The following is a 72,089-nucleotide window of genomic DNA, read 5'->3' as shown; positions in this document are numbered from 1 at the left end:
AAGATAATTTTTATGACAATTTTTTTTTTTTTAAATAATGCTGTTATTTATATTTTACTAGTAACTGGTTATTCAATATTTTAAAAACATGTTTAAAAATCCTAAAAATATAACATATACCTTTTAGACTTCCGTATTGTAATACTACAAGTTATGACGAGGAACACAGTTTGAAATATGGTAGCGAATTGATGTCCTGTACATCAATTCGCTATTGACTGTCCTGTACAGATAACGGGGAAGACGAAAAGCATTCTTGCTTCTCCCCTTCAAGCCAGTCCTTATAAGGACTATAAGAAGTTTGAAATGTCAGAGTGGATGGTGATCTAATCTAATAACACATTTTTCCTTTTGTCTGCTTTTTAGTATTTTCTGTTGTGTCTTATTCCCACAGACGCGATCAGACATTTGTACACCAAGCTGTTTACAGAAAGTTAGGTAAAGTAGCGCCACCTGGAGAATTTCTACTAAACTGCATTTCTCATGTATCCATTACTGCCAACTTTACATTTCTACTTCTCTCTCTGTCTGCTCTTCCCATCTTCTAGAGAAGCGGATATCAAACTTTCTACTGGGAGTGTGGATGGGAATGGTAAGTATCCTATTGATACCAGCCTCGTGCATGAGAAATGGAGTAGGAATCGTATTTCCATGTCGAATTGGAACTGCGACCTTTCCAACCGTACGTAAATATGTTACGACAGATGGCGAAACCCCTGACAAAAATGCTTACTTCGACACATCCGTATCGCAGCCGTCCACAGTATCTTGCATGCAAATTCCCCTTCGGAAGAGAAAGTGAGAAGGTTTTTTTTTCTTTTTTTCACCCCCCCCCGATGGAAGTAAGTTATTCTTGTTAAGTACAACAAAGTAACTGTGATTTTCATGGTAGAAATGCCGCAAAGTTTTGTGAGCAAAGTACACACCTGCATTCCGATAAGCCTACCTACCAGATCGCAAAACAATAAAAGTAAAAAAAAAAAAAAGAAAAAAAAAAGAAAATTTAAAAAAATATATTTACGTACTTGATCTCTTTATATACAAATATACAGAATGGGAACATTAGCTTCTTTATTTATTATATACTAAATTCATTATTCTCATTGTGAATGAATTTGATACATAATGCAAACAACAAAATGGAATTATCTGTGAACATCGTTAAAATAATAATTTGTAGATAAAGTTTGTATTTTCTGAAATAAATGAAATCCATATATATTTTTGCATTGTCTCATTAATAGATGTTAAATTCCCCGTGAAATAATGCAGTGTATTTCATTTTAGGATCAAAACCTCGCACCGGAATGATTAGGCATAATATGAGACGGTTTATAGAGAAATCTTCAGTTTAGACTTAAATGCAATAAACTGAATGAGTTCAGCAATATTTCGCTTCCTTGCTGAATACTATCACTTATAACTTTTGAAGTATAATACTTCAAGTATGGCGGATTCTTACCTGTTTCTTGAAGAAAACCAAGCTCTCAACAATGTCCCCAAGCCTATGGAACCCAAATATGTATACTCTTCAGAGATCGTGTCTTTTACATAGCGCAATAATACGACAACTCATACCTAGAATTACCAATGTTATATTATCTACCTTACTTGTATTAACAGAAGAGTATAAGATGTTCAATCTCATAATATTTTATTCTGTTTTTTATGACTTAAAATTGTTTTGACATCTCTATTTGTACTGCAAGTAGAGGACTAATTTATATTGCCAAGAAAAAGAAAAAATACTGAATAAATATTTCACCTGTCTTCTTAAAATCGCCAATATCTAAGCAATAAAAATAGGGCTTTATAAAATACTACAAGTTTGTCACTATCTAACAAATACAATTATAATTAGAACAGTTATAGTAGTGAGAGAAACATTAATATAATTGAAAATAGGTTGACAAAATTAAAAGAGCGAATAGTAGATTAATTTTTTTTAATCAACTCGTTTTTCTATAAACACTGCAATTGAAGTGCATTAAGGTGATTACAAAAATTGTGCTTTTACAAACTCCCCCCCCCCCCCCAAAAAAAAACTACTTAGTACTGTTTGAAGATATAGAAAAAGGTCGTTGTATTATCGAAATAGCTGTTAACCGAGCATGCAAGTGATTGATTAAGTCAACCTTTTAAGTTAATGTACACCTTGCCGTGTTTAAATTAGAATTGTTCTGAGAAGATCCATTTAAAAAAAAAAGACAACGAACTAATTGAAAATTTGAAACACCTGAAAGTAGTTCAGGAGCGAATAGATTAATGCAATTGATCTGTAAGCGTTGTTAGTTTAAAACTGGGGGAAAGTAATCCAACGACAATTGCGAAAAATAGGAGAATAACATACTATTATACATTTACCCTTTTTACTTATTCTCTCTGCATTCAGTTCTATGACCAGTAAAGGTTTGTTGATAGTACATGTTTGTGTAGAGGGTATGTACGATGGCATGAAACAATATTTTCGCACGCATTAAAGAAATAAGAATATAAGCTCCATGGAGTCGAAAGACTCATAGCCATAAGTCCACACTCTCATGCAAAAAGATCATCGAAATTTAAACTTATTCATAGTTTCTTCGCTCCCAACGCTACTCAGAAAAATTCTCTCCACATTTTTCTGGTAACAATCCTTCCTCAACAATTTGTAGGTTGCTCTTAGAAGGGCTATGGACGATAGCTTTCAGCTCTGTAACGATATACTTGAAAGTGGCTGCGTTCCTAAAGAATTTAAAGGACAGAAATCATTGCTGTGTTAAAACCAGGTAAGCCAGCAGGCAGAACTGAAAGCTATCGCCCCATAGCCCTTTTAAGTGCAACCTACAAATTGTTGAAGAGACTAATATTGAATAGGATCAGAGAAAATTTTGGAACGTGTTCCAATAGAACATGCAGGGTTCATGAGAGATCGCAGCTGCACAGGTCAAGTTCTCAGCTTAACAACCAACATTGAAGCAGGATTTCAAAGATGCCTGAAGACTACTGCAGTCTTTATTGACTTAACAGCGGCTTACGATACTGTTTGGAGGTGTAGGTCTGGAGGCATATAAATTTCTTAAGGTCATCCCATGTAAAATATTGGGTCATCTCCTACACAACTTACTGTGTGATCGATATTTCAGGGTAGTCACTGGAGGAAGCACCAGTAAGCAGAGAGTGCTTAAGAATGGATTACCTCAGGGCTCGGTGCTCGCACCACTGCTTTTTAGTCTTTACATCGCAGATATTCCTGAAACAGCCAGCAGGAAGTTTGCTTATGCAGATGATCTAGCTTTGGCGATCAGCGACAAGTCTATAAAAAGAACTGAAGAAATATTGACAAATGATCTGTCGGCTTTATGGCAGTTCTATAAAAATGGAGATTAACACCAAATTCTGGTAAAACCGAATGTTCTTTCTTTTACCTCAATAATAGACTTGTAAATCAAAAGCCAGAGATATATGCTGATGGAACATTAATTTCGTTTAATCCGACACCTAAATATCACGGAATAAGTTCTGGATAGAACTCTGATATATAAACAGCATATGATTAATATCGCTGCTTATGTTCACACCAGAAATAGCATAGTTCAGAAGCTTTTTGGTACTATATGGGGCTCAAGTGCTACAACTCTGCGGTGCACTGCCATGGGTCTAGTTTACAGTGCAGCAGAGTATGGTGCTCCTGTCTGGCTCAATCGTTACCATATCAATAAACTAGATGCTCAACTTGACTCCACTCTGCGTTTAATAACAGGTTACATTAGGAGTACACCCTTACAATGGCTCTCCACTTTGAGCCATATTGCTCCTCCGCTACTGCGACGACAGGAAGCCTTGCTTCGTGAATATAAAAGAATTTTAAATAACCAAAACCTCCCAATACATGAATTTATTCCAGATGCTTTATCTAATAGACAAAAATCCAGAAGACCTGCCATAAAAACCGCCCGTAATCTTCTTAGCCAGAATGACAATATGGTGAGTAGGTGGGATGTACTGTGGTCCCAATCACCTGAAGTTTGTAATTACATAAACGTCTTCCAAAAACGATTTGGATTTGACCTGCCCAGGAATATCTGGACGACGGCTAACAGGATTCGAACAGGCCATGGTGTATGTGGAGACTCACTTTCAAAGTGGGATAAGATACCAAATCCCCACTGCCCCTGTGGAGCCGAAACTCAAACCATTTACCATATAGTACAGGAATGCGAGCTGACAGTATATCCAGGTGACTTTAAGGACATCTTTGACCTATCTCCAGAGGTGATCAACTGGATCAAAAACCTAAATGTTAAAATATGATTAATCTTCTGTACGATGCTTGTCATAAATTTCATATTTGTATTTGTCTGTATTTTATATTATTGTCTTTTTAACCATGTATACAAGCCATACGATAAATAAATAAATAAATCTCTTCTTCTATTTTCAAGGCTCTGCAATTTATATTCCCTGATATCTTTCCCTCAACATCACAAAAATGTTTGGAAAAACTCAAGTAGTTGCTCTTAATGTCTTAGATATTTGACGTGGTTTTTGACAAAGGTTCATTACGTAAATTCTCATCTTATGAGCACTTTCTTGTTACCCTCCACTGTGGCTGCACGTCACGTGCGATGGCGGATTTATCTTCATTGGTATTTCACCTATTCTCTTCCTTTTGTATATCAGCAACCTTTTGGAACAAAAATTCAATCCACAGTCCTGCTGATGACAGTAGACTACACTTTTTTTATTTCACAGATCTTTCATAAATAAAAACATTTAGGATACCCACTACTATAGTTTTAAACTCTGATCTCCCAATCATTCATAGTGGGATTCTGATAATATTTCTAAACTTACAAAAGAACTATTTTCTTCTACTCTGCATCGTTAAACAGAATGGAGATAAGAGTTATCTCCAAGTTACCTCTTGAAATAACTAACCTTTTCTAATTTTTCCAGGCAAAAATATCGTTTCATCAGCATCGAAGAAATCAGGTTTTCTCTACGTATTCCTTTACTTTTCCTGTAAATAACTATTAACTCTTTGAATCCTTCGAATTATAGAATGCCGTTCTCACATTTAACGTGATGACTCAAGATCTCTCTGAAATTCTTTACTCAAGCTTATCTCTCATCTACTTCACTCCACTCTGTTTCATACGATACCCTTCTGTTTCCAAGGTTTTTTCTGTTTTCTGTTTTTTTTTTCTTTTTCCCCAATTTTCTGCGCAGTTGATATACTGCGTGTGTTAGGAAAAAAAATATTTCACTACTGTAATCACATTAGTTGCTTTTACAAATTGGATAAAAAATCCTTATAAATAAAAGCGATCAAGGTAGTCTTCTTTCGTGGCTATACGTTCAAGAAGACTGAAAATCTTCTTGTGCTTCACTTTTTAGGTCTTGAAATGGAAACTTAAGTTTTTTCAGTAAATAAATTTTCTTTGAACATAAGAGACCGCCATAGATAGTTTTCGTACTGAGTGTTCTAGGTTGTCTCGTCTTTAAGAAACGCAAATATATCAGCAAGAAGCTACAGAGATAGACTCTCTCTCTCTCTCTCTCTCTCTCTCTCTAGCTACCTTTAGAATTCCCATTTTTTGGGTTAGAGATTGGCATAAAGGTGAAGGACATTAACCAGTAAGATGGTAACATGTTCTTTCTCCAAAGTCAAGATGCTCTTTGTAACTAAAAAGTTTTGAAAACGCTCTAGTACAGGATTAGCATTAACTTTACAATGTGAAGTGGAAGAGATCTAAAAATAACTGAACTCCAAAGTCCACGTTGATCAATGACGTCTTTAATATTTTAAGCTAGTGCGTTCTCCATACTTATCAGTGATTTGGAAAAAAAATATAAAATACTGTCAAAATCTCCGTAGCTATCTTTACTGTATACTTTTCCTTAAAATGGTACCCTTCCACTTCACATTGTAAAGTTAATGCTAATCCTGTACTAGAGCGTTTCCAAAACTTGGAGAGCGGGTACTCTACTTGAACAGCTAAGTACACTTTGTTCCCTGCTTGAAAAAAAGGAAAACAAATTCGTGTGTTATGTTATAGTTAATGTTATTCTGATATGCTGTTCAAGCATTCGTTAAATTGCTTAAACAACTTACATGAATTTATTTTCATTATTTTAATATCCCATTGGTAATATCTCAAGTTAAGATAAACCAGTTCAACTTGACATTACAACGCCCCCCCCCCCTTCCTCTCCTCTATGCGAATATTTCGTCCTGAACACTCCGGTTTTTTTCATCATGCCATAATCCACCGCATTACAAGTTATTAGCCTTACAAGTTTCGTAATTTCAACCAAATTCGTACGCCAATCTCACACTTGAACAAACATGAAATTTCGCTTTTCAAATTGTATTTCCAGATAATTTATTTCTATTTCATTGTTTATTTTTATTTCATGAACACAGGCCTATATAGTTAATCGAGTATGAAAAGCTTAGCTATCAAGTGATTGCATTACATTTAACTGAAAAAAAAAAATTTTTTTTTTCCCCTATCATGTACAGATTTGACACAAAATATCGTCGACTCTTGCATGTATTCGAATAAAATGATGAAAATAATATTTTATTTCATTTCTAGGATATTTGCGATAGAAGTATATTCTGGACTTAATGAGGATAATTTGAAGGGAAGACAATAGGTGGCGTGAGTATATAAAGTAATTGGATCATGTCTAGAATATATTAATCTGCTTAAAAAAAAAAAAAAATCCTCTATACAATAAAACAACTTCATTTGTTTGTTGACTAAGCATGTCAATATGTTTCCATGACAACATCAAAGTATCTTTGAAACATTCAGCTTATGAAATGAACTTAAGTCAAAAATATGAGGATCACGTTATTCATTGTTCTTGTTGTGTTTTGATTACGCTTAACCGACTGAGGCTACGGAACTGTCCACTTTGTGTGTGTGTGTGTGTGTGTGTGTGTGTGTGTGTGTGTGTGTGTGTGTGTGTGTGTGTGTGTGTGTGTGTGTGTGTGTGTGTGTGTGTGTGTGTGTGTGTGTGTGTGTGTGTGTGTTAGCATCCCTTCTACGTCACGTACAACGTCATTTCTATTTAAAATCTCACTCAGATGTCTCCATTCTTGCACAGCGCAAATCATCATCCATCGTCTAATAAAACATAGACCCGTGATTGCCATAATACTAATAAAGTTAATGATTTTTCTCCCTCTGGCGTGTCCTCTAACTACCAACTATCTCCTTTAAGCTCTCTAATTAATCTGAGTAGCCCTTACATTTGGCAACCGAATAATATCTCTAGGATTTGAGTATATCGAAATGGTGGTTGTAGCGTGTATGTGTGTGTGTGTATATATATATGCGTGTCTGTACAATGTCCGTAGAGAATTGTAATCAGCTTATCAACATAGCCAGACTAAGGCGGCGACCTTCCTATTGTAAGGGGTGTCTAACACTGTGATTAATTGGTTCCCGAACGGAAAAGATGGCCCGAAAGCTTGACACCATCCCCATAACGCACACTAGTCCGAAGGGCATGACAGTACACTAACATCCATCTTCGTGACATCTTCCGATACTCTCAAGTGCAGGGAAATGGAACTGTCGAAAACGATTCGCTAAGGTCACGAGGGTGTTACGATGTAATAAAGAAACTAATCTAGAGGGAGTGGGGGAGGGGGAGGAAAGGCGGTACGATGAAAACGTGAATGGGCTGTTGAACAGTGGACGAAGTGAATGCAACGCCATCTGTGGTTTACGTAATGAAACGCAAAATAGCCTCAAAATGAGAGATACGCAACTAGTTTTACTTATTCTTTACTAAGGATGCAATAAATTGAGTTTCCCATTAAGCGAACCGCTTGACAGATTTTGATGAAATTTTCTACACATCATAATTTATCGATTACATTAGGCAACTGCCCACACTTTACAGAAAATTTAGTTCACGAAACTGGTTATTTTTGACGGGGTAAATCTTTTCTCTTTAATTAATAAATATTGATTAACCGCTGAGCTCACAACTTTCTTTAAAATCTGTGTATAATGTTCTTATGAAAATGAGGGATGATTTCTTGCCTTTTGTTTATGGAAGTGTTTCCTTCTTGTTTAAGATCAGATAAAATTTCGATTTCTGTTTTGTTTTGTTTTGGAGAGGGGAGGTTTAACTACGTACGACTAAAGTGTTATGCATAGAGTAAAATCTTCATTCCAGATGTCTTGCAGGTATATTATTTTAACATATATTTTTATTTTTTATTTTAAAGAAATTAATTATTCTGTATTCGATTAAATGTTAAATAAAACGGAATTAAATTGTTTACATTTTTTGCAGGCAGCTCATCTTCTTTATATATTTGTATAAAGAATACACACACACACACACACACACACACACACACACACACACACACACACACACACACACACACACACACACACACACACACACACACACACACACACACAGTATATCAGGTAAACCACCAGATTGCCTGGTGGCAGTAGTAATTGAGTAGCCAGCACATTGCCTAGTGTGCTGGCTACTCAATTCGATTAATATCCTCGGTCTCCAGAAGTATCTCCACTGCTCGTGTACGATGTGGTGTGGCATTGTCATTCATAATAATGCATTCTTCGCCTACAGCACTATGGGAACAATCAGACATTAAAGAACGTGTTCAACGATGACGTCCGAAGAATATCGTTACCATACTCCCTTTTTTTTCCAGCACTTGTAGCTTGATGCGTCCATTAAGCATAATGCCTCCCCCCCCCGAAGGAAAGACTAAAACGACTCTCATCTTAAAGAGTATACACTAGCCCATTGGTGTCTTGTCCAATTTTTATGGATACCACTGAAAACGTGCTCTACGATGAGCTGTGGATAAAGGGACACAGACTAAATGCCATCGGGCGTATAGCCTACTTGTCGCAGACATCTTGCCATAGTATGTTGAGATATCTTGCTCGAATGGAGCCGACTTGCAACTGACCTGCCGTTGTGCGTCGATTATGTTTTGCTGTTATAACCAAAAATCTGTCTTCATACTCTGTGGTAGAGAGAGAGAGCGATCTATTAGCAAACGTCTAGAATGCATTCCATTGATTTTGAAATGCTGCCCACAGCCTGGACACAGTGCTACGTGAAATTGCAAACTCTCTGGCAATATCAGTAATTCTGCAGCCTTCTTCAAGGTTTCTATTAATTCTTGCCCGCATGAAATCATCTAGATGATATGTTTGAGACATTACAATACATCCAAGTTTGCAACTTTATTCGTTCACGAAAGCGCCTCCTTCAAACACAGTTCGCGTAGCCCAGCCGTTTGCCTTTTATCCTGTTGGGTACTACCAGATGACTCCTTTGTGCGAGATTGGAACATCTGAATGTGTATCCGCTTTCTACTCGAAATCGTCAGTTATACAAATTACCACAAGCTGATTCGTCTGAATTTGCAGTTGAAATCTTCAGAAAAGGATTTCGTCCTTAAGTTTTGGACACCAGTGTATATTTCGTATAAAAATCTTTAAGATGGCAACAGAAACACATGAATATCATGTTTCGGGTTGTCCTCTTTGTAGTCTTAGCGTGATTGATGATGTAAGAAGAGCTTCTCTGTAGATGAGTCGAAAACGGCGATTCTGTATGTTGCAAAAACCTGGATTGAAGTTTCCGGTATGAAGCAAAAAGTGTTTATTTTTAAGACTGAAGGTGAGTTTTTAAGGTCTCATTATGATAAGTTGATTTTAATCATCTTATATATTTAATCAGATTTCCGGACGAAAATTAAAAAAAAAAATATTAAAGTGATAGAAATAGTAAAAATTCGTTAGCCACAGTACAAATGTACTATAGGTCTATAACCTTTCATGGGCGTGGGCCACATAAAAATAATAACAAATAAAAAAAGTTATATATCACAAACTGTCCGCGCGGTTACGCACTCTGCAACCATATGCCTGGGAAAGGAATCTTCTTCGCTTCTCATCGCCCAGACGAGAGGAACTTAAGGATCTTTCTCAGACATAGCCAAGTTAGCCGGTGTTGGACGTAGACTGCAGGATTTTTCTCCTCAGTTTATGTGGGGGTTTTTCCTCCCTCAAAGCAGGCAAACCGGTCTTAAGAACACAACGCTTCACAGACAATTACACAAGGTTGAGCGTGGGATTAACGACCCCACCTCGTAGTGAGTTATGAAACCCAAAAATGGGAGGCCAAGGCCCTACATGGGGCTGTAGTGCCAAAAGAAGAAGATATCACAAACTGGAAGAAGTTAATTTTAATTATTAAAAAAAAAAAGTGTCCGCGCGGTTAGCATAGTGGCTGTGTGCTTCAACCATATGCCTGGGGAAGGAGTGTCCTAGGTACGATTCCCGTCGGTGACGTGAGGAGCTGAAGGATCTTCCTCAGCCATAGCCAAGTTAGCCGGGCGTGGACGGTAGGGTTTTTGTCCAGTGGGGTTTTTCATCCCGAAAAGCAGGCAAACCGACCTTGAGAACTCAACGCTACGGACATAGGATACACCGGGGCGTAGAGCTGACCACCTTATCCTGTGAACGGTTTGAAATCCGATGATTAATTAACCCTCGACACCCCAAGGTAAAAGAGGGGAAAGGAAGATGAGATGAGATGAATAAAAAAAAGTACAAAATATATTAAAGTGATAAAAATAGTAAAAAATCCTTAGCCTCAGTACAAATGTAGTATAGTTCTACAACTTTTTATGGGCGGGGGGGAGGGGAGCGCATAAAAATAATAACAAAATAAAAACAAGTTATATATCAAAATAAATGTATTTGGATTTTTATTGTTGTATAGAACAGAAATATTCAGAATTTAATAGGAATATACGATTCTTTTAGTTGAAACAAGTTGTGCAACCAAAAATCAGTAGCATTTCAGTATGTTAGCAAATAAAACTTAGTTCCGATGGTTATCAACAAAGCGTCAAATATATTTGAGGACAATTCATTGTCTGAAAATGAACTGAGTTCTCCGCAAAGAAATAAACTTTGGCCATTTCCTGTAAACACATAAAAGACCTTTCATTTGTTGAATGAAATCGGCTTACTTACTTTCAAAGAAAAAAAAAAGAAGAAGAAGGCTAAGAAGAAATTCTGTGTTAAGTACTAGAGTGGATGGTTTAATATTGGTTGTACAATGCGACATCGGTTTTGGTCTTAACTTGGATGGCTGAACAATAGTACACTTAACAGCATTCTTTATTTATTTTTTCGCTCGTTGCAGACTGTTCGAATTCGCTGTTCAGATAGCGTGATTAATATGTAGGTCTTTTCTTTGCTTGAAACAGTCAATTGAAGTGAGATTAGGAAGATTAAGAAAACGAATGCATTCATTTGCCAGATTTAGTTCTCGATTGGAGTTGGTAATTAAGTTAATAGACAATGGGCGAATTATCATTAATTAGCTCACAAGTGTCTTTTAATCTCTCGTTCGAAACCATTATAGTACTTAACGGAAATAAAGTAAAAGAATGTTGAGAGGTTAGCGAGATCAGTATGGCGTTACCACATGGAGCCTATTTACGATGGTTGAGAAGGATGACTGTGGGTTGAATTTTGTGTAAGAAACAGCAAGAGACAAATCAGAATGCAGGAGATAACGCAGACAGTAGTTAATGACAAGGCAGTAATATGTGCAGGATTTTTTTCCCCGGTGGTAAAAGAAAAACATTGCAATAAAGACATAGTGAGGTTCGTTGTTTTCTTCGATAGCGTACGTTGGTTGAAATTGAAGCTGGCTGCAGTTACGGTAGAAGCTACTATGCCTATGAGTCTAGTGCAGTGGTCGCCAAAGTGGTCGATATAACATTGTTAGGGGTAGATTCGGACTCAGGGGTCGATAGAAAAATATAAGACATCATTGTACGGGTAATATTTTATTCGGTTCATTTGGATTACCTCCATCCTGAATGACAACGACGCAATTAAGAGTAAATCGTGGGAACAGTGACATGAATAGGACCTGTAAGATGGAGCAAGATCATGAAAATAGTTACGGAGGCCAATCAAGTAGGCCAAATGACGTAATAAACGGATGAGTGGTTCCCACCCGGCCGGCGCGGCGGGAGCGAGATTGCAACACGTGCGCGGTTCTTATTTACTTATACTTACATGTATTCGATCCCAGTCTTATTTTTTATGCATCGACATACAAGTGAGCATTAATGTTCTAAAATTCATCAACATACATATCATAATTCAATCGTTATTCATTCACGAACTAAACTTCTCTATGTTGAAGAGTTGAGCAGGACTGGTAGTAATACCAGTGATATTAATACCAGTAGTTTCTTAATACCAGTATATTAATATCACTAGTAATACCAGTGATATTACTAGTGATAGTAATAGTAGTAGTAATAGTAATATAATAATATATACTATATTATACATACAATAAACACTGTAACTATAAAATAAACAATCTAAAAACTCACATAAGCGTATTTTTGCTTGTCCTATTATAATTACGTAATAGCAAAATAGAAGGGGTCGATAAAAAGTCAAGAGACGCTTGAAGGGGTCGATGGTCAAAGAAGTTTGGCGACCCCTGATCTAGTGTGTTCTTGCTAGTTTGATGTTTCTGTAGGATGCGAAATCTAAAATTCTGGGAGGGAAAAAAACACCACCGTATTAGACTTAGTTAAATTCCCTTCAGCCTCTAAGGGTAAATGTCGCACGATCATCCCGACAGAGCTATGGCGAACGGATTGAATATGATGAGTACATTCCAAAAAGTCAAATGATTATCCAAATGTATTTGGTTTGGAGAGTCCCTGAGATACAATAATGAGAACACTAAGATAATACATCCGCATGAAGCCAACATGTGTTGTCATATTTTACCAAACAGCAATACAGTATCTCATCAGTGCATCCATTTCTGGCCATAAATATCTCAACTGCACCAAACCCAGTATCTCACTTTCGCAACATCCTCCATACTTACCGAACCTAGGCTCACGTGATTTTCCATTTCCTTTGTTGTTGCTTATATGTCGAGTATATTATGCCTATAACGTCCGTGTGTTCTCCGACGAGTTAGTTTGCTTTCTGTTGTAGGACCGGAATGTGTATTGAAAAGAGGAAAAAGATACTTGCTATTTAGAATGAGACTGCCCAATTACCTTCAGTTGATATAAATTTGAAAGATAGGTTCGGAAGTGGTAGAAGGCGCTTATTTTGAAGTGGAAATCCAATCCCTGTTTTGTAAAATGCATTTCAATTTTTATAGCTTCGATCTGGCTATCATTTGAACTAACTTAATGTACATACAGGAATCTAGCATCCGATCACTGATGTCTTTGATTTTTAAGACAATAAAATGGAGGTGATTTCTGAAGAAAAAAAAAAATTCCTCTGTCCTTTCAAGAAAGCAGGAACAGGAATAATATTGATCGCAATTACGTGCATAGCTTCACGGGATTAAAAGGAAGTTATTAGAAGAAAAGAACACCTTATTTATTTATTTTTTAAATCCATTTTATTTAAAAAAAAAGACTGGGATAGTCTTCCATCATGCTGTAGAATGATAAGGTATTTTCTGACACCTTCAACCAAAGAAATTTTGCAATTTTTAAAACAGTAGAAACAAAAGACGTCAATTATTTCTAGTACAGGATTCAGCGTGGCTTATAAAGTGTCTGTCTAAAAAACGAAGACATTAATTATTCCTAATAAGCCGAGGAGATTGATCCATACTTTGGAAAGTCTCAAAAAGACCTCTTAGGCCATTAATCTAGATAAAAACATCGTCTAAACTTTGTTTCTAAGTTATGCTTGTAGAACATAGTTATTTCTTTTTAAAAACCGTTTGGTTTACTTGAAAGCATTTCGCCTGGTGTTTCTTTCTTTGCATAATTATTGTAACAAGATGGTTCTTTTAAAAGCGCACACCAACAATTATATGATACATTTTATAATACGAGCGATTCGCTTGAAAACATCTTGGTAAGATGTCCCAGGTGGCAAAAAGATAAAAGAAACGTCTTAAAATTTGCATTTAGTTCATACGAAAATTGGCAGATCTCTTTACATTGGCTGAAGTTTTTGTTTTTTATACACTTCTTTTTTTCAGTAAAGATATAAAATTAGATACGAAGCGCCGTTATCTTGTGAAAAGATGTTAATAAATTCGTTCAATATTAAGACAAAAAACAGTTTGATACAAGTCATAATAACTCAATTATGCGCCATCTAGTGAGTGATTCTTATTGATGTCTTGAATCCAGGATTTTTTTATTTACTAAAATATAATTAATTAACCTGATTTCTTCGTTAACATGTTTTTTTTAATTAATTACTAATTATTAAACAGAATAATTATCATAATTTTATTTGAATAGTGATTTCTGATCGATTTTCAAATACTTAAATTCAGTTCTTTATTTTACTAAACCAAGTTTTCAAATATTAAAATCCATTTCATTTAACACACCACAGAATTTCACTTGTATCATTTCTACAGTTATTAATACATACGACTTCCAACAGGTTACACGCCACCTAGTGAGTGATTCTTAATGATATCTCAAACCTTGAAAATATTTATTTATAAATTATAATTAGCCTAATTCTTCATTAACATGGTTTAAATTCACCACTAATTATTAAATAGAATAATTATCGTAATTTGATTGGAATGTGACGTGTGAGTAAAGCATGTTTGATTTTCAAATACTTAAATTCAATTCTTTATTTTGCCAAAGTCTTCAAATATTAAAATCAATTCATTTGACACATACCGCAGATATATTTTTGAAAATAATTTCTACAGTTATTAATGCTAAAGATTTAAAAAAAAATTTAATTTTTTTTTTTAGTTGGCATAACCTATTGTTGTGCAAAGTGCAGTGTCAAATATCACGAACTAATAAGATGGACAGTCCACTGTGCAAATAAGTGTGAATTCTCTGGCGTGTGTTCCATTCTAGCCAGAAGCGACATGGCATCACTTTATTTGCCTTTTGAGCTTTATATTAAAACTCGCCTGGCATCTCTCTCTCTCTCTCTCTCTCTCTCTCTCTCTCTGTCTGTCTGTCTGTCTGTCTGTCTTTCTCGCACGCCCACGTACCACATTTACTCGTTATTATTTCTTTCACGTTTCTCTATATTGTATTAGCATTACTCATGCGTTCCCTATCTGTAAGTTATTCTTCATGCGAATCAGGAAATTTTGATCCTGTAATTTAACAAATGATATATATCTGGTAGAAGCTAAAAGTGACACGATCTGTACGGGGTAGAATATAAACTAATATTTTGTATTAATTCACAACCAGCGAAGTTAATATTAGCAGAAAATGCCTTGTGGATACATTGCATTTGTTCGTTAACCATCAAATATTGCGTTTTCATCTTCTGAATCGATTGATAGATGATTGATATACGAAATCGTTGTTAAAATATTAATTCCGTACGTCATTTAAGTTGATAGCAAGATTTCATTTAGAGTCGATCGAAGTTTATATGTAATAACTCGAACATTAAAAGCATTGATACCGTTAACTGTATTTCTACAGTTATTTCGAGAAGGAATGGATTGCTAATGGCAGCTACTTATCTATTGTTTGTTCATCTGTTTGTTGTAGCCATTCTTTTTTGCCATCGTTTTTCTACGTTACTTTTGCGAGAACAGATTTTTAGGGTACTGCTTAAATTAATACATGCCTGGTCTAATTTTTCACCTCGGTTAACATCACTTACAAACTTATTTTAGCGCTTCTTGGTGGTCAGAGTCTCACTACCACAAATGGGTAAGTGATTGGTTAGCCTATCCGCTCTCCAGCTAATCAGGCTGTGGGTTCAAATACTACTGATGGAATGGCTATTTGTCAATGTCTTTAAGTGGTAGATAAACTTTATAGTAAGTTGTGAGACTATCAAGCTTATTGGAGACCTGAAGTGGCATAAAATTTCATATTTTGTCTCAAACAATGTTCCCAGGTTATCGCAAGCCTAACGCAATCGGCAGTAATAATCCTGATATACTGGACCTACATATAGGGCAGGTACATTAGTAAAAAATAAAATAAAAATAAAAGAAACATACACCATTGCATCAGTGAAATTCACATATACAACTGAAAGGGTCAAAAGCATGATAATCTATTATTGTCTTTTTTTATTATCTTTCTATTATGGTCTATCTATTCTATCTATTACTGTCTTTATTTTTATGGAAAATCGGTCGGAAGAACATAATTCTCTTCTTTACTTGTTGAAATCTTTATGTTATCTTCTTTAAGCAAGTGGCTTATTTAAAGAATGATTTTTTGTAGCTTATTCAGAGATTCCTCTCTTTCTCTTGATGATCAATAATGGAGTGTGATCAGCCTCTTATGCTAAAACATGTTAAATAGGTTATGTTATGTTATGGATAAGTTGCACCTTTATCTCTGTTTGTTATTTCTTCTGTCCCTTTTTGGAGTCTCCGTAAAGTCGATGTCATCTGATTGTAAAGATTCATGTTAGAATCCTGCCTGGATGCGAAGAATTCTTTATGAGGGCCTTCCAAATAAACATGATTTAGCCGTTCTAATACCAAAAAAAAGTTTTTTTTTTCCTCCAGAAAACGGATTTTCCATTCCACAAAACTTTCCAGAAGAACACGCAGGCTTGGGTTTTATGTAATGCCTTAGAAAATGGTAGGACATATCCTACCATTTTCTAAGGGTAGAAAATGTGTGTTTCGCAAACACACATATTGCGAAACCTATAGAACATCAATGGGAAAATGTTTAGGAAGAAAGTAGTAAATTATTTTCATATGTGTTTTAAACAATTAGAGATTATAATCGTATTGCAAAACTTGGTGAGGGAAACTGCTCCAAAGCACGAAGATAGAGGATATTGAAATACCAGGACGAGAAGTGGGTTTCATAGTTGGAGCTAGACGGTGAACAGATGTTAACCATCATTCGTTCCCTGAAGCCAGTAAAACATCTGTTCACCGGATGTGTTCTCAAGCTTCAAGGAACAGTAGAGGAATGGTAACAGCCAGTTCAGGTGAACGCTACCATGAAAATTGTGGTAGGAATAAGCATAAAGATTTGTAACCGACGACAATGTGTGGCAGGTTGTCTTTTCTTATTTAAAACATTATATAGATCGATTTCTTCTTCCGCTTCGTCGGAGTTCGTACCTTGGTACCACGGTAGGACAAATGCATAAAGTGATTTGTATGAAATTCGACTTATATATCATACATGCAGAATAAAGTCTTTCATGTAAGAATACTTGATCTCTTTATGTTTGAAGACACTCCTATACATATGAAAAGAACTCACATTAGAAAATATGATAACAACACATCGATCATATAGTTTTCTTTTACATAGTTAAATGTAAAAAACAACAACAACTAAGATCTTTTAAAGATGCCGTTTTTTTCTTCTACTTAAGAAAGTTTTCTCTTCGGTTAATTAGCCACTAGTCGCTTTGAGCACATGCGTCTGAGTGTTTTCTATTGGCCTTTGTCCAACTCCTGTTATGATTTAATGTTCTGAATACAATATGTGTGACCCGTTTGGTGCCTTAATGGTCTGATATTCTGAGGTTTATGGCGCTGTCATGAGAGCGAACCGTACGTCCCTTAATGAAGGGGAAAGTCATGTGGGGGTTTCAGACAAAGTAGTGCTTGGGATTTATATATGAGAACGGAATGGTTAGCTAGTGCGAGGCTACAAAAACACGGAAGTATCAGATATTTTATTGATATTTAATGCTTTATATTCTTATGTGAAGCTTTTGGCAATTATTCAAGGAATGTCAAGAGAGAGAGAGAGAGAGAGAGAGAGTTGTTTAAGCTCGCATTATGAGTCAAGGATTTATTGTTTTAGAATATTATCAATTTTGTAAGATCAGATTCCAACAATCGAGGACAAGGAGATGGAAGCCAGAACGCTTTTAATATCCTTAACGTCTCATGAGTGTAACAAGGAAGCTACATTTATGAAAACTTGATATACTGCCAACAGCCTCATCGTGGCAAGGCGGTGAATGAGTAATATGGGGGAAGCACATCAGGAGTATATTCTCCCAGGTCCGTCGAGGGATAAAAGTCATAAAACTATCCCCGGCTAATATGGAGAAATTGAATTTCCAGCCCGCCTGATGAATGAATTAGAACCTCGCCCACATGGCAAACAAAGCCTAATGTCGTAGCGTTTAGTTATACCAAGCACTGTAATTACCCAAATAAGACAAATTAATCTTATTAAAATAATGATCTAGATGTAAACCTTATTAGATCTGTATCAGATAAGAAAGATGATAAAAGAAAAGGGCAAACAGTACCTATAATATAATACTCATTAGCACTTGCAACTGCAGATCTCTTCAGGGTAAAAATCGTTAGGAAGAGTTATTGAGAGAGAGAGAGTGAAAACATTATCTGGGACTCAGTAATGGGACTCTCGGAAGTTCAAAGAGAAAGGGATATCTGATTAAACTATAGAATGTACACTTCTTTTGTTATACCACTCCATTTGTGATAAAAGTTCCGTTGGCGACGTACACTTTCTAATACATAAAAAGCTAATAGATAACGTAAAGATTCGATTCTACCCTAAAGATGTATCAACCAGAATAAAAGAAAAAGGAATATCAATAAGAAATTTAAGGCATGTGTCGCCTTGTGGAAATAGCGTTTGTATCCACAGAGCTAAGCCATCCGAAGAAAGACCGTTCGATTCTATTTACCGACTAGAGGAACTTTTTTCTAAGCCTTTCTTCGACCAGTTCTCAAGTTAGTCAGCTTCTAGCACCACAAGTGAATTTTATCTCCCAGAAACTCGACTTTTTCCTCTCACCATCTCAAGAAATTGACCGTATAACTCAAACTGTTTCAGACAATAACAGACAGTGTTAGGGTTAGAGACCACGGGATGGCAGCAGTTATCTGCCGCACTTTCCTCCCGGATGCCAATTAAAATCACTGACAGTGTTAACCTAGCTATTCTCCGATTTGGCTAAAGGTAGAGGCCAGCTTCCTACTAGTGTTCAAAAGTTAATTAATGGCTTTGCGTTCTCCCTTTGGGAAATAAAAGGCGTTAGGGGGTTACAGATTTATACCCCAACTTCAGATCAATCAGATAAAGAAGTCGAAGAATTTAACGAAGAAGAATCTTTACCTTACAGTAAAGAATGTTCAGGTACAGTAAAGAATTATCATGATTGACATAAATGCAACAATAGAGGAAAATTAGTAACATCTTTAACGAAATAGATTTTATAATGATAACAAATAGGAGACATATTGTAAGTGATATGGTAATTTCAAACAATTTAATAAAGGAAGTACTCGCAGAATAGAGAGAGATCTAACATTGTAATGAATAAAAATGAATAATGCAATAAACCTAGAAAATTTAAACCTTAAGGCAGTAGATATGAAATCCCTTTAAAAGAGGACCATCAAAAATAAAATCAGAGAACAAATAGGGAGAAGAAGCCCTAAGTGAAGTTAATCAAAAACCAAGAAATACTTTCATTAACATCTCCCATGAAGTAGGTGGAATTGTTTTCTATGAAAGAAGTAGCAAACATTCGAAAGACACTTGAGGCTTATTAATAACACACACACACACACACGAAAATATATGCAGTAGAGGAGCAGGTGGGGTTTAGATCTAAGTATATTCTCCATCTTGATCATCATCATCATCATCATTAGTAGTTCTAATAGGCACTTAAGCGCCTACGACCTTCCAAGTAAGTATCCTTGGATTTCGTAACCCTAATTCGAGGAGAAGGTGATTAGTTTTATGCCTATAACTATTCTTTTGTCGGAAAATTGTATGTTCTATTGGTCGGTTTGCCTGGCGGCGGATGTAATTATAGTACTCGTGATAAAAAACAGGTGGGATTTCGCCCAAGAGAAGCGCCTTCATACGAATCTGTTAAAATCAAAATCAAAATCATTGCTTCGAACGTTTAATGGGTGATAGAAATCGTATTTTCTTTGAATCAGTTAAACATCCATATTATTAATAAGACTAATTAAATGCAATAAAAATCTGGAGAAAAGTAACTTTGAAAGGAAGAGCATAGCCATGTTATACATCTTAATAAATCAGATTAAAAGATATTTGTCATTAACTGCTCAGAGACTGGATCCACAAAGTAGAAAACCATAAATTTTAGACTGCATATACGGTGACACAGAATTCATAAGTTGCATCAATATACTGCACTACTTGAAGGACATTTCGTTAAGGAGTTCCGTATTTGACATGTTAGTGATTTTCATGGTCTTACTGGCATGACAGCTAGCTTCCAAACTCTTTGAGTTCTCTTCAGAAGTCAGGTGAAGCCTGAAATTTCTAGTGGATGCCATAATCGAGAAGTAATAATGAAAGACAAATAAGATTTGTTTCTTTCAAGGAATGCAATAAACCGCACACTAAGAGTAAGCAGCGATGTTTCTCATCAAACACGATACTTGAAACTGCTATCATTCTCTATTTAAATATCAAAATATTGCAAAATTACTTCAGTTTGTAATTCTAATCGAAATTACCACCAGGTTATTTAGACGACTGTTATGTTTATATTCTTCAACTAAAACATTTTTAAATTCTTATAAATTTTTAAATTTATAAGAAAAAATTAAATTCTTATAAATTTTTAAACATTTATAAATAGAGATAAAACAAATGTGCACGTGACTAATTTAAATACGTTCTCTCCGTTCAGTGTAAACATTAATTATTACCTGCTTGAAGTCGACACTGTTAATTTAATTTTTAGAAGTTGAATCACATGAAGCGATTGATGCATAGGAAATATTATTATACAGGATTAACGTGGGGAAATATTACAGGATTATATTACAGAATAGTACATTATAGGAGAAACAATAATAATAAGAAGAAGAAGAAGAAAGATAATAAATAAATTAATGAAATAGCTGAATAATATTTGCAATAAACCAAAGTTTAGCTAGTTTATTATTACATTATCAAGGACGTACTCTTCATTATATACGAGGGTGGTCTGAAAAGTTCTCGGCCTAACAATGAAAAAACGAATTTATAATTTCACAATTATTTTTGATTTTCAACATAATCTCCCTTAAGACTAATGCAGTTATTCCAGCAATGCTCCACCGCCATTATCTTGTCCCTGTAGTGGTTCTCAGTAAGATCTGCAAAATAACCCTCTACAGCTGCAATCACGCCTTGATTCGAAGAAAAACGCTGACCAGCGAGGAAGAGGTTTAGTTTTGGGTAGAAATAGACGTCAGAGGGAGCCAAATCTGGGGAATAGGGTGGATGTTCAAACAATTCATAGAGAAGCTCTCCCTTAATTTTCCCATTGCCAAAACACTTGATTTTTTGCCAAAAAATATGATTTTTTATTCTGCCAACCGGGTCTTTTCTCACGAATGTTTTCGTCTATTCTGGTTAAAAGATCGGAATAATATTCCCTAGTTATTGTTTTACCCTTTTTCAAAATAATTGATAAACAAAATGCCTTTAGCATCCCAAAACACCGATGCCATAATCTTTCCTGCTGATGGAACCGACTTTGTGTTCTTTGGCGCTGAACAACCGGCTTCTGTCCACTGTTTTGACTGCGTTTGAATTCTAGTGCGTAATGGTGAATCCAAGTCTCATTCATAGTAATAAGTCGACGTAAAAAATCAGTTTTATTCTTGTTAAAACGCTCCAAGCACTGTTCACAGATTTTCATGCGAGTGCGTTTTTGATCTACTGTGAGCAAACGTGGCACGCATCCATCTTGCGCAAAGCTTTTTTATTTGCAATTCTTCGTGCAAAATACAGATGGCCATATAAGAACTTTCCCTCTTTGGAAACATCTGTAGCTAAAACCAATAAACGGAATGAGACCAAATTTTATATTGAGACTTTTGAAGGCATGGAGAGATGATTTCCGCGAAAAAATATTTAGTACCAAAAGTCGCCGATAGGGGAAATTTTTGCTCTGGCGGAGCCGAAAGCAGTCAAATATTTGCAGAATTATGTAAAAGAATTATGCAAATTTTACTGTGCATACATGACAGCAGCGCCACCAAATCAACTTAAAAAGGGATTGGGAAGGTTCAGGCAGTTATTCAAATGACTGACGAATTGTGCTCAATATGCGTCCTACCTTGCCTCAGAGTGCTTTACTTGTTGAGTTGTATTTTACTTTAAATAGTGCAATGCCATAGTTTAATTATTATTATTATTCTTATTATTATTATCATTGTAACGCGCCACATATCCAGTTGGTATGAGTGACGCGGCTGTCGTTTATGGAATGTTATTATTCCATTTTATCTGCCTTTAATGTAATCCGCTTGTTTTCGACTCCGCCAGCGCCAAAATTTCCCCTATCGGCGACTTTGTACTAAATCTTTTTTTCGCGGAAATCATCTCCCCATGCCTTCAAAAGTCTCAATATAAAATTTGGTCTCATTCCGTTTATTGGTTTTAGCTACAGATGCCTCCAAATAGGGAAAGTTATTTTATGGGCACCTTGTATATTCTACACGTTCTTTTGAAATGCTTATAGTCTCAGGAATTTACGCACTTTGACTCGCCTGTCATCTAGTGACATATCGTGCACTTGATCAATGATTTCTGGTGTTGTTACACTTTTTGGACGTTCTTCACGTGGATCATCTTCAAGGCTGGTATAGCCACGTTTACACTCGGCCGTGCATCTCTTAATTGTCAAAAACAAAGAAGACGAGTGCCCATAAAGCTTTATGAACTTCGAATGAATTTCTTTTGGCGTTAAACCTTCTTTTACAAAGAATTTTATAACTGCACGATACTCAATTTTATCCATTTCAAAAGACACAGACAACACTTTTGCTTCCGACAGCTGTATAAAACAAACTACTTCATAGAATGACTTGCAATTTCACAGGGATGCTTATGATAGATGTACCAACTTCTCTCTCTCTCTCTCTCGCATTAGTACAATAAGAGAATGAAAATGCACGAGAATGAAAAATTTTATTTTAACTTAATAAAACACCAAGGGAATACTACGAAATGAAAGGATTGCGAAGATGACACTGGCTCTGGTTCTTGTAGTTGTGTTTAAATGATTTAAGTGTTTCACTCTGAACATTACATTAAGAGAGAGGAAGTAGGGTGTCCTTTCGTGTCCTGTAAAATAGCCAATGTCACGAAACGGGTACTTGGTACGTGTCTACAGAATATCTACCAATTATCGACACGGTTGAGTGTTTCTTATCAATGTTTCATATATCCTCATGGCATCATTACGATCTGGTATTTAACAGATAAATGAAAGACATTATAATGAAAATACCATCAACGAAAGGCTAAATAGGTTAATAGGCTAATGATTAGATTAAAAGAGAACTCTGTTCTTGATTCCCAAATGTAAAAAATTGTAAATCCACTTTAGGCCTCCAGTAATCAGAGAAGTAGTTTCCTACCGGGTGATGAAAGTTAGCTGCAACCTAAATACAACTCCACGGATGTGATAGATTTTATTTCAAATATCCGTATATTAACCACCGAAATTTTGGAGATATCTAAAATATGTTTAAAGTGAACATATCATGGAAAAGATTATATTCTAAAGATGAGCAGATACTATCGTATTGTTCTTTAAGACAAAGTTTCTCTATGCATTTAATGCACTTTTTATTCAATTAAAAATATCTGGTCTTTTTTCACCGATAATGCAAAAAAAACCCCATAGCAATTCCATATAAGTATGAATCCTAAAAAATCCTAACAAACATCTTTTAACTCTATCCTTCAACTATATATATCAGGAAAACATATCTTCGCTTCTACCATATGTACTTTGCTTGCTTGCCTCGCGTGCACATACATACATACACACACGCATACATACGCATGCACACCCACAGACAACCACAAAAACTTCAAAATCATGTTTCGAGAGTGGTAGTATACAGAATTCTCGTACAGCAAGAGTCATCGAAAACCTCTTCACTTCCTAGTCCGAAACGACAGCTGATATCGGAGTCTAAAGCATTAACTTCTTAAGAAGCACTACAGGTTATCTTAAAACTTCGATAACTGATCCGTAGTTTGCTTTAATAGAATCTTTTTTTTTTAAATCTCTGGTGTGCTTAGAAATACGTATAAGATCTCTTGGTTTCTAGACAATTTCGCAGTATTAAAGCAGAATTTAGAATAAGTTAAAAGAAGAAAATAAGTAAAAAAAAAAAAGAATTTCTTCTTTGCCAGCGAGCGATGGTTGTACTGAAATGATGATACATGCAAACAAAAACTGAACTGAAATAAATTTGGTGTTGTGTGTGTGTGTGTGTGTGTGTGTGTGTGTGTGTGTGTGTGTGTGTGTGTGTGTGTGTGTGTGTGTGTGTGTGTGTGTGTGTGTGTGTGTGTGTGTGTGTGTGTGTGTGTGTGTGTGTGTGTGTGTGTGTGTGTGTGTGTGTGTGTGTGTGTGTGTGTGTGTGGATCTTCCAGGTTAGCCGGTCTTGGGCGTGGACAGCAGGGTTGGTTTTTTTCCGCCAGTTGAACACACACGAATCTACAGTCATAAATACTTAACCCCCCATGAGGGGACTCAACTCGCCCCAGTAGGGACAGGAAACTCTATACGAATAAATAAAAATAAATAAATAGAATGGGTAATAGGATGCATTACGAATTTATTCATGTATGTTGTTGTATTATTATTATGACATTGATTTTATCAATTGGTATTACTGTAACTGCTTTAATTACAGAGAGAAAGTTTCAACTAAAATAATAGTTAAATCCCGACTAAATAACTTCTAAATTGCACATCCCCAACTTCCTGATTTTTCAGTACTTAGTTTCAGTTATGTGAATATGATGTTTCATGAGATGAAACTTATCTTTTGATGAAGCAAGTCAAATAATCTATCGAAAAACGAAAAGGAATTGGGATAAAAAGTTTCCTATTCTAAATGCCAAGCCATTATTAAATCCCACCAGACATTTCAAATGATTATGAAAAAACTAATTACCATCTTTGCTGTTTTAGGGCAGGGTCCCATGGTGGAACGAATACCATCTATTTTCAAGTAGTATCTATTTTTTGCATGGACATCTTTTCAAGTATATATTATTTAACGTAGCTGATAGAGCCGCTATGATGGTAAAAAGACAATTGTAATGATTCTACACGATATACAAAGACAGAAACAAATGAATTCGTATGAAACCTTGGTAACCAATTAAAAACTAGCAAAATGGGCATGGAAAGTAGCTCAGCGACAGAATGATAAAAATAAATAATTGCCGTTACCATGGAAGGGTTGTTGAAAGCGTCTGATGAATCGAATAAGTTCAGACTGCAGATAACACATACGGCGATAAGGCTTTCAGATTATACGATAACAAAGAACCAAAAAAAAATTCGTAGAACTTCGACAATATTTTTACATCTTTATACCAGTAAGGTCATTAGGGAGCCTACTTTAATTATCTAAAGTGATGAATAAATGCAGAACAGTACTCTTTATCTTTTTATTTTGTAGATAATTAAAGGTCTTACATAAAGGAGGTTGAAATTTAAAAAGAAAGTATCAAACTTCAAGATGAGGGAACAGAAAAAATAGGATAGTGAGAAAATATTAGACATGCATAAATGATAAAGAAAACTAAAAGTATATAGATAATGATATGTAAAAATGTAATATTGGGGCAAGGCTGGGTTAAAATTATTCGTAGTTAATTAAGCCGATATTAATGGCAACGTGTCAAGCACTGCCCCTGCTTTACCACTACACTGTATAACTTTGATGTTAGACAGGAAAGCGCTGCCATTCATTTGTAGACTAATTTCTAGTTACATTTAATGTGGTATCTATTTTACGTCAATGAAAAAAGCCTTGATATAAAAGAATTACGAATTCATATAATACGTAAGAAAAACACCCCAAAAAGCAGACAATGCCTTTAAACATTCATATGTAAGATTTCAACTCTTGCTATTTTTTTTTCTTCCTTTTTTTACTCCTTTGTATATTTAAGCGGGTTTACTTAAAACCCTACGTTTAAAGCACTCGAAACTACAAAAGGAGCTTCAAGGCCATTTCTAGTACTTTTTTTTTAGATGTTTTGTTTCACCAACATGTGTATTCAGTTCCGGAAGAACAGACTTTCACCAACTTCTCAAACTTTCTTCCATGGCTAACTAAGCATGACTTGTCAAACTCACTCAGTAAATGTTTACCGACTGGCGTGTCATTGCATGTGCTGTTGTACATTTATCACTAGAGAGAAGATGGAAATTCTCTCGCTTTTCAACAATTCTACATCGCAAGTGTAGGTGTTGAAGTATACAGTAGGGATTGAGAGAGAGAGAGAGAGAAAGAATGAAGACAAACGAAAGCCGAAAAAGTTGGAAGCCACTATTAGCAGAGAATTATAAATACGACAGAGAAAAATTAGAAAAATAAACGTGACTATGCTTCTATATAATAAATATTCTACCGAGTTCATTGTTGATTGGGTATTTTAAATGATAACACATTCAATATTTTATGTTTGAAATTTTAGTATTCATTGCTGTCTGGAAACAATTACGATCGCCGTTTACTTTATATGATAGATCTTTCTTTTTGATATCTAGTTTATACATTAGCAAACGGATATTCGGGTTCACTAGTATGTTCTGGATGTATTTTAGAGATGTTTTTAAAAAGCTGAAATATAATATCATTGACACGATGATGTAAAAATATAAATATGTTTGTGCAAAGCGTGCCAAAGGATGTCTGGAAATATCACAGAGAATATTGATGAGGTTTGGGAATATAAGAAACATGAAGCGTCCAGAGAGGTCACGTCATCAGTTAGACGACAGTCCGTCCATTTGGAAGAAGATTTAACTCTACTGATCTTATATACGATCACGTGGTATTCTGAAGGTATCAACAAACAAATGAAACGTCATAATGTGAAGTTTAGAAAATCATTTATTAGACAACCAAGACATGTGCCAAAACTTACGATTTTAGATAAACGTCCAATTTGGTTTTAAGTGATTTAAGAAATTTAAAGACCCAGAAAGCCATAAAAATAATGCTAGGAACAGATAACCTTCCACATCTCCAAGGATACGTAATAACATAGATTTGTCCTTTAGCCACAAAGATCTTCAAACTCCAATCCGAAGAACATCTATGAGTTTTTCAAATGATGATGAATAACCTGTCTTATACGGAGATGGTGGACTTTCTTTTCTTAGTTCGTTAAACTGGTTAGCAATATACACAAACAGCAGATTCTGTTTTTATTTCCCTGGAACTTCAAATAAATCGAATGAGCATCTCGAAAAGAAAGAAAGAAATGTAAACTCGAGAAGTTGGTGGTATATGCTACGGACGGCGGAATACAAATCTCATTATGCTGTCAAGTGTTTGACCGATGGCCTTGAATTGAAATTGTGCGCCGATTCTTAGCGAGAATTCGAGGGATAATGAAAACTCTGTGATCTCCCTGATCACAGCCACTTTTTTTCTTTGTTAGTAACAAAACAAAGAAAAAGTGGCTGTGATGCTAGGATATCATCTATATCATGCGTGTGTGTGTGTGTTCTACGAATGGTTTATCTATATTGCACGTGAAGTTTCCGAGGGGAGAGGGGAACCTTCTACCTCAATATGAAACCGGTTACCATACTTTCAGTTGAAAAGTTCTAGATGGCATTCGAACTAAGGTATTTGGAATTAGAATTTTTAATCCGGAGTTTAAACAACAGCGCGTAGAACGCACTGACGTTTAAAAATCCATCCAATTTAATATTTTAAATACTTCTTATGGAATTGTGTCTTGGTTACGCTGTTCTGAACTACTTGTAATTAGGCATTCATCCTTCATTATACGAATTTGTTTCTTCAAATTTGTTTAAAAAATATTTTAAAAATTTAAATATTTTTTTAATATTCACAGATCTTAATTATCGTAATTCCCAATAGCCAAGTTATAACACTTACTGAAGATCCAAAGCACAAAAAAATCGACTAGTTCAAATCACATTCTGAGAAGATATAGAGATAAACTATCCACGGTGTACTGTCATCAGAGATGACGAATTTCCGGATGAACTTAAGTGGAAATTATTTTCCCTTGAGCAGAATTGCAATAGCAGAAACATCTGATACGTTTCATCTCGAAGTTTTCTGACATAATAGCAACGAAAACGAACTATCTTTCCCTTCTCACCTTCGAAATATCTACAGAATCTGTAGCTCATAAGACAGCTGCTAATCCACATTACGATGTTCAACTAAACGAGATAAGAAATTGCCTCAAGCTATAAACCTTTCACAATTTAAATGCCGTTAGTAGAATTCATTAAGAACCGCGTTGGTTTTTTTTTTTTTTTTTTAATATTAGATGAGTCATCTCGAAGGATAGTTTACGAAAATTGTAAGCAACGATCGAAGTGACAGATGCTAAGATTGCGGAGTTAATATCTGAGAAAGAAGTTTCTTGGGGAAGAAGAGAGTTTCATAATCAAGACACGACATGAAGAAAGTTGGAAGGAAAGGCTTAATCACACATCATTAAATAGGAAAGACATTTAAGATCCAGATTAACGAGTCTAATTCAATTTTAATGTCGACAGAGTAATGAATGCATTTATTACATTATACAGTAATATAGTTTAAATATCTTATAGCGAATCGTTCTTAAAGGTATTTAACTTCGACATGCTAATCGGTGTTGAAGTCATTCTGATTAAACAGAGTTTATAACGAACTTAATTAAAAAGTATGTCTGTTTGAAGAGAAATAGTTCATGACAGAAAATGATTAAAGAGAAATATGAAACACTTAACAGATTTGTTACGAATATCTTCACAATATTATAGAATGAGAGTTGAATAACAAATCTGCTATGTACTTCTACAGTAGCGTTAAGCCTATCGCCGGCAAATTCAATTACTTTATGAATTATGGCTAGATTTTGAAATGAGATTGTCTCTACAAGGACTTTCAGCACTCATATTTATATTTATAGAAAATATACATTTGTAAATTACAGCAATGTTTACAGGTTCATTCTAAATCCAAAACAAGTTTTCATCATTCCCTTTTGAATTTCCTTATCAATTATTTTACAATTAGATTTCTGATGACTAATAGCATCCTGAATAAATAATTGTTATTATACTTAAATAATCAATAACGAACAATCCTTTACATTACTTCATTGACATATAACTTTCGATTAATAATATGCATATCAGTTTTCAATTGAGTGATTCATTTATTTTCAAATAATTTTTTTAAATCTATTTGCCTAAGAAAACGGGTCTATCACACACCATCAAGACTCTTTTTCTCTATTAGTATCTTTAAATCATCAAGTTTTTGTGGCAAGAAGAAGCTAGAACCACTAAAATTACACTAAGAGGAGAGGTTCACTCTTTACTTTGAACTGACTTTTAGTCGAAAGAATTAATCCATTATAAATGGCAGTATTTAGATTTTTGGAGTGTTTATTCCTTTGGTTTTATGCTTTGCATTTGTTCCTCTTGGACTCTAGTATTAGTGTTATTCTCCACAAAGAATTGATGAACTATGGAGGAATAAAAATGACTTCGAACAGATCATTCCTCAAAACTGACTTTAACATTCTTTAATTCTGATTTTTTATTCCCTAACAACGAACTATGAATATATTGATTTTCTACTTTAAACGAAAAAAAATTTTTTAAAGTATAGCATGAAGTATTTATATGTCACAGTTAAACAATAGTACACTGGTGTACATAGTTTAGGGATTCAGGATAAGTCTCATGAGTCTGAAAAAAAATGTTCGGCATAATTACTACAAGTACTTCTAAGTTCTACTACGTAGGACTTAACTATGACAATTCCAAATATAGTTCATTGTTTCAAAACAGTGCTTTCCTGACACGTCGCATGGGAGCGTAAGCTGTAGCCTAGTGGTTATTCGCCTGTCATGGAAAACAATTTCTCTCGTTTTCACAGCATTTTCATTTGTCCATGCAGAAACTGGCGCCGTCCACAGCGTGGTTAATCCTCCAGGGACTTCTTCCCCTCCTTAAACATTAAAAAGCAACGGAACACCTGTACACGGCTCTGACAGTCATCCGAAAACTTTTTCTTATGTCTTGGTACACTTCTTTAGCGGTTTTCCTAATTCACAGCTGTTTGCTCCATGGTGCAACTTCTGACATGCTGCACTCACATACTCCTGCTTCTACGGTTGCCACAAGAAAACTGCCGTGTCACCCAATTCAAAAGTTGCGATTACAACACACTCTAGCGGTCAAAATTATAAACATGGTTGTTACTTTTATTCAAAGGACTGTCTTGTAAAAATCAATCTGATTACTTAACGGGCACATTGTACATATTTAGATATATGACTTATTGTAAAATTTTGGTTACGAAAGTCAATCTAGCACGTAGTAGGACTTAATATATATATATATATATACTGGTATTTTTGTGTCATTACGCATATATGAGTATATACGAGTTTATATATACATGGTGTCCCAAAATTCACGCAAGATTTAAATTTAGCGCCATTTGTGCCGTAAAGTGTTGCCAACGAGAAAAAAAAGACAGCGTGACAGCTGACAGTTCAGAGTTATTAAAAATGGAGCGCTACACGAAAGAACAACACATTTTCATTGTTGAGCAATATTTTAAAAATAATGAAGGTTTGGCAGCTACAGTTCGCAATTTTCGTACAAAATATGGTCGGAACAGTGATTTAACTTCCTCAACTGTCAAAAGATTAATTAAAACATTCAAGGAAACTGGATCAATTAGTGATCTTATACACTCTGGCCGTCCTTCAACAAGTCGTTCAACAGAAAACATCGAAGCAGTTCGTGAGAGTGTTGCTGAGAGTCCAGGAACATCAATTCGGCACCGTGGTCTTGAATTGGGCATTTCGAGAAGCTCTCTACAGCGAATTCTCACGAAAGATTTGCATCTTTATGCTTACAAAGTTCAATTGACTCAAGAACTGAAGCCTACTGACCACACACAGCGAAGAGAGTTCGTTGAATGGATTATGGAATAACAAGAAGTGGATGCTTATTTTTCGAACAAAATCATCTTCAGCGATGAGGCTCATTTTCATCTTGATTCGTTAATCGACAAAATTGTCGCATTTGGGGTTCAGAAAATCCAGAGTGATTGTTGAGAAACAAATGCATCCACAACGTGTCACTGTTTGGTGCGGATTTTGGGCTGGAGGCATCATCGGTCCATTCTTCTTCGAAAATGCGGCTGGTAAGGCAATAACAGTTAATGATGCTCGCTATCGCGACATGATAATCCAGTTTTTTGTGCCTAAATTGCAAGATATGGATGTGGACGACATGTGGTTTCAACAAGACGGTGCCACATGCCATACAGCCCGAGAAACAATTCAATTACTGCATGAGTCATTTCCTGGTCGTGTAATTTCCCGTTTTGGTGATCAGAATTGGCCGCCCAGATCATGTGACTTAACGCGTTGGACTTTTTTCTTTGGGGTTTTTTGAAGTCTAAGGTTTATGCCAACAAGCCCACGACCACCCACGCCTTGAAGGAGGAAATTGAGCGCTGTATCAACGAAATTCAGCCACATTTATGCAAAACGGTCATCGAAATTTTCAACAAAAGAGTGCGTATGTGCCAGCAAAGCCGTGAAGGCCATTTACCCGATATGCTATTCCATGCATAACCCTATACTGTATACTTTATGAATCAATAAGAAATTGCAATTTTTAATTAAAAACCTGTGTTTTCTATCAAAATTGCTTCTTGCGTGAATTTTGGGACACCCTGTATATAAGGCCTGTGTAGCTCAGTGAAAATGGCGCTTGAATCCTCTGCGCTTGGCCGCACGAAGTTAGACTTCGTACGGTTCGACGGATCTCTTTTATTCCTAACTTTTCGGAGAATCAATGGGCAGCCGCTCTCCACTCTTAGCCATTACTAGAAGCTGAGTCCATTTTATAAACATATCGGACAAGAGAGTACGGTAGACAACTTACCGCTATTTTGTGGTCCTAAATTCTAACATGCACATGTTATTGTCGGAAATAGTGTGTTGGTCTAAGGTCAGTTTTCTTGAGTTTCCTGGCTAAAAACCAGACAGAGGGAGAGAGAGAAAGAGAGTGGGGAGAACTTATTTGTCTTGCCAAAGATCGAGTAACTTGAGAACTGGATGAAAACAAAAGGCATAGAAAAATTTACTGCAGTCGGCAAGTGAAAGTGAACTTTTAGCAGTATTTCTGCCGCCGGTGGTCTAGTGTTCTGAAAATGAAAATTCCATTTTTCGCAGTGCTACATAGTTACTCCTTTGTGTGTGTGTGTGTGTGTGTGTGTGTGTGTGTGTGTGTGTGTGTGTGTGTGTGTGTGTGTGTGTGTGTGTGTGTGTGTGTGTGTGTGTGTGTGTGTGTGTGTGTGTGTGTGTGTGTGTGTGTGTGTGTGTGTGTGTGTGTGTGTGTGTGTGTGTGCATACAGTTAATATCACCCGGACAATGAGAATTTCTAATTAAAGGCGGTGCATATGACCACTGTGATCACACATATGACTACTACATAACCACAGCATTGAAACAAAGAAATATTATGTGCAATTGTCTCTGTACATGTACTTGTACATGACCGATGTAAATATAATTATCTACCAATGCGTCAAAAGTGCAGATTGATCACAAGGCTTCTGCAATGATATGCTTGATATTTTTTAATTATAATTCCCAAACACTTTCCTAAGTCTCCTTTCTGTCAACGATGCAAAAGTACGTGCTATGCTAACCAGAGTCGTTTAACCTACAGCCATATCGAAAGTCATTCAAGCTGACAACAAATTCAGTAGCGAAACGTTGTATCTCAGGTGAAAGATTGATAAGCTGAAGACAAATTATCCAAGGATGAAAATTGCCTCTAACAACTAGAGTGAAGGTTAGAAATACGATAGAAGAATATTTTCTGCATTTTTCATAATATATGCTGATAATTCCTAATTGATTTTGAGAGATGCCCATTATTCTAAAATACCTTGGTCGTTCGTGTCATGCACGAGCTCTATTAATGTCAAAATATGCTTAGGTTCAAATTGCATTATAGACTCGACTGTTTACACAACAAATATAAGTAAAAAAGATAGATGTAGTGCCAGAGTGTTGTAGTTAAAATAGGATGTAAGAAGTTGAAAATAAATTGGTGATGAAGCCAGACAATTATCTGTATAAACAGAATGTAAATTAGATGAGTGTTTCAGACTGGCTTGTCAGTATCAATATCACATGGCTCAATCAACATCACTTAATTGCCAAAATCAAATAAAAGAAATCTAAAGATAATCATATATATATATATATATATATATATATATATATATATTTAAAAATTTTTTTTCATTTGTCTAGAAAGAACATTGCTTATGTATCGGGCTGTTTCAGGTGTTGTTTTAGAGGAATTTATTACTAGACCACCACTCTTACTCTAATCAGTAAAATCATTCAAAAATAGCAAAAAAAAAATCTCATTATCTAAAGTTATTCCAAATTGTAAAACTATTTAATGTAAATATTTTCACATTCGTATGAAAAATGGTAGCTTCTGATTTCGTTGTTCATTTTTTTTTATCTAAAAAAGCAACTACTTGATGTCAAACCAAATTGATTGGTTACCAATATTCCCAACTGCAGTAATCCCAGATTTTTTATGCTTTATTACCCATCCGATATTCAGTCTATTTCTAAAAAAGGAAAACTGTTGCGTCTCACTCCTCATACTTTGTTTTAAAATAATACACTGGTGTCTAAAAACTAAGGACGAACACTGTGTCTGAAGATTACAACCGCAAATTCAGAAGCAATTTGTATAACTGACGATTTCGAGTAGAAAGAGGATACACATTCAAATTTTCTAATGGTACCCAAATGGGTCACGTGCTAGCACTCAACAGGATAAAAGGAAAGAGGCTGAGCTAAGCGAATTGTGTTTGAAGGAAGCTGTTTTCGTGAAAACATATTTGAGACATTACAAGACATCCAAGTTTCGAACTTGGATGTCTTGTAATGTCTCAAAGACATCACTAGATGATTTCACGCAGGAAAGAATTATTGGAAAGCTTGAAGAAGGCCGCAGAATTATTGATATTAGCAGAGAGTATGAAATTTCACAGAGCGTTGTATCCAGGCTCTAGGCAGCATTTCAAACTAAGAGGTCGCCCTCGCTCTACCACGGAGCATGAAGACAGATTTTTGGTTATGACAGCAAAAGTTATTCGACGCACCACGACAGGTATGATTGCAAGTCGAATCCATTCGATCAGGTACGTGGATATCTCGATAAACTGTTGCAAGACGACAAGTAGGCCTATACGCTCGAACGCCTGTTATCTGCGTCCCTTTATCCACAGCTCATTGTACTGCACGTTTTTCTGTGCTGTTGTATCCATCGACGACACCAATGGGCTAATGTGCTCTTTACATATGAGAGTCGTTTTAGTCTTTCCTCCGATTCTAGACGACACTTGATCTGGCGTGAAAGTGGCACTGCTTAACATCCTAAGAATGTTCTTGAACGGGATATATACGGCGGTGCTGAGATCATGGTATGGGGAGGCATTATGCTGAATGGACGCACCGAGCTATTGTAACAAAGTTCTTCAACGTCATGTTTGTTTATTCCATGCTGCTGTAGGCGAAGAAAAATGGGTGGCAATGCCACACCACATCGTACACGAGCAGTGGAGATGCTTCCGGAGACCGAGGATGTTAACTGAATCTAGTGATCAGCTTGCTTCCCACACTCAACCCCATAGAACAGGGATGGGCAACCTTTTTAAGTGTGCGTGCTAAAATTGGCAAAGCCTTGATGCAAAATGTTCTCAGTTGCCAACCGAGATTTTGGGGAACATATTTGGTCTTTTAAGTATTTGAGAGAACCTTTTCAAATAATCAAAAATCACACTAGAGCGGTAAAATTAAAGATTATTGTAAATATAAGATTGAATGAATGTAAAAATTAGTGACTGAATTTTTACTTGAAAGTCATTCTACCCTGTTGAAAGCGTGAATAGGTTTTATTTGCATTTAGATGTAATTCTAGCTGCCATATAACGTCACACAATTTAAAGACGCAATTTTTTAAATCAGCAAAAGAGTAAACAATAATTCAGAATATTTTGTTTTTGTTGGTTATAAAGATCAATCAGACATAAGTGTTTTCACGTTTTTCCAATATATTACAGCGCACAATCTCATAATCGTTTTATTTGACTAAAGCACAATAAAAGAAAATGAAATTAAATATATTCTTTTATTAATTCCAAATCCTTTACGAGTAATAAAAATCACAGATAAAATAAACTGCTATTTTACCTACATAATATATTAAACAAAAGTTAATCTTTACCATTTTGGCAGAAAACATCCAATCAAAACTACAGAAAGAAATATAGTGGACGTTTTGTTTATTTAGCATCAATGAGACTTCTGCTGTTGCATCAGTGAAGGCAGATATTTTATATCACAGGTTTTGGAATCTTTAGAGGTGTGCATGCACTACTAGTTTCATCTGTAAGACTACTCCTAATACTAGACTTAGCAACGTTCATCATTGATTATTTCTTTAGGGTTGGAAAATATCTAAATCTCTCTCTGTCTATATCCATCTTAAAATTCTTAGTTTCATATTAAATGCCTTTATGTCATCAAACATAACATCAAGAGTCTTACCAGAGCCCCTGTAGTTTAAGGTTCAAGTCATTGAAATGTTCGCAAAAAATCTGCAAGAAATACCAGTTTATAAATCCACACGATGTTATATTTCTTTATAAGATATTTGTTGATTAGTCAAAAAGAGATTTATCTCATCCAGGCAGTCAACAAATCGTTTCAGAACAAGATCTCAACTGAGCCAAAGAACATTGTTGCACATTATTAGCCTTTTGTACACCGAATCTACTTCATTCAATAGATTTTGAAATTGTCTCTTATTCAAGGCATGTGCAGAAATGTAATTAACAACCTTGGCTACTGTTTGCATCTCTTCTTGAAGTTCCTTTAGGCTAACTTTTGCACATAAAATCTCCTCATGTTGATGCAATGAAACCTATCAGTGAATAACCAATATGCTTCGCAAACAGATTTACAAATCCTGCTTCCTTACCAATCATGCTGGGTGCACCATCTGTTGTGATGGATACCACTTTTGAAATATCAATTTGCCGAATAGATAATTCATTCATAACTGTTTTATATATTTTGAGCGCACAACTCAGGTGGTGTTGTGCGCTCATCTCTTCGCTTCAACCCTACAAAATCGAGCAAAGATTTGCTAGTCTAGCTGATGATGTAATGTTTGTGCTCTCATCAACACAAATAGAAAAGAACGTACATGAAACCAAATCTTTTGTTAATCGTTCTGCTGTATTTATTTCCAACTTAAGTATCCTATGCTTAACTGTTTTTCTACTCACAGACAAATCTTTAATGCGCTGAATAATTTTTACCTTTTCTGAAAGATTATCAAAAATCAAGGAAAGGAACAGATTATAGCCATGCTTCTTTAATATACTCCTCATTATTAAATGGGTTTTCATGTTGGGCAATAACTTTTGAAACCTCAAAACTAGCAGCAACTAAGTTGGAACTAGGCCTACCTGAAATACATTTCATCAAAGTACGAGACTCGTATCGGACTGTTTGTTTTGTCTTGCTCAGCTCACGAGAAATTCATTCTCTTTATTCTTACTCACTTTTATTGCTTAAATTCTTATGAATAGTTTCAAAATGTCTCTTTACAGAAGTCCTACAAACAACTAATTCGGAACATAAAATGCACAAAAAATAATTGCTTTCTTCATACAGCTTCCAATTTTAATGAAAATCGGATCATGGGGTGTAAAAAATGTGGATGTATGGACACTGACAAAAGTTATAATTTGGACTCAGAAAATGTCACACCTACCAAGGTTAAGCAAACTCAAAATTAGTACAATTATAAGCCTACCTACATCTACACACATGCAAATAAAAGAGAAGAGCACGCAAGCCATCTAATCACGTGCAGATAACACACTTCATAATCCTGAATATTGATAATACATTTTACATAGCTTTAACAATAACTTATGTTTATGGCAATGTAAAGAAAATTTGGATTTATATCTAATAAATTAAACTTATTAATGGACAATAATTACTTCCAGTCCATATTTCAATGACTTATGATTTAATTAAATCCAAATCCACACTTTAGAAAACTGATAAATTGTTCACAAAACACGAAAAAATATATAAAATGATGGTAAAGGAGTCTCCTCCAGTCATCGACTGGACTTGAACCAAAGACAGACTTCAGTTCAAGTCTAGTCGCCAACTGGAGAAAATTTTTCTAATTCTGTCTTCGACTGGTTTCTGAGTTAGTCGATCTTTGGCACGGGCAAGCGGGTTTTTTCTCCCTGAAACTCGGATTTTTTATCCCAGAAACTCAAAAAATCGACATTAATTCAGACAGTAACATATGCTGTTAGGATTAGGTACCAAAATATGGCAGTACTTGCTTGCCAGTCTCTTCATCGGTGGCTGCTATAATTAGTAATAGATATGGGCCAGCTATCTCTGGAGATTGAATTGCCTGCTCGGTCTCCAAAACCTAGATAGGGTTAAACGGCCTCACCTACTCCCTATAAGGGAATAGAAAGGCGTTAGCTGATTTTTTTTATTATTTTTAAAGGAGTCACGCCACGTCTGGCTGCCTGGCGAATGATGCAACAAGTGAACAGGACAAAATTCGTAGTCAGTATATTGCGGAGATAAGATGGCTTGGAAATAGGATGTTTATTTCATTTTCTTATCGTTTAGTATTATTAAAACAGTTGGTAGTGTTCATTTCTTTATTGCAGTTCTTTTTAATATCGCTCTACTTAATAAAATTGTATTCTATTAAGTTAAAATATGCAACTCAGCGAAGATGTTGGATATGTAATTTTTATTTAATTATTTTTTAAGGTGAGCCTTGGATTGCGTGCCGGAAAAAAGTCGTTGGCGTGCCACTTTTGACACGCGTGCCAAGGGTTCCCCACCCCTGCCATAGAACAAGTTTGGGACACAATAGGGAGACGTATTGCTGCTCGATATTGTCCTCCAGAAAACAATATCCTTGCTCTTAATTAGGAGGAGTGGCCCAGTGTGCCTCAAGAACTCCTGAATCACTTGGTGCTAAGCATGACACGACGTTGTGAGAGCTGCATCGCTGTTCGGGGTGGACATATGCCACATTTAAATGTCTCTCCGCATAGATTTCTGGAAATTTGTAACGTTTGCCAAAAACGTATCGAAATTTAATTTGTACGAATTTTACAACACATTTTTGCGTAATATAATTTATTAGTATGCTATCAATAAATTTATGTCGACATACAATGTGGATAATTGTCTTATTACGTGCAAGATCTGTGATGTTTGGGTCCGATGATATGGTAAGTATTTCTTTTCCTATCTCTTTGTGCCAGGCATTAAGCAACATTCAACTTTCAGACGTATTCTGAAGAAGGCTCTTTGTATGAACTTGAATGCAAATGAAATAATTTTATGTTCTTGTAAAATCTGTTTATAGTTCTCTTTATGTTCACAATATTCAGACAAAATATTCCACCTCTTTTCTCATTAACAGTTACCTCAAACCTTTTGTGGCATATAAAACAGAAGTCTGCTGTTACGCACTTAAAAAGATCATCTATTTCTGCTTTATTCTTTTTCTCCAGATATTTCTGTGGACACTTTGTGAAATGGTATTCACAGTTCCCTCTTTTTTGTTTACAAAACATTAAAACCCAAGTAGTACCTCGTCACCGTTAACCTACAGTCCAACTTCAAACCCTACTATTTAGATTTCTTTCTCTTATTCATCACTGAAGACATATTCTTTGCGACAAGTGTCCTTGAGTGCTCTACATTAATTACAAACTCGCAGTTATTTGAAAGAAAACAGCAATAAATTACTGCGTTTCCAACATCTAACCTGTTCACCGTACTAATGCACTCAATGTGTTTTGTAACCTTTCGTGTGTGAGACTAGACTAAAGAAAAAGAATTCGACAAAGCAGTTGTTCGAAAGAAAAATGATACGAAAAAAGAACTTATATCTTTCTCGAAGCTATCGTGGATATAAATGTGAAAATGTTTGTGCAAAGAAAGGTTACGGGTTATGGTTATTTGAAGGAGAGCGATATGGCTTTATTTCGTGATCTGTGTTTTATAAAACGTTGACGTATGTAAAAAAAATTCTTTTTTCTCCTTTGTGCTAGAAACCCGCAGGCTTTCCATGATTTGAGATTCGTCTCACTTTTTTTGAAATTTAAAGAACTAATAATGAATATTTTAAAAATGCCATTTCCGAATCGAAATCTTCATTCCCGGACAGAACTCTTTTTTTCTAACCAAACAAAGATATTGAAAAGGTGATAAAAAAAAAGATGACAGCTATTGTAAAGATAGAAAGAACCAGTTTTTAATAGTTTTGTTCAAGTTGTCAAACTAGGACGAGATAGAATTAGGTGATTGTTCTGAGGATCAACATTCATAGAATTCATATTGCCAATCATACGTAGGAGGGATAGAATCTTTATTATTGGAATTCTTTCTTACTTTAAAAGTGTATGTAATATGACAATAATAAGCTACCAAGATTTCGTTCATAGACAACATAATTTTTGGTAAATATTATTTCAAACGCTTAGGCAAAAATATAAATGGATATTCTGAAGTAACAAAATATACAATTACAAATTAATACAAGTGCTAAAGAAATATATTTCAGACAAAGAGCATGACGTGTTTGGGCTGATAAATTTTGCAGAGTTTGATTATACTTCTTAAAGGACACCTCATCTGTCTATGGTTTGGAAAGGTAGCATGGCTGGTTGAAAAAAATGTCATTTGGACGATATTCTTGATGTGAAATCTAAAATGGTCGTGGGGTTGAGTTCATATTTTTCATAATGTCTGTATTTCATGCATCATTTATGGACTTTTCATGGTTTGATTTTTGTGTGTTTAAGATATCACAAGCGATAATGACAAAGGAAAGAGATCCACACTAAAATTTGTTACGATGACGATATTTCAGCTGCTTAGAGAGAGAACGTAATTAATCAATTTATTAAGAATTTGGTAGAAGTCTGTCTGCGTGTTCAGCCAGAAGCAGTGAACAAATAGAATCTTGCATAAAACATGGATTTTTACAAAACAATCGCTCGCAAGACTAGCTAACAGTTTGATTTTATCAGGATTTTCTTAAAACACATAATTAGCTCGTAAACACTTTTGTGTAAGCACGTATGCTGGCTGCGTTAGTACTCTGGCATATTAGGCTGTTGATATCTTTGAGCATTGTTATAATTTTATAAGCATATTTCACCCCACTAGATAGTCGTACTCTAACTTGATCACAACGCCACAGTGCTGCAGTTACAAATTTTGATATGCAATATATGATAATCGCTACACTACTGCCATGTACATGCCACACATATAGTTTCTGATTACATGCATTAGTAACTCGCTTTCACTATTTTTTTTTATCTCAATCCTTTGTCAGAATACTAAAGTGTATTTAAGACAAGAAATTAGATTGACATTAGGGATAAAGGTTTTTTTTTCCGTTTGTAAGCAACGGATAAGTGATCAATCTACTTTAGAGTGAGATTATGAGCATAACAAGAACAAAAATAAAATAGTGGACAGCACTAATAAATACAATCATTAGTAAAAAAGCTTTGTGTTCTTCGTCATATTTTCTATAAAAAACAAAAGTAATTTAGATCATTTTTTCTTGTGGAAAGCACAAAATAATTGCTTGAATTCCCGGAGGATGAATAATAACTTTGCTGCACCCTTATCTCGTGAATAACAAGTGTCTGTGGGAGCTGATAAAAAGGAATGAATAATGAAGTGGTCAAAGAAATTGCTCAACGAACATGTGTTCAACAACAAATAATTGATAAGGATATTATTTCTATGTCTGCTGGACAAACAAGATACAGATATATGAATAATGACTTTGCTTCTGAAACCCTCTTAAGTGCACATCACATAATTGCTGAGAAACTAAATAAATTGACTTTACGGCTTTTTGACGATGCTCTTTGGTTGGAAAGATCTGGGCTAGGATCCAATACAGGATGAGAAGAATCTTTATCGGGGATTTACAATTGAAGGTGAGGTTTAGCTGGTTTCATACAGAGGTTGAGGGTTCCTTTTGGGTGAAAAATTCCACTTTTTCACCCAACAAAAAACAACAACAGAACAACATCTACAATTAATAGACATTACTGGCCTGATAGCATTAGTCGCTCTGGATATAATTCAAACAATAACAACCTGCTTTAGACAAATAAAAGCATCTGCAACGAATCAGAAATCAAATACTGAAAAAGGTGAAATGGGATGTGTACCTCACTGTTGTTAATAATTAAAAATATCACCTCAGTTAAAGTCTTATCTCTGTAAGAATGTTCCGTAGTAAGAGCTTGAATACAACATAACACAATTTTTTATAATGTCTTGGACAATTACAAATCATTCAATCTTGGAAAGTAACAATAGTGCCTCCAGCTACTTCAGAGATGACGGCAATGGACAATGGTTCAAATGGTTGAGAACTTTGGAACTGAAGTTGATAGGGAATGTGACTAAAAAAAAACACCAATGTAAAGAAATGAACTTCAACGAACAGAAAAAATTCTACACAGTGTTCATTTGTTTGCAGGTAGGACGTTTTCGCTTACAGGGGAAAATAGGAAGAATTTAGTTCTTTAATTATTATGTTAAGTTGAAAAATAAAATTCATATTTAGTTTCGTATGAATAATAATTCTTTAATTTATTTTATATGCTTGTAGCGTATAATTGTAGAAATTTCGGTTTCTTAATTTCAATTTAATAAATGTCTGTAATAATCTGCATAATTTTCGCATTATATTTATTATTTCACAGCAGCTTTCATTTAATGTTTCCTCCTGGTGTTAGTTTTAAGCATTCTCGAACGCGCGAGGTTAGCAGCAAACGATATTTAAGTGTTTTTATGTTGTGCGTAGTGTCCGAGTTACAATTTCGTATTTAACGGTATGTTTTATTGATTAGAGCTGTTTTTATTTAATAAATTATTCATTTTGAATGGAAGTTAATTATACAGGAGGAATTTTTACCCTTAACCATATGCTTAATTTAGCTGTGTTTTTTGAAAAAAGAAAAAAATAATCACTATGTATGGTATTCAAAAAGTCGTCTGCAATGCACTTTTCGTCTTAGTATTTATGTTGCAGTTTTTCAGAAATAACTTTGCAAGTTCAGGAATATGTCTAATATTCACATCAATATAAAATACAAATTTTATAAAGTATTAACGTAAATATAGAAAAGCGCAGAATGTTGTATAGCTTCTCAGATTAATTTCTAAGAAGCTATGTGCAAATATACTGCAAATATCGCAGTATATATTTATATTTATGTAAACTTTATGTTATTATGTTATATTGTTATGTTATTATATTATGTTAAATTTATGTTATATTTATGCAATTTATATTTATGTAAATATAAATATAAATTTATGTTTACATAAATTTATATTTATGTTTTAGAACAATCGTCATACCAGGATACCACTACTGCCGGTCTTTTTCTGGAAACCGTGTAAATTAATTGTATTAGGGATTATATAATAGTCGGCTGGAAACAGACTGTATGATCGTAATATTTTGGCTCATGAGTGCAGAAGCATCTGCTAAAATGATATCCTACAGCTTTTTTTTTTTTTTTTTTTTGATAATATTGATTTTGTTATAACAGTTTCAAATTTGTTAAATTCGCATGGAGTAGAACGCGGTAAGACATAGATGTTTATCAAAGTAACTAAACAGCTGGAAAATCTGAGGTTTTTAAAATTTTGATTTTTTATTCTCTCTCTCTCTCTCTCTCTCATTCACTCTTTCCTTGTAAAAACTTAGAAGTAAACGAAACCTATTGCTTGAATTTCAAACATTTAATACGAAAATTTTCAAATACATTGCTTTTCACGATACATTCTAATGCACACACACATAAACGCAAGCAAATGACAAGTTTGATGAATAAATAATCTTTCTTACCTATGATTTAGTACCAAAATAGAAACTGGTGAGCCATATTAAATGATACATTGGCGATGTGCGTGTTTCTAACAAGAGGCAGCTGATATTTCCAACGATGACTTTGATGTTAGTTGTCAAGTGATATTCAACGCATATTTTATGTTTTCGTAAAGTCTCTTTAGATACCGACAGGCTATAATTTCGAGAAAGTTAAAGCTTTGAAATGAAAACTTTCATTCATTTTCGTATAAAAGCTGTGCAGGTGGTATTTAGGAACGTTATGTACCTGCACCTAATTCGTGTGGGCTGCAGAAAATCCACTGAATGAAATAACAACACAGTAAGTCACATAAAAGAATTGATTAAGTTGAGCACGTAAACAAAATGTTAGCACGATTGTGGCAAAGAATGAAATAATATTCGCAATTGTAAAACGAATCAGAGGGCGCTATTGGACTTTCAATGGTAGTAAAATATCAAAGCCATTCACGAGATTTTGCGTGACCAATATCTTCTTTTTTTATCATTATTAGAAAGAAAAGACAGTGGTAAAACGGTGATAGAAACACACGCGATCAGACGGAAAAAAATGATGATTCAACTTACTATGTCACGCTATAGCCGAACAATGCGCCCTCTTTCATTTCTTTTCTTGTACTACGCAAATTTGGAGAAATTGTTTTTTATTGGTTCAATTTTCTTTGATTAAAATTTCGACAGCAATGGGAAATAAAGATAGAAGGTCTATTTTTACAAAAGACATGGTTTTATTTATTTTTAGGGTATTATTAACTACGTCAGTTATAAGTCTATATACCTTTTAACTCTCTAGTCGTATATAAATTTCAAAGCCGATAAATTTACCCAATAATTTGTAGTCAGAGGGTAAAAATAAACACGAGATACATGACACCATTAACTAAACGTAAAAATTATAGCCAAAATAACAGAAAACTCCTTTTTTATAATACTGGCTTTGTACAACCAAGAAACTTGGCATTTTATAAATCTCATACTGCTTCTGAATAGGTGATTATCATATTCCTAAAAAGTATTTATTTTTTTTGTTGTTGATTGTTATCAATTCTTTGTTGATTTTTTGCTATTTAAATAGTTTAACTGATAGTCATGAACACAATTCAATTCCGATGAAAATTTTAAAATCCTGGTAAACAATATCGAATGTTATTGTGTAGGTGTCAAAGGACAATTAACGAAAGCCTCTAGTTAGGTACAATGCAGTGTTCACGTATTGCACAATACACGTCATGAGTTCAGTGGGTGAAATCGATTGGCCTTTCTTTGTCAAAAAAAAAAAAAAAAAAAAAAGAAAGAAGAAAGGTTTGAAAGGCTTCGCCCGATTTAATGAAATACATAAAGAGATGTTTACAAGATACAGCAGATGGATGGATATCGATTCTATAAGTTAAAACCAAGTTTTGACATGAATGTGGATTCATCATTCAAAAATGTCAGTTACGAAACTTAAGAAATGCTCTTGAGTTTCTTAATCTTCTGCGACTGCATTGAAAACTGCTCTATGGATTAAAATTTTTCCATAATGGTTACAATGGAGGAAATATGTCTGAAAAGAAAAAGCTTAGAAGAGTAAAAATAGTAGGTTGCAAGCTTAACCGAAGCCGAGTTTCTTTATTAATATTTTAGTTTATAATAAATACATAGATTTGTGACAATTATTGCTAACATAATTTTTATCCCATCTTTCTTTCGTGATACTGTCAGTGTAACACCGCGAAGTGACTTGGCATACTAAAAACCTAATTACCTAATTAGAAATTAGAAACTTAATTACTCTTATAATAGGGCGATTAATCCTATCCGCATTGTTTATTTTGTTTGTAAATTGTATGTGTTGCCTTTTTTGTAGGATGAAAAACCTGTTTTTCAGGAATGAAAAATCCCTCCACCTCCGTACGAGACCGGCTAACTCACCTTCAGTTCAAAAGCCCTCATAAATATCTTTCTAACTAAAGGGTTTCGTCGATACCCACCAAACTACAAAGGTTCAATACATCCTATTGCAAAACACGCTGATAAACCAAATGAACGATTACAAGTTTGGGAATTTATTGTCAACGATACTGAATGCCTATAGACATCTATGCATTGAGAAAAGTTCTTGCTTGTCAGTCGAAATTGCTTGCATCACGATACGATTTACAACAACAACAACAACAACAAAAAAACAATCGTCTATGTTGCGTGCATGTACCTACAGACCTCTGCTATTCAAAACATGCCATTTGACATAACTAGGGTGATGGATGTCCGAGTTTCCCAGACTGTCTCGATTTTTTTTTAATAACCATCCTACGGATTACTCTATAGAAAAATTGAAAACCAAATAAGAAAGTCTGTAGGCGTGCGTTCGCATTCGAATTAGTCTGAGCTAATAGAAAAACAACATTAAATAAATTGGCTTTTGTCTATGGCCTTTGGAGAAGAGTTGTAAAGGGAGAAAAAAAATACGGGCACCCACGGAGATAAGAATGGCAAGTATGTGACAAAAAGAACGAAAAGAAGATAAATGATCAATAAACTTTTCTTATAAGAGCATTCACTGAAGAGTAATTTCTTGTCAAGGAAGCCTGTTTTAGTGCGATAAGACGCCACTTCGATGTCTCTGATTGTGTCCCGATGAGATAAGAAAAAAATACGATAGTTATTTTGTCTTACAAAATTTCGGCATACTTTAAAGCAAACAGCTTTATATCGTTTTATGGCTTCAGATAAAAGCTGTGCGGTTCCACAGGTGATTGAGTTTTACCGAGTGAAAAAACAAAATGATGTGCTCAAAGCGAAATTGGATTCGGAGTCTCTTGAGCCAGTGGACTGAACGAATCAATGGAGTGAAGGCATCATGAACGTGAGAAAAATACAAAATGGAAACACTTTTATATCGAAATTTCTTACATCGAATATTCTTTTGGGAGATACCGTTTAAGGGATATCTTCCTGCAACGATAGTCTTCCGATTTTTATTCACTTTAATCAGTTCATTGTGTACTTCATACTTTGCAATATAAAATGTCCAAATACAAAATCACCAAAGTACTGCTAATGCCTATAAGAAAACCAATCTAAAATGTATTCAATATACATACGGAATTGACACTTCTTGTTAGATGCGTGGGATAAATTGCATTAGTAGGCAGTAAAGAGTTGTTTTTGCCTGTTACTCCAATTTTGTATTTGGAACAGTTAATGAATTTATGGAGTCAATTCTGCTTTCGTGTCTCTAGCACCATTTGTAGGGACATAAGGAGGAAAACGAATCGAAATTGTATATTGCAATAATTCCTCTTTGACTTGGAATTTAATAACATTTGTATTAAGTAATAAGTAAGCCTGTACACCCCCCTTTAGGGTACATGGCAGGAATTTGATGATGATGATGTAAATAAGTATTGCTAAGTACATTCGAAGTGATATTAGTAATTCCTTATTGATTGAGTAGTACTCAATGAATTTTGGTTTACAGGGTGGTTCAAAATTTCACGTACAAACTTTGAGGGGAGGCAGAGAACATCAAAATCAACCATATTCACATAGGAAAGCATGACCAGAAACGCCACCCTAAAGTGATAGGTGGCGCTGTTCTCCAGATGAGCAATTGGGGCTTCATCATTCAAGCTTTCGACGTCGTAAGAAGAATATGCGTCGTTTTACGAGCGCTGAGATAGCAGACATGCACCTCGTTTACCATATTATGTATCCAACTACTATTGAACTGTTCAGTTTCACCTAATAAAGTTTTTTACATTACATACTGCCTTGTGTTATTTCTGTATCTTTGTGTCCCTGTTAGTACCTTCCGGTGGCGTTCCCGGTCATGCTTTCCTATGTGAATATGGTTGATTTTGATGTTCTCTACCTCCCCTCAAAGTTTGTACGTGGAATTTTGAACCACCCTTTATAGAATCTGTATAAAAATTTATTTGAATTCTGTTTGCAACTGGGCCATTTATAAATGCCAAAATTAAACAAAACTTTATGCCCTTACATGTTCTTATAAGAGTTATATAAGTCCAAAATAAGTCAAATTTTTAATAAAACTATAATAATTGAATACATACGCTGCTTGGAAAGAAGTCAACGGATACCATTGTGTGAGGAACAAACAGCCATGTTTGTTCTTCATGTCCCTATTGCAGCAATCCGATGGGGCAGACTTTCCACAAGTATACGATAGCGATCGATGAGAATTTTGGACCATTCTTCCTGTAGGCATGTACAGAGGTCATGAACTGTTGTGAGGCGGACGTCCCTTGATCTCACACACGAAGCTCCAGTTAATCCGGCAAATGCTTAATAGGGTTGAGATCAAGACTCTGTAGAGACCAGTGAAGTGTGGTGATCTTCATGTCCACAAACTACTCAGTTATAGCAGCAGCCTTATGACACCCTGCATGGTCTTGCTGAAATAGACAATGGTCAGTCGTACAAACTACACAAAGTTGGAAGCACTGCATTGGCCAGAATGTTCAGATCCCTCTCGGAGTTCGATGTTCGTGGTACTAAACACACAGAGGTCCGAAGCCAACCCAGGGAAAATAGGACATACCATCACACCGCCATCTCCAAAATTCATATTTGTGGTTACGCATCTAGTAAGAGACTTTCACCGAGCATCCGGCAGAACTAAACTCATCCATCTACTCGGTAGACGGTGTAGCATGATTCGTCGGCCTATAACGCAGGTTTCCAAGCTTCCACATCCCGCTCTCTTTGCACCACTTGAAGATCTCGTTGCATGTTGGCTAGGGTAAGATTTCATATTGTAGTCCTACCATTGAAATCCAAGTTGTAAGCTTCGATTGTGGATGTTTTTGTGCGGATTCCTGTTGCGGTCGATGTCCGGAACTCCGAAGTTCAACTTGTTAGCCTACAAAAGGTGGTTTTTACATATCTTTCGTTGCACCCTACAATCACGTTCGGTGAGTGTGGTGGGTCGTCCACCGAGGGTAACACTTACAGTTCATTCCGGCTTCCATCTCAGTATGGTATCACTGATTGTTTATCTGGGATGGCCCAAATTCTCAACAATTTTCCGAACAGATAAGCCTGCAACCTGGCATCCTATTACAATGCCTTTTTTTTTTCAAACTCCGTTAGTGCACTTTTTCGCAGCCATTTTATCCGGACACAGTTGCCTGACTTGGAAGCATCGCATTCCTCCAATTTATATCCGCTACAAACAAGTGACGCTGTACCTTGCTCATGGTGGTGTCCGTTAACTTCTTTCAAAGCAGTGTACATACACGTACATTTTTCAGAAAAGTGCCTCGAAATCGAAAATTTTACTCTGAACGTTTCAACCTCTGTTGCATATAAACAGTCCTAAGAGTACCCTCAACATGCTGTCCATTTGGAATAACACCATAGACGCAAGACCATAATTTGGTTGTTAAATTTGACTTAGGTTCTAGACTCATGAAATATTTTTCCAGTCATCAAACATACGACTTTCTCTAGCGTCTTCAGGTAATCAGTAGAATGATGGAGAACTCAAATTATTTATCATCTAAAGAAATAAACAGATAATCCACGCCATGGTGGAACTCGAACCAAAATTAGCATATTGGAAAGCGTATGCTTTATCAACTTCGTCCACCTGGCTGGCTGTGGAAAGATGTTTGGTAGTTTGCCACTCTGTTCAGCTCTATCTATTATTCACTAGATAGAGTTGAAGATTTACATGCATTTTTTTATAGACTTTCGAGCAAGTGATTTAAGTTTATCTCAGATGATAACGGCATCTAAGAAATCAGTTAATTACCCAAATTCATAATTATACTTAGATGTGCACGTGCTATGCCATAAGTTCGATGTTTGTTTTATCTTTCTGAAGGGTAAATAGTAGCACCAGGAAGCAGGGGCGAATTTTCCATGCTTGCTGCTCAAGCTCATTACTCGAGAAAGAAGTAATATTTATTTGTTAATAAATGCATGCATTTATAAGCATTACATTTAGGCTTTTATTTTTGTAGACCGAAGACGTCTTAAGCTTGCGTGGCAATAATTGAGCTTTGCGCGTTGTGTATCGAAGGCCGATGTTTGATCGTCTAGTGAAAGCTACCTTGGCTTGCTCGGTTATGTGAGTTTCCAGGTCCTACAGCACTGTGATTTCATGCGCGCGCATAGCTATTTCCTCTCCCTTGACGTCGTCTTAAACACATGCCATACGCAGCCAACGTAGCTCTAGCCAGTGAGCTTCAGCCAGCCTTTACAAGTGTGCGTGTTGCTTGGGAAAATTAAGTTACAACCAACTTTTTAGGACGATGTTCTTGACCAGTTCATAAAGAAGAACCGTTGGGTAGAATTTGTATTCAAGTAGCTAAATTGAAAAAGATAGAATATCATTTATAAAATAAATGTTGTATTTGTATGATTAAATTTCTAAATATATAGTTTTAAATGGTCAGTAATTATTCCGCTAGTCAGACTTCAATCACACCTCTCACTGCCTGAATGATAACAAGAGCAAGCATGAATTTCAAGACCAGCATTCGCCCCTGCCAGGAAGAAAACTTTCCTACAAAAGGCACAGTCCGGGACCGACTAGCTAATTTGTGAGAAAAAAAAGAAGAAAGGAAAATAATAATAAAATATACTCCACTTCCAAATCTATATGCGTAACATGAGATTCACCATCCCATGTATAAGTAGGCTCAATACATGTTCACACTCATTCTATATCTTCTTCCTTTCCTTCATTTTCAAACATCCTTTGTTATTCTTCTATTCAAAATCCTGTTATATATGACCTGAACTAACTAATTATCATACCTATTGTTATCTACATATATAGTATTATATTCAGTGAATGTTTTCTGAAAACGGCCTCGATTTTCTTGACGTCCACTAAAAATATGGATGACTAAAGTTGTGAGCAGTACCTGGATACACGGACATATTAAAAAAAAACAAAAAAGCTATTGTTCAGAATACGATGTAGCCAATGTTTAAAGCACAAAAAGGTCACGTCTTAACACCTGAATAAATGATGTTAAAAGAAGTAAAACTTCCTTGTCATAAATGGAAATAAACACGTTTCAAATAATCTCTTGACTGAGCATCCCCGATTTTTATTTCACCTCAAAGTTTTATGAATCGAGACAATCTTGTCATCCTCTATTAAGAAAACTTAACTGATTTCAGAAGCAGTTCAATTTAAAACTGCTAGCTCCTAATAAGAACCTTTATATTCTTCTATCATATACTTACACTCATGAGCCAAAACATGACCACCCACTCTGTTTCCAGCCATCCGGACTGCACGGTTGGCCGAAAACAAGTCAGTGGTAGAAGTATCTTGGTATGGAGATTGTTCTCAAGATAATCATTGGGTCCCTTCATCCCCCCTTCAACACGCACATTGATCGCTAATCTTACCTGGAGATTGTTTAGGACCAGGCAATGCCCTACATGGTAACAATGTAGGCCGATGGATCTGGACTCTACCAGCAAGACAACGTCCCGTGTCTGTTTCAAGGCTTGCATTGTGTAAGCATGGTTTTGAAGAGCATACCCGTCATTCTGGGTGATCCCCTAGATGCCTAATTTTCCTGATTCGAATCCCATCGAACATCTGTGGGGTCATGCGGAATGCAGCATTCGCCGGTCAACGCCAGTGCATCTCTCGGTTGATGACCTCACGTTATTCTGTGTAGTTGGTGCAGAAACCTTAGGACACCTTCTATGGTCTAGAGGAGTCAATGCCAAGAAGGCAAGCGATTATCTCAGAGAGGCCCAATACGCTACTAGGGAGGTGGTGATGATGTTTTCGCTCATGAGTGTAAGCGGTAAAAATTAAAGACCTTTCAAAATGAGATTTTTCTTAACGGCCAATCAACAAAGAACATTTAAAATATATTATACATGCTATAAAAACCTTTACAATTGAACTGATATGAGAAACTCAACTAATTATTATTTATTTATTTTATTTAGTATGATGATACAACGGCCGTGAGGCCCTTTTACAGGGAAGTACGCACCATCTCAATTTCCCCCTAATTTTATCCAGGCTCGGGACCGGCATAAACTTAGGGGGGGGGAGGAAAAACCCGAGTTTCCGGGCGAATCACCCCAATATGAGACCGGCTAACTCACCTTTCGTCAAAAGTTTCTCACGTTACGGACGGGAATCGAACCCAGGTCTTTCCTACCAAAGGGCTTCGTCTATACCGACTGAGCTACGGAGGCTCTATTATTTTTATGAACATTGAATTGTAAAGGTTAAAACAACCTTCATTAAAATCCCAATGAAATATATTTAGATAAAAATGTATTGCACAATATTATTAACAATATCCATCGCCGTTAATAATAATAATAATAATAATAATAATAATAATAATAAAGGACTGTGAATCCCACGTATTTTAATGACTGACAAATAATTACATATTTGTCGAGCTCAACTGCCAGTTGAAATCCCGTCTTGAATAAGACTGTAATAGAAAGTAAACTGGATGCAAAAACGGTAAGTCAGACAGTCACGTATGTGTGGTAGGTATTTCCTTACGGACACTTCTGTCTTACATCGAAACAGGAAAATAGTCCGAAAAACACCCATAATATACACACAAAATATACATGACTAATTACCTTATCCTATTTAAAGATTACTACTTCGGAAGCCAAGGCTACTTGGCAGTTCAACTAAAAGGCTCTGTGTAACGGTGATGATCACTCCAATATTCAGAGCTAACAAATAATGTGGAATAAAAATATTTAACTAACAGCTTATTTATTTCGTATGGGGTTCCCTTCTCCCCCCCCGGCCCTTATGACGGGTGGAGTCCCTCCTAATTAGGGATTAAGTATGTATTTTATGACTGTAAATCCGTGTGTGTTCACGAGGTCGGTTTGCCTGTTCTGAGGGACGAAAAACCCGAGTTTCCGTGAGAAAAAAACCCTGTACCTCTGTACAGGGTTTTTTATGAGACCGGTTAACTCACCTTTAGTCGAAAGAGACCAGATAAAGGTTCCTCACGTCATGGACGGAAATCGAACCCAGGTCTTTCCTACCAGTGCTTCATCTATACCGACATAGCTACGGAGGCTCACTAACTTAACAAAGCTCAAATTAGTGATCAGCGCTAGGCGAATGATACCACGAGGGCTTTACTGTTTTACCAAACAAAAACGGTAAGATCTAGCTAATCCAATAATAGACAATAGTTTAATAATGTCAAAACTTATATATCCCGAGTTAATATTTCTAAAGATCCCCATAATATATTTTACAACACTTTTTTTTTTGTACACGACGACATATTTACTGTCGTCTATTGTTACTATAAGTTCTCTAATATTTAAAGGGCTCATAAAAAACGTAAAGAAATTGTTTTTCTGAATAACGAAAAAAAAAGCTACATTAAAGTCCCCCATTAAATCCCCCAAGAAATAAAAGGAGATTATATGCATTCCTGTAGTGTCTGTGAAGAAGTTTATAAAAACCGAAGAACGATTTGGTTGAATGGAATTAAAACTCGTGAGAAATGGGCTTATTAAAATAAATCACCTTCGCAACGTGTGGTTTCAGTAACAGTTTGTTTTTATTGCTTTAAATGCAATGAATAAAAATGTCTTGGAGTGCTAGGTAGGATTTACGTTCCTCTTGTTAATCTATATATTTAACTTTCCTTTATAACAATAGCTGCATGTAAAAAATATAATAAAGAATAATTCTAAGAAACACAATGGCCTTTCATTAAAATTATCTATGTTAAATAATCCGTTACGCCAATAGGAATACGACATTAGTTCTTTGGATATAGCGATGCATTTTTTGCGTCATGGACTCGGCCAATTGAGAAATAGCTCACTTTATTGTTGGCTAAAAACTTGGTATGAACAAGCACGCACTTTATCGTTAACCAAAAAACTTACTATGCCATACTAAGAACATGGCACACACAGAAACTACGCATCATTATAGCAAGCAAAAGTTTGTGGTCGTATCTGAAAATTATAGCGAGCGCATAGATACAAACAAACAGACAGCTTGCGACTTCATTTGCTTTTGCTAGACACTCTATACTCGCTAACCGTAAAAGCTCTAAACGGTTGATTGCATTTAATACATATTCCAATTATCGTTCTCTCTTACATGGCGAGCATATTGTAAAATTCATATTCAATATTCATTGCGATCGCTTTCATGCAAAAGAACACAGACAAACATGTTCCTTATATCCTTATAAGGACTTGCTTAAAGGGGCGTAGCAAAAATGCTTTTCATATTCCCCGTTATCTGTAGAGGACAGTGTAGAGATAAGGTGTTATTGAGCTATTAAAGCTCTGATCATGGCAGGAGGGTAACAACAATAGTCGAGCCTCAGTTAGAACTTCATTGGCTACAGCATTGCCATCCATTACCCTCCAAGGGTATTAATCACCGCATCTCACGGTCGATTCATCTCCTCTCATCTGCTTCCATACCCAGACAAACAAACATGTTCATACTCTCCCAAAGGAGCAATATAAAAGTTATATTTATAAATAAATGGTGTACTTCGAAAACTAGTACTTCAATTCAGAACTCTGTAATTTAGCATAAAATTTAAAGTAATTCCATTCAATATTTAACTTCCCTTTTTGTTCTATATGAAATATAAACACAAGTCTTGTATCTTCGCTAATCCTACGATTCAATGGATTACTATTATACAAAAATAAAAATTATTGCATTAAGACTTGCTAGGTGGATTCAGCTCACCAAATATACAGCTAATCGATTATCCATATTGGAAGTTAGTAGAGAAAAGAATATATACACAATATTGTCTTTGATTAAAAAAAAAAAAGAGTAGCATAACAAAGTAAGAAAAAATCTTCTTAGTCCATCCTTATACTATAGATCTACAACCTTTCATGGATACAAGTCAAATTAAAAAATATTCTCTCTATGGTTATGATTAATTTGTACGCATAAACTATTCGTCATCATCGTTGTAAACAAACTATTCGCCACTTGTGATGTTTGCAGGATAATTATAAGTTTGAAATGTGTCTTAAAGGGTTTAAAATATGTATGTGACATATTGAAAGAGGTAAGCTCAATTCCGGTCTTAACGCATATTTTTTAAAAAATATTTTTACGACAGCTGACAGATGCATATGGTCCGTTATATCGTGAAGGCGGTGAATTCGGGAGAAAAAACTAATACTATTTACGATCCAAAAACGTTGAGCATTATTAGAATATATCAGAGATGTCTTACGTATGGTTTGGAGTATGCTACCAATTTTCATTACTGATGAAATATACAGTATTGTAACTGTAATTTAATATTCAGGCAGTAGTGCTGGCCACATCGAACGACATTCTTAATTATTTGTTAATTCCATTTTTGTTCTAATTTCTATTGAACTATCAACACACGGGTGTATAATGACAGCTTGATTTCGTATATAAAATTGAATAAATCTAAATTGAATATAATATAAAAGATTATCTTCACTATTTATTGCAAATTTTTGAATATATATTTGGAACTCCACTTTAAAATGTCTTAAATATACAGCTCCAAACAATCTACTGTATAAATTAAAAAAAATTATTTATTTTATTTAATTAATTAAATTAAAAAATTAACGAATCGACGAAAAAAAGTATTTTTTAATATCTGTGTAAATTGTATTCAATTTCTATCAGTCCTATTTTTAGTTTTTAATTTGAGAATCGCAACTTCAAGCAAAGATGTCGCGCTCAATAACCCTTAATATATCCAACTACAGAGCACGCAAATTTAAATTTATAAACCGCCAACTAAAAGCATTACTTTGTTCAACGAATATATGATTCATAATTTCTCTTATCCCCGAAAACTCTGGTCTTAAAAGGCTTTTCAAGCATAACGAACCATAAATTTAGTGTAGTTTTATGCTGAGTGTACTTACAGACGAGTACTCTCAGAACATGCCAAAAAAAAAAAAAAAATAGCAGGGTTACCGTAAACATGGAATTCTCCTTGAAGATATTTCAAGATTCCCTATAATCAATGAGGAAATCTTGAAATCTGTTGTTCATATCTCCTTCTACAACGTAGAAATTGGTACTAGGAAAGCACTTTCAAGCTTACCTTAAGGCTATGGAATGTCTGTCTTCCTAATATGAAATGAAATAATAAAAAAGTAAAAAAACACTATAAGGATATGAAACAACGGTTTGGAAGCAAAAAAAAAAATCGTATTAACCGTACTTGTCGGACTTCTCTTTAGACCCATTTGTTCAAACACCGTTCACACATTTACAACGACTGTATTTTTGAAATGCAAGCATAAATGAATATGTCCAATAAAAATAAAGTCTATTTCTGTTTAAAATTATATAAAAGTTCAAATATTGTTCCTTATTATATTATTACGAAGTCTGTTCTTTGAATTAATATACGTAGCTCAGATGAACAAAGAAAGAAAAAAAATTGGTTGTAACCCATGACAACAGTCGTTAATTTTGAATAATTTTAAGAGAATGCCTTTCGCCAGTTAACGTGCTGAGAATTGCAATTCTTGAACCACGCGATCTATTCAATGAAAGCTTGTATCACAATTAAAAGCAAATATCAAATCAGTAGGTAGGTGTATTTCGTGATAGCAATTTCGAATATTGACACCATCGCAACATTGGAACCTACAGCCATTTTCTGCATATATACTGGAGACATTTTTTGCGCCCAGTAACAGAAGACTGAGAGCCTGTATTACTGTTACTACATTTAGTAACAGGAACATTATATAGTTTGTCAAACGATGGTATATCCGGAAGTAGCAAATGCTCCGGCCTTTCCAAAATCAATTCTTTTGGGAATTAAATCAATGAATAGGACACTCACATTTCTTGACATATTTCATATTATCTGTATATGATTAGCTAGGGATGCCGATATATCACCGCGTAACATACGATCCCTAATCTGCTATACGATTAGGGTTGCTTATATGCCGTCGCTTAATACACGATCCCTAAACTATGCCTTTGCGCACAAATAGTAATACAACAATTATTATTAGTAATTTTTTCTTTGAGAATATTTCTTTCTCAAAGAAAAAATTACTAATAATAATTGTTGTTATTCATCTTTTAATAATAAACAAGAGAGTGCTTCCTTCATTTCACTAGTATGATTGAAAAAAAGATCTAAATGGGAACAATCAGTCGAGTTTTAAAACACGATCCCTTATAATTCCCCCCCCCCCTCCTTTACGGAGAGGTTGAATGTTCATGAAAAGCCTCGAATTCACAGTATCATACACAGCTGTCCAAGAAACATGCAGTAGCAACAAAGAACGTCACTCACAATGATGACTTTGTTGTCATGGAAACCGAAAAGACACATATTAAGCATCTTCATATAACCCACGTCAAAGTCACCTGGATGAAAGAGGCTTTCTGAATTTTCGAAAACTGTAATCGCCCTCCTCCGACTGTCCTGAAACGATGTGTTCGCTCCGTTACTTAACACATTAACTTGGTGGAGATGCCAGCTATTGAAGACAACAGTAAAAGGACTCCCAGGAGGGTGGTTCGTAGTATCTTTAGCTCTGCACAAGCTTTTATCGCAAACAGAATGATTATCGGTGATTCACAATGAACAAAATTCATCGAGTGAAATAATAATAATAATTAGTCACGAGGCTAAACGGGTGAATGACTTGATTGTGATTTTAGAAAATGGGCGTTAGCCATAGTGACTACATCTAGCAACAATTTAGTTGCATCATACTTAGGACATTTATCGAATAAAATTTCCAAGTAGCGCCTTGCAACGAAATCGTTTGCTGCATGACAGAAGTAATATATTCTATCTACAAAGAAGAAGAAAAAAAACCTCTTTTCAAAGAATAAATTAGCGATATTACTGTGCTATGATGACATATAAAACAACCATTAATACCGGCTAATGGTTGCGATGCAAAAATATCAAACCTAAAAAGGCTTCTAATGTATAAATATTTTTGAACAAATCAGCAAACATATTACGGCCAGTATCGATTTTAGCATCGTATGTCAGCTGCATTCAGGTTGCTTGTATAATTGAGGCATGAGGAGAAATCCCAAGGCATATATCCATAACAAATTGCTTTCTCAAAATTGGGTGTGACGCTGTTTAGTTTTTTATTCATCAGTTACACGATCCATTTAGAAAGAGAGAAAAAACACTTGGGAAAAATAAACATTAGCTAAGAAATTAGCAATTTTATTTATAATTTGTTAAGTAATTACTATCCAAAGAAAAGATTAATCTATGTTTGAAATTTCTAACAAGAATGCTTAATACTCATCCGGTAGTGTCACATTAACCGGTGTCTTTTGAGACTTAGAATAGGCATTTAATTGCTTCCCCATTAATCAAATTCTCTGACCAGCTATTCCTCCATTCTTGGATTTTGTACTGGTTTCTATGGCAACACTCTTGTCCTCATTATTGTACAATCTATTCTTCGATATCAATCAGTTTCGTTGGTGTTCTGGCTTTTGTAACTTATCTTGAATATAAATTAAAGTTTATCGGTTATTTGCGAAAAATATTTCAAAAAAATGATTATGAATTATTATATTTCTCGATATCTAACACGTCTTAAAATGGTTAAACGACTTTGTTTTCTTTTAGTAATATACTTAAGGTTTTTAAGCGCAAATTACAGTAGTTTTCAATAAAGAATCAAGAGATGCATCTCACAAAAACTCAAGTGTCTTCTCCCCCTAAACGGCAAACAAACAGACCAGAAAACATGCACATATGAATCTATTAATTCTTATAACGTACATCTCTCAAACCAGGTGTTCCCAAGATATTTGAACTCGCAAGTTTTGGGTGGCAGAGTAAAGTTTTTTTATACACTGATGCCAGCAGTTTTTTTACAGCAGAGAAACATTTGGGTTTTATGGTCTGTTAATCCTATATATATTCCTCTATGATGCCTTTTCTGTTTGAATTGAGTTCTGCAGGTGGATAAGCACTCAGATAAACCACAAGTGACAAATTAGCAATACTCCTTTTATCGAGTAATCTACTCCTGTGGTACTGATATTATGTCTAAGATAAACGAAATAATCTCGCCAGCAATTATAAAGTTTAATCTAGAGTCTGATATACTGTAATTATTTATAGCATAATATCGAGAAAAAAAATTAAATAAGAAATACAAAGGAACTCGACAGTCCCATAAAAATTCTAGTAATATTATTTACAGAATTATAATAGTCGAGTGGATAGCAAACCCGCTCTCCAACCGACATGTAGGTTCGATCCTTACCTTGGGGGATGGATGTTTGTAAAAGCCGGCTCTAGACGAGCATACATTGCTCTTTGAGTTTATAAGGCTTGTCATCTTTAAAAAATACGATAAAGCGTGAAGTATAATCTGAATAAAGATTACTTATTAAAATTTCGCCCCAAAAAAGTATTTTGTGATAATATGTAACGTGAGACTATCTTTGGATGAGAGTATCTTATTTATTATTATTTTTTATGTGGTTTCCATTTGTGAAAGGTTATAAACCTATGGTACCGTAGGTGGGTTAAGGAGGTGTTTCTATTTTTATTAACTTTAATAATTTTTTGTATATTTTATTAATTTTTTACCTTCTCGGGAAGCCATGCTTTGTTCGGGAAACGTAAGTGGCGGGGGGATAGTGGTCTCACACTGAGCAATGAAATTCATTCCCCACCTAAACACAATCACCTACATTCGTGTCCGGTTGAATTCGAACCGGATCGGAGAGCAGATACGCTTTCAATCTCATTTTTCATTCAAATGATCCCTAAAATAAGGTTCTCGCCCAAGACAGAATTCCAATCCGAAGAGCACAGTCGTTTGTTCCGATTGAGTTAGGGATGCACTTCTATATTCGGAGCGCACCACCAGAAAAAAAAAAAACATTACAATTAATAGAACAACGAATCACCTGCTTTTATTTCTCCTAGAAGGTAAAGTAAGTTAAAACGCTTCATCATTTAACTCTGTCTTCCTGTTTTCATGAATATCTCATGGAGTTAACTGAAGGCAGATCTATCTGCGATTAACTTGTCCATTTATCTCTGCCTACCTCTTCCTGTAAGTACGGTAAACACGGTATCTATTTGCAATGTCAGCCCTCAGTTATTATCTCTCTCTTCCACGATCTGCAACAAACATTTACTATTCAATTTGGCGTAGTATTTGTAGGCCAGTAACAATTTTGTGCACTAAACTGACATCCGACTTGGTAGAGAACACCATTAGCTTCGCTACTGACTTTATTTGTAGTACGAGGCTGTCTCTCATGATATTTATTTATCTAGCGATTAAATAGTCGTCCCAAGTAATCTTATTATGTACTCCACTCCGCTTCGATGTACTAACACTAATTTCACTTTCTTTAGCACTCTTCTGCCAAATCTCACGATAAAACTTTGTCTAGTGTGTTTAGGGAAAAAAAGAAAGAACAAAAAAAGTAAGTATGTTTTGCTACAATGAATAACCAACAGGGATTTGGGTAAAACGTGGTATATGGAATCTTTGTTAAAATTTCTTTAACTGACTTCAATTTCCTTAATTTTTTTACGGAAGGTTCCTCTCATCCTAGACGGCAGTAATAATATCTTGATGTTCCAGCGATATGCTAAGGGAACGTTCTAAAGTAAAAATGTTTCGTTAACTGGGATCTTGTTTCTACTCTCTTCGTATACATACTTTATTCTATTAAAGCTAATTTTCTACTATTTTTTTTTATCTCAAATAAACGAAATTCCCTAACTATTTATCGTTCTTTCAATGTTAACCCATATCTTACTCCCCCCCCCACAGCTGAAGTAAATCACAAACACGAATGTCATGCAAATATTTAAAAATCCTTCCCAGTGTTTAAAACTTTTATTTACTATCAGATTTGTACGACCTTTTTTAAGTTCTCTTGCAAATATAGTAAGTGACGTCATCGAACGGTTTCTGGTGACATCATCAACACTCGGAATGGAGGCTAAGTTTTATATTTTCCATATTCTTTTGTATACGTAAATTTAGGGAAAAAAAAGAAAACATGATTCCTAACCTTTTAGAGTTTTCGTAGGATGACTCGAGAGTCTTTTACTGGGTGTGTTGATTGTCGTTTCCTCTTACCGCGATCAATAGCTGTTTCAACTAATGCTTTCGTTCATTTTCTCCACGTGTTAAATGTCTTTAAGCCAACAGCAAAAACTGAACACCGTAATACATAGAAGTCTTATTCGCATTTTTGTTTTATTTCTACCTATACTTCAAAAACATCTTATTAATCGTTTCTAATCTTACCCCACAGCTGAAGTAAATCTGAAACGCGAAGGGCATGCAAATATTTAAAAATCCTTCCCGGTGTTTAAAACTTTTAATTACTATCAGATTTGTAACCTTTTAATTCTCTTGCAAATGTAAACACTGACGTCACGGCGGTTCGGTTGACGTCATCAACACTAGGAAAGGAAAAATAATAGATAAAGAATTCCACACGCATACATACACAAATCAAGAAAATAATAAAAAAATATTTTCTAATTACATTTAATATTTTCTAAAAATAATTTCTAATCCGAGCTTTCATAGTTCAGTCAGTTTCGACAACGCTCTGCAGATGGAAACATCCGGGTTAAAAACCGTCTGGAACGCGAAGAACCATGAAGACTTTTCAGCTGAAGGTGAGTTAGCTGGTCTCATGCGGTGGTGGTAGTTTTTCCTCCAGGATACTCGGGTTTTTTGTCCAACAAAAGAGGCAAACCAGACAGGAAGCCCCACACAGTTTATACAGAATACAGACATAACCTTCCATATGGAAGTGTAGCCTCCGAATGTTGTCTAATTAGTTATGTAAATAAATCCACATCATCAAGTCTAGGTCCGAACATAAGAATTTTGTCGCCCCGTGCAATAGAATATTTTCACCCCTTTCCCCTGAAAAAAAAAAACTCTTTTAATGACGTCTTGAAAGCCATGATGTTAAGCTAGGCTTCAACATGTCTGATCATAAATTCTAAATAGTAGCATTAGCTAATGAAAATTCATAAGTTATTGAAAAATGATCATCAACTATATTTCTTAGAGAGAGAAATAACCCTTTAACGGTGGAATTTTGTTGGGCAATTAACCCTCCAGCGCTTGCGGTGGCAAAATTGCAGCGTAGGTCGCGGTATATCTGAGAGATACATTCATTATTAGTATGTGCTAAAATGCAATAAAACATGAAGAACAAACACTGCTAATATAATACCTGATGGTACAAATTAAGTGAATATTGAATCCAATATTATTTCATAGCCGAATATAGAAACTACAAGAGTTTCGTGCCGAATATATAGAAATAAAAGTTTCGGCGGATGCAAGCATAAGCAACTATACTGACATCGGAGGTCGGGGTATTTCTTAGATACAATTTACTGTCAAATATCACAAACCTTTTCATAGCACGTGTTAAACCAAAATGATACAAAAAAAAACAGTGCGGAATATCACTCGTAACATATGAATGCACAGCTACTCATGACCTCCAAGCTATAAACTGAACTGTGTAAGAATATTTATATTAAACATTTTGCATGCATCTGTCATATCAGCTGCGAGCTCCGCAGGGTTAAAATCAAGCGTCAAACGCAGAGCAAATGCAATTATGTCGCCCCAAAAAAACTTGTCGCCCCGTGCAAATGTACATGTTGCACCGTTGGTAGAGTCGGCCCTGATCAAGTCATTATTATGAGTTAGTTCATGTCTAAATAAGCCACAGGAAATTTGCTATAATCTATATTATGATCTTAATAAAGTTCTCAAGAGTTCAGCAAAGTATACTTATTATTAAAACAGCTACTTAAATTAATAACTATTTAAGAATTCAATTTTACGTCAAGCCACAAATGATACTTGTTATGAGAACGCCGATTTTATTAACGTACTAAATAGCCTTTCTCACTTCCTCCCCATAGGATTTAGTCAAACCCGAAGGCGACCTAAAATCTAATGGCATTGCACTTTGCATATTCTACAAATGTTGTTATTAAAATATATAGAAATTAACCTTTCATGATGGGGAATGTTTGAGAGCCTTGATACGTTCCCAGAAGCGTTAAGTGAACCATTTGCTGGTGCTTTTCCATCTGCATGAGTTCCCAGAGAGAGCAAACGGACAACACAGTTAATTACCACGTTGTAAAAATACTCTCATCAACGTAGTGTTACTAATTTGTGGAAATTACTCAACACAGCTGGGTTTTATTCTTAGTACGACAATTCCTTCAGGAATAAAACCCAAATGTTCATTAGTATTCACTTGTGTGTTTGTGCTAAAAGCGCCATCTAATGTCAATATTTATTTATTTTTGTTTTTTCTAAAAGAAAAAAAAATCCTATAATGATGTAAGCACATCTAAAATAACACATCACAATCTATAAGAAAAAAAAAAAAAGGAAAGAAAAATACAGATAATCGATGGCATGCTAAAAGTTTTTTTTTTTTTTTTTTTTTCAACTTTCGTGACTAATATTGGACCGCTGGATATGTACGTGTCAATAGAATATTGACTAGGACAGCCATCCATTTCGACAATTGGCTTTCGTGTGTTTGGGTTCGAGATTAAATGAAATATCTGAGCATTCGCTAGTAAGACGGTTGAGTTCGTTTGCTGTTATCTGCAATAGTTAAATATAAACATGCAGAAAGTACTATGTCCAAAAGTAATCGATGATGTCAGCCAGTAAAATATTACTTCTTGTAATTGCGTCAGTGTAGGCAATTTCAAGCTAGGTTAGTACCTATTAATACTAAAGGAAATTATGTGTGTCGGAACAGAAGTGAATGATAAATTAAAAGCAGTAAAATGGTGGCAATGAAACCAACAGAGCATTTTATCTTGTTGGCTCTTCATGCTAAAATAAATGGTGTAATTATGCTTAATTATGATGACATGTGATATTGGAAGTCGATTCTTATATCGATATTTAATTCTTCAACCGGAATTTCATCTTAGTTTACAATATATGTTATGGAAGAAAAATCAGTAATGCTAAGGCTAAACACATTTTGTCCCATTATTTTTGTCTTCACTTTGCAGTTCTAACAAAGAAACAAATTGTTGTAAATACTGAAATATTTGCAACAATTCATTTGTTTGTTGACATCAGCACTCTTAAAATTAAAGTGTTTCAGCCAATATTATTTCGTAATTTATTGTTTACTAATACTAGTGTACAGAATTAGTAATAATATTTTGGTTTACAGATCAAGTGTTGATCAATTTTATTAACTTAATCAACTAGTTTCGCCAAACTTTAACTGTTGGCGTCTTCAGGGCACTTACATATAGGCTGAAACAATCTCACAATTATGTGTAACTATAAAGCTGACAAGAATAACTGTAAAATCTTGTACACGCGATACGTGTTTCACGCACGTTCGATACTATTTTATTTGTAATTATTCTGATCAGTTTTTTACAGTTATTCTTGTCAGTTTTATAGTTACACATAACTGTGAGATTGTTTCAGCCTATATGCAAGTGCCCTGAAGACGCCAACAGTTAAAGTTTGGAAACTAGTTGGTTAAGTTAATAAAATTGATCAACACCTGATTTGTAAACCAAAATATTATTACTAATTCTCAGGATCAAGAAAATAAACCTTCATTATAGTGTAGAGAATTTTGAATACTAAAAGCAGTCTATGCTTTTTTATCCACAAAGAGAGTAGGCTGAAGTTTTACCTCTAACTTTTGGGAATTAGTAATTAGCCAGTTTTTATCCTTTGTCATTGCTAGCTGAGTTCGTATCTGTCAACCTGTTTAGACCTAGGTGACAAAATATAGTAGACAATTATTGCCATCTCGTGTTTTTAATCTTAACTATATGTATTGTGTGGATATCGTGTGAATTCTACTGTCGATTTTAAAAATTCGTTTCTTATAAAGGAAAGAGGACCCTGCTTATTGTTCCGAAGATTAAATGACTGGGAAACGGCAGGAAAACAAGGCCTAGAAAAAGTTCTTGTAGTCGGTAAGTCGAACAGGTAAGTGTTTCAGAATATGTAAGCACCTAAACGTGTGTATTGTATTAATTATTTTAACACTGAAAACAGTTTATTAATGATATCGCATTGCATCATTTAACATCTTTTAGTTCTTATTTCAATAATGGATATCTGCGTATATTCTGCGGTTAGTTTTAAACTAGTTGCGTTTAGTATTCCATCTTACAGTTTTTTGCTGCTTGCAAACAGCGCACTAGATTGGTAACGAAGATCCTCATTAATGACAAGGTATCTACGATCGTTTCTCCGAGTCCTAACCGGTCTCGTATGGAAGTGGCACGAAATTCGCAAAACGACCAGAAGAACACACGATTGATAGACATAATACACTGGACTCAGTTGCTTTGGTCGTAAATCTAAAACAACCAAACGATCTCTGAGTCGCAAATAATTATTGACGGAATGAATCCTCGTGAGATTGAGAATAACCTAGTGACCTTCAACACTACCAAAACTCTCTTATTTCAATAAAGATCTCGCTTCACTTCTCCTTACTTTTGATAACATACAGACAAATCAGCCATGAGACACACACGCAATTTACAAACAAAAAAATATCATTGATGGTGGTGGTATGATGGACAGTAGATGGCGTTCGTTGCTGATGGTAGTACTGTCGTTGTGTGTAATTGAGGCTTGAGTAGGGAAGATGGGGAAGAAGAATTAAGTTGTGTATTGCAGAGTCGTGTACCCTCCACAATGAGTCATTGGGCTTTATGGAGGTATAACAATAATAATATTCATACGATCTAAGGAATTAGAAGGAATCATATTTCTCTTCGTCGGCTGATTTACAGTCTACCATGGATGGTAGATTTTAAATTTTCGGTTTAGAATAATCTTCTTACATTTGGGACGACCCCTACGAATGCTTGATAAATAATTCCTCCTTCTCTCTCTCTCTCACATACACAAATTTCCTTCAATCACTTTCTCATCGACCCCCCCTCTCTTTCATAGGTTTCTTCTATAGAGTTTTCGTGGGCGCTGCTCCAACCTGGCCACCACCATTCCTCCACTTTTCAATAAGCCTATAAGAACATAAACAGTTTCTATTCAACTACCTTACACAGTTCAGCTTCTTACTTATCTAACCCAATTCTACTCCTCTTCTTTCATTCCATGTTCTTCTGTTCTTTAAAGAAGTTTTCATTATACAGTTTTTAAATTACTGGAGATTGTGGTCTCCAAGGATTACAATCTTCGGTGATTAAAAAAGAAAAGAATAATAAAGAACATCAACAGGTTCCTTCTTTCTCTCACACACACTTACTGGAGATTGTGGTCTCCAAGGATTACAATCTTCGGTGATTAAAAAAGAAAAGAATAATAAAGAACATCAACAGGTTCCTTCTTTCTCTCTCACACACACACACACCAATTACAAGGCATGCGTGCGATGAATACCAGACACGGGATCAGAAAAGGTGGGTGAGATGGTGTTAAGAGTTTAAAAAATGAATTATTTGCAACATACACCTTTCGAATAACAAGATACAAAGAGGTTATGTAGGCTAAACTTTTCTTTATCCATGTTTCTTATTGTTGTGATCATCGCTAATGTCCTCAGACCACTAATAATGATATAAATATTCATTACACAGTTAGCTATCGCTCTAAACACAATGTTGCTATGGAGATAATTCACGTATTCGATACAACCATAACGAAATATTTTTCCTTTTTTTTTTTTTTTTTTTTTGACATGCGGCTCCAGTGGCCCAATCGTTATACTAATCTTCGCTGGAGTTTATGAAGTACCAAAGATATCAAATTAACTCAAGGACACCTTTTTTTGTTGGTTAATGAGATCGTTGGGAAGGTGCTCAAGATGGAAACGTTGTAATGTGAGATAAGAATACTACTTACAAAAACGAAATTAATAATAAAGAAAACTAGTTAGAAAAAATATGCGATTTATTCTTGCTGCCTCTTTTTTCTATGAAAAAAAAAACTAATAGTCTGCCAAAAGAAAGAGACGATTTAGTGTGTTGTAGTCATTTTAGCGAGGCGAGAGATTAACTGAGGAAACAAGTCCAATCTTCGATTGCTCAGTGAACACAACATTAATCAGAACGAAGCGCATGATTTGGGTAACAAGTTCCAGGCAATTGTGATGATTTCGAAGGACGAAATACATCATAAATTCCTCGGCTGAGTGAAATGAGAACGGGAATGCCATTACAATTAATGAAATATGAATATTAATGAGAGAATTCGATAATATGCAAACTAAGTGGATTGTAATATATTTAATTAAGTCGGAGGTGACATCTACAATGAAGACCAGTTGCATGGCACACAATCTACCTTAAGAAATACAGCCAAATCACCTGCTGGTGTTAAGGAGTATTGAGATATGAGGATTACTAATAATAGCATTAAAGATGATAAACATGCTCCGAAATATATAATAGCATTACAGTTTTAATTATGTCACAGGGTTTCAAATCGCTTTTTTTGTGTGTCTAGTGATCTACATTTAAAACTTTACAAAAGGGGAAAGTAAAAAGGACGTACAGTATCACAAAAAATATCTGCAATATTCTATTATATTATTTTAAGTCTAACTAACTTAAGAATTTTGTTTCTGATACTGTCACTGTGTTTTGATTTTAGTTCTACTTTTCTATTTTATACTGTAGTTTTTGTTTGAGATTTGTTAGTTTTCGACAACCAACTAACTGTTTTTGAATCGACTCCAGGTTTTTAGACGGTTTTTGCTCTTCAACGCATGACCATTTGTTACCAAACGAAACAAATGTGAATCAACATCGGCATCTAATTAGAACAAGTTACCCTGCAATTTCTGGTGAGTTTTTCATTTATTGTTAACTTCGAATTATATCTCATTTATAATGAGAATGTTTGTTATTTATGTAGATTCCAACTGCGACGATATACCTTTCTTGTAAAATCTAACTTGCGAGATATTTACATCAGTGCTTCAAATAGACAAACTTATCTTTCAGAATTGAAGTTTTTTTTATGAGAAAGCATTGCTTTGTTAATAAAATCAATTCTTTTCGGTCTAGAAAATTTATCTTTTGTTCGGTTTGGCTGCATGGGACTTTTTATTTAATGTGAATCCAACCTATGAAAGATTGTAGACGCGCTAAGGGTTAAATACCTGCAGAAGAATGCAAGACGAATCATAGCCGTTAAGTTTCTTTTTAGTTGTATTAAGTAAGAATAAAGACTAAGGCAGAATAAAGAATCTTAAAAATGCATTTAATTCTCAAACAGAGAGTTCGGGATGCTCTTTTGTCAAACCTAACTTTTTAAGATCGGCGAGCAACTGGTTTCTGCTTTTCAATCATCGCTTATAGCTTGTAATTGCGGCTATTTTCAGGAGATAGAGAGCAGAATTTGTCTAGAAGACAACGACCGCCATCTTGTGGTCCTAAACCTTATAGGTATATATTATGTCTGAAGCAGTATGAGTGCTACGGCCGATTTTTTGACCCGCGTGGTAAAGAATTCACCGAGGAACTAGTGGCCTGTACAAAAGACAGAATAACTCGGGAACCAACCAAAGAAAGTTCAAGGAAAAATACTTTTAGTTGGCAACTATAATCAAACCTGCAACGGCTTTCTTTCTTCGGAGAGTTTAATGCTATGGAAGTAAGTGCCATTTCGAAATATTTAATTGCAAAACAATTAAGGAACTAAATGGTAGTTTCTATGGGTGAAAGGTAAAAGCTACAGTTCACATAAGCATATCCCCCTCCTCTCCCAAAAAATTAAATTTGACTACATTCTCTTCATTTCGATAACCTGAATAGTAGAACATGATATTGAAACGTTCAGCTATACGAAATGCAATCAAAAAGTTTAAGGAATGACCGCTAGATAGCACTACTGCAGTCCGCATTCACCGCTTACTAGGAGAATAAATACTAGTCTGTTGAAGAATGCCCTATTTACTTCCGCTATAACTTGTAACTTGCATTATTCAAAAGTGAAGTCATTCTCCATAAAAAGATGGCGCACACGCCAAAGAACAGAATTTACATCACTTTCTACTTCAAACTGTTTGTAGTAGATTGAACTAGAGAGGATCTGATCAACAAATTTTTTTTAGAGATTTTTCCAAGTTTAAGAGTGACACGATTAACGTCTGTTGATTATCTTTGGAGTAAATAGAGTGATGTTATACAGAGGCAGAAATAGAGTGATGTTATACTTTTTAAAAAATTAGCTCTTCCATTCTTTTTGCTGCAGTGGTTGAATTCCATAGTCCCTTGATGCACGAAGACATCAAACAAATTTTTCGGTCCAAAAATTCGACCATATTCTGTGGACAAGGAACCTCCATGGCTCAGTTAGTATCGATAATGTACTTTGGTTGGAAAGACTTGGATTCAAATCTTGTCCAGGACACGAACATCCCGAGGGTTTGCCAGCTTAGTTGGCCGATCTCCCTCTAACAGGCTGTGGAGTTCTAATTCGGTCACGAGCATGGATGTTTGTGATGGGCTTTAGATGAAAAATGAATTTTATCGCGTGGTATGAGACTACCTCCTCGCTTTTTGGAGACCTGAAGTGGCCTGAAAACTTCCATGTTTGATCTCTAGATCAGTGGTCTCCAAACGTTTTTGATCGCGTATCCCCAAGACAGAAAAAATAAATAGCGCGTACCCCCAATTGATTGAGCAAACATCTATTGTAATAAGTATTATAAAGAGGAAATATGCCTTGTATCATCATATAATAATTAAAAACGCTAGATATTTTTACACATTATTTTTATTATTAACTGCTTACAAACATATTTATTACAATATTTAATGCGAACAATGGCCTTGCATTTCTTTCATCATTTCTTGAAATTCTGGTTTGATGGCTTCTGATACTGCGATACAAAGGTCTGGTTCCAAGTTTAATTTATTTCGATATTTGGTTTTAATACCTGTCATTGCAGAAAATGATACCTCACATAAATAAGTAGAACCAAACGGTAGGAGCGCATCATTTGCTGTGTTTACTAAATTGCTATGCTCGGCCTTCAGTCCCATCCACCAATTGTGAAGAGAGTTCTGTTGAAATTCGTTTTTCAAAGTTGTATTGTATCTAATGTCAATTAATTGTTCTTGAAAAATAATCGGAAGGTGGTCAATCTTTACATATTCTGCCAATGGGTATAAAATGCTCTATAAACAATGGCAATGATAAGAAGTAAGAGATTTACTTCCTAGTTTTAAAAAACAGGACAGCTTTGCCACGGACGATTATGTGTGCAAAGTCGCCCAATGTGCGCAATTCGCAAATTTAAGTTTACAGGATCTTTATAACGTCTTTGTCTATATTCGATATATGTTTAATTGATGAAAGAAAGTAATATTCTTTATCTTTAATTAATTACTTAATTTTTTTTCCTATCAATATAAAACGTTTTTTGACGTACCCCCACGTATCGACACGCGTACCACACTTTGGAGACCACTGCTCTAGAGTACAGTTTCGATTATGTCAAAAATGGAGAAAAACTAACAAAAATAAGGAAAAAAATCTGAACCTACCCAAGGTAGTAATATCAGGTTTACAAACTTTTCTGTTGGTAGTCACATGAAAGAAAAGGTTTTTTCACATGAAGTTGAGTTAGTTGTTCTCGTACGGGGGATGACCAGTTTTTCCCTCCACGAAACTCGGGTTTTTTCATAACGCAAAACAGACAAAAATCAGAAGAATACACACACACACATACAAAGACCTAACTAGCTAAAACGTATCGAGAAAGGTGTACACAAGGAAAGGATGATGTGATCATCTCTCAGAGAAGGATAAAAAACGAGTTATGGTGTAAAATCCTTTCACCTTCTTTATGAGACCAACTAATTTACTTTCAGGTAAGAAGTCCTTTTAAAGATTCCTCACCATCCTAGACGGGATTCAAGCCCAGGTCTTGTTCAACAGAAGGGCAAATATCGCGTTGTACTAACCAATAGGGTTCATTGATTTTGAAAAGTGTTAGAAGGATTGAAGAACAGTCTACGTATTAAAGTACCCAATTCTACTTATAACAATTTTACCGACAAATCAGAGTAAATTTTTGCCCATGGGCAAAACATATCTGATTTGCTTGAGGCTGCTTGATAACCTTAGAGAAAGAGACCGAATATTAGGTGAGCGGCTAAGTCTTTGTTAGCATTCTTCGTTTATTAATGGTATGAATAGTGTTGTTGAAGAATATCTTCATATGATACGTACTTGATTAAATCAAGTTTTAGATCTCAGTGCGATTACTTTGTGTGTATATCTACATTTACAACTTGCCTTCATATCTATTTAAATAGTAAAAACTAGGACCATAAATTCGGTATACGAATCTCTGTTACCATAACTAAAAGCAACAAAGGACGTTGTTAGATATTCTAGCATTGCAATATCGAAGTTTCCATTGATATGAATAAATTGTCCATTTAAGCTTAAATATCTGCAGTCCTCAGAACGATTGTATTTGTGTTAACAATAAAACAAAAGCTCCGGATCAAAATGCCTTGCTTTAAACTTCATGTGCACGAATATGAAAACTGGATGTTCTGGGAATGAACACCTGTACACCCCTACATCGAGAGTAAAAAAAAAATAATAATCGGTCTATTGTAGCAAAAAGAAAATATACGCATCGTAACTATTTCAATTATTTTATATTAACATGAAAAATAACTTATATTGCGTTAATATTTAAAAGTAAAATCATTTATTTGTGCTTTTAGTTTCGTTTGACGAAAAATAAAGTTAAGGACATGAGAAACTCGGCGCAGGTTTGCTGGTGTAAGTGAAAGGAAATTTAACCGAACTGAAATAAAAGAGAAGCTCAGTCGGTAACAAAGGATTGTCCTTTGGTTGGGCGTCCAAATAAATTATTTGTACAAACAACAAAAATTTAGATTAATTTGAAAATTTATCCTAATTATACACGGAATAGGAGATAGATTGTAGTAGGAATGCATTGATAGAATGCTGTGAAATTAAAGGATCAAACCAACACATGAAACACCAGAGTTGCCACCTCGAGTATCACGATAGGTATGCTACAGCAGCAATGTTACGATCCGAACACAGCTGGAGAAGTGAAAACCCTTTACGCTCGTATCTGCCAGGTTGTGGCAGCTGTCTGGACATGAAAGGTGTCGCCAGAGATGTTCGGAGTAGCTGAAATACTATAACATGATAAACGAGAAATAGATAGGAACACTGGATCGCATAGAAGTCGTGGGGATAACAGCAACTTTTCTACAAAGACGGGGATATTGCTTGTGGTTCTTTTTGTACTTATTAAGGACTCCACATTACTTTGTATGAAGGATGTCATATAACTATTAGTATCTGTAACACGTATTTGTTTCCCTCCTGAATATTATTACAAGAGTTGGAAGAAGTCTTGTTTGTTTGACTAGATCACCAACAAGGTGTGTGTATGCGTCTTCCGAGGTCTGTACTGGGAAGCATATTTGTTCTCATTCTGGATGTGACCTTGTTCCATCTCACAAGATTCTGGCTATCCGTTATTATAATAATTTAAATAATTTTTTTAGATAAACATATTGTGATTCGTATATTTCACAGAGACAGATCCAAGCTGTCAGAACGATGCTGAGAAACAAACTATTATGTTTTGGCATAAGATGCGTTCTTGTCATTAGTTTTTGGCGCAATAGGATGGCTGATCCTTAATCCTATCTAGAATGGAAGTGATGCAAAGTCTTTATAATCCGTTTCGCTGCTACCATGGTAAGCATCATTAGACGGAGGTTTTACAAGAAAACGCAAAACAAATTAAGTAAGATGGAATTCACTAAAGAATCCAACAAATTAAAAGCATTGAGACGCTATAAGTGGATAGCATCTCAATTCTCCAACTAATAGGCTATGGATTCCAATCTCACGGTAGAATGATAATGTGTTAATGCCTTACACGTGATTCATATTGAGATTAT

Source organism: Typopeltis vanoorti, chromosome 24 (assembly GCF_054136105.1).
Source record: "Typopeltis vanoorti isolate ZY-2024b chromosome 24, IOZ_Tvanoo_1.0, whole genome shotgun sequence".
Classification (NCBI taxonomy): Eukaryota; Metazoa; Arthropoda; class Arachnida; order Uropygi; family Thelyphonidae; genus Typopeltis; species Typopeltis vanoorti.
The sequence above is the reverse complement of the archived record's forward strand: the minus strand, read 5'-3'. Positions refer to the sequence as shown.